Source organism: Rosa chinensis, chromosome 5 (assembly GCF_002994745.2).
Source record: "Rosa chinensis cultivar Old Blush chromosome 5, RchiOBHm-V2, whole genome shotgun sequence".
NCBI lineage: Eukaryota > Viridiplantae > Streptophyta > Magnoliopsida > Rosales > Rosaceae > Rosa > Rosa chinensis.
In genome coordinates this window covers 79466962-79537427 of record NC_037092.1, presented here as the reverse complement: position 1 = coordinate 79537427, position 70466 = coordinate 79466962, and the positions used below count along the sequence as shown (strand labels likewise).

Below are 70466 nucleotides of genomic sequence, written 5' to 3'. Positions count from 1 at the left end.
TAAAATACATGCACCATGTATATTGGATATGGTGTGTCGATCACATAGGTGAGACCATGTGTGCTTTGCATAAAGGGGACTCATCATGAATTGCAATTCCTGCAAAAGGTTAGAGTAATACCAATAAAACTATGATAATAAATCTTACCTCAAGTAAAACCAATTTCATATGCTCAAATTATAGATAAAGATATTAGCAAAGAATAACAATATAAAGGAACAACAATTGAAACATTTACCTTTATCCGAGCATTGAAATTTAAGTATGACATACTTAGCCATAAATATCAATTTGTGTAATTGATAATTTCATATAGGCTCAATATGAGCTCTAGATAAATTCATAACTTTGTGAAAGTTAGAATATGTTGCAACATTATGAGTATGATTCGAATTTGATTTTCTTAGTCTTGTCATAGTACTCATTGAGGCAATAAGTCACTTTGACCATAATTAAATGAGTATGTATGAGGTTTAGACTTTTGATTCCGTGAGTGAGTTTTAAGCTCATTCATTCATGGACTTGCTTTTGACAATATGAATCGGTCAAGGACTTGATTAAGCAATATGCTTATAATGACACATAGAATTAGGAGATTTGCTTTTAGCAATTTGCCTATAAGATCTTCATATTAACCAAGACAACATGCCATAAGCCTCTCATCAATATAACACATATATGTAACACTGTACTTATAGAAAAGTTGTTGTTTGGAGAAGAATGATAGTCTCATGTCTCTATAAAGAGACTTGTGTCATAGTGATTTTAATTCACTAGAATGAACACCCTCTTGTATTTTAGGGGTTATAATGTCCATATATTTTATCACGTTTCCAATAATCAAATTCATTGGAATTGCCTCTTTCCAATTTGACCAATATTATAATTTGTCGAGGTACACATCGAAACGTGGTATAGTATACAGCCCCTGATGATTTTCAGTAGCGCTACTATAGATGAGATATCATCAAATTTCGATCTCACACATTCATATATGCATGCATTAGCTATAATAAGCTTTGTTGATATCAAGTACTCATTCCTCTTTTAGGAATGTATTGTCTCTTTAGGACAAATTAATTAGAGAATGTGGATCTTTGTATAACCTCATGAAAAGTGTTATAGGACTTGTATAATATTCCCTTAAAGGGAGATTAAAACATTGGACTAGGTGGATATATCTCACATAATTCACGCCGTTACATTAGTCTTTCCTCCCCCTAACGGCGGGAAGACTATCAGATTTGACCATACAAAATATGTGTTCATAAATATTGGATTGAAAATCCATTGGTGGGTGGCGGGCCCAAACCAATTTTTAGGTCAAGAAGATAATGAATTGAGATTTTTCTCAAAATTAAAATGAGATATGGTAGATAAAATCTCACACCAATTCATATTTTTTATGAACGATATTTCTCCCCCTAATGGCGGGAGGATTGTCTCATTATAGCGACAACTCACAACTATGCGATAAATTATAATGCCCTTATTAGAAAGGTATGCAACTGTTGTTGTATTATACAACAATGTAAGGTATGTATGTAGATGAGTCTACATGACATAGTAGATAAAATAAAGACATATTGGTCACGCCAAAATAATTTTTATTTGGCTCAATGAAATTTTTAATGCATGATATAGTATACAATAGTATACTCATAGTTGATTAATACAACATAAAGTCGATGGAAATTTCATCACCAATATATGCAGTGGTATTCCATATATGTAACATAATATGAGCTCAGTTAGAGTCGGCATCAATCAAGATCTGCAGCTCTTGAGATAATTGTTACCTTAGCTTTTGGAAGTATCAATTGTGAAAGATTATCCACAATTGCAATGGATCATGTCCATAGTTGCATTATATGCATGCAAGACAACTATGTTTGTCATTATATTTATCATGAACATTCATGGTTCAAATTGAATTTATTATTGAACATTTGGTTCATATTATTGTTTGACACTAAAAACAACTGTCAAAATTATATACTCAAATTTTGAGTCTAGGACAGTAGTCCATATGGGTATAAGCATATACTCTAATAATAATAAATTTAGGGACCATAGCCCTCATACTCAAAACATTTGGTTTGAGTCTTCACAATTAGAAGCATGTTCTAAAAGTGGAGTGAACAGAGGTTCATATGTACTCATAAAGAGAATGTACAAATGTCCTGACATGATTGGAGATCAAGAAACAAGAGGTTTCGATCTATTTGATTGTATAACAATCAATGGAGGAATTTTAAGTCCACATGTAATTGGATCAAGAAACATGTAGTTTCGATCTCATTATAAAGTGACAATTTTATATTAAATTATCAGATAAGATAATAAGAAGAAATTAAATTGAAGTTGTCAAACTCATGAAAATACATACCTCAATTTTGTTGAAAATATAATTGATATTGTTGATATCAATTGGTGAGTAACAGAATATTCCAAAATAGAGATAGATTCATTTAGAGTCAATAATTGAAACATGCATTAATATAATATTATAACAAAATAATCAATAAAACTGTTGTAGGATAATTGGTTAGGATATTTAAAGTTCTGAAGGCGCAAAATGTGTCCATTCATATCGTGCTCTAGATAGAACAATGGTTTTCTGGTGAGCAAATCGATCAGCTAATGCTTGCCAAATCTCAAGTGGATCTTTTAGCGTAAGGTAATCATCTTTTAGGATCTTATCAAGATGATAACGCAAGAAAATCATAGGCTTGGCGGGATCTTGCACAGATGACTTATTGTCAACTTTGATGACATTTTTAGCATCAAATAGTTCTTGCCAGAAATTTTAAGAGGATCATAGTCCAATTTTGTTAGATGCGTCATCTTTCTACAAACAGAAAAGATGAGATATATTAGGATCCATAATTATTAGAACAATATGTTCTATGAAAAATTCATATACGAAACAAAGGTTTTGAAGAGTTCATAAATATGAACAATGGATCCCATAGGGAACACACGAGAAAAACATTCGTGTGATGTCTATAGAACCATAGGTTCTAAGACTACTCGGTCAGAGGACTCGAGTTTTGAGCAATGGAACATGTAGTTCTCATTGTCGTATATGAAATATAAATTTTCAACAATTATATTATATAAAAGATACATACAAATATATGTAAATGATCGCATAAAGAAAATTGATATTCATCTAGGAGAGAAAGAAGAAAAACTCATAGATCATTAGCCTTGGTCATAAGCAACTATGTTGCACCATAAGGTTTGCGGATCATCATGAAGTTCAAAGAAGAAGAAGAAGAAAAATAAGAGCAAATTCGTGCTGATAACGTGTTATAAACTAGAGAATTAGAGAGAGATAGAATAGAGAAACAAAATGTAGGAAGAGGTAGAAGTGTCTATTTCATTCTCATTAGACCCCTTTATATAAGAGTAATGTTTACATCATAAGGACATAACTAATGAGTATTTACAGTGGACAACCACATTTATATAATATTTATAACAGAATTTTATTTCTTTCTAAAATTTTAAAACTTTAAAATTCAGACTATCTATTTTGAGTTACTTCGACTCGTCAGTTTATGAGACCATCATGCATGACCTGGTTTCATAGAAATTTCTTCTTTGAAAACGTTAATTATAGGGAATTGATAACCTCAGACAATACTTTGTGATAGTTGGTATGTTGTTTCTTGCTTGGAAGAATCAAAAGCTAGTCCAAAAACAGAGGTGGAAGGTTCTGCGAAGTGAAGAAAAGCACATGTCCATATATCCCGACTTTTCCAAGATTTTTAAACTTCAATCAATTTTATTGAATAAAACAAGAGCTCCATTCCCCACTGTGGACTAAACAGAGACGACCAATATCGATCACATTCAAGTCTTTTCAAACAACGATATCTTCAGAGGAAGAAATTTCCGACCTATGAGAGTAGAGCCAAATTGGAAGGTGAAATGCTGTTGGGAAAAGCTTTGACCTCGAATCAATATATTCAGAGAAAGTAAGAAGTTGGATGATCAAGGTTCTTAGAACCTTCCCGTTTTACTTCTCGATTAGGATGAAAATGGACGCATCGAGCTCAATAGTGTTGTGTTTCACTAATTTCAGCTCCCAATGAAGCTTGTTCAACGGGCTTTGAGGATCGTAGCTATCAAGTAAATAGAGGATGTCTTCCCCGTCGAAGAGTAATGGAGGCACAATCACATGTTTGACACCATATATAATACAATATCAACGTAAAAGAGTTACTATTTGAATCAAGGCTTTCTAAGGATAGGTTCCTATTGAGTTGACACAATGATGAGACGAATCTTATAGAGACGTTTAGTGTTATGTTTAGATGAATTATCCAACACGGCACAATTTATTTTATTTTATTGATTTGGAAAGATAACTTAATGGATAATATGAGGTGCCGTAACCAAACAATCTCAATGTTTTGGAGTATTTGAGCAACTCCAGTAGATTTCCTATATTTTAATTTTTCTCCATTTTAGGGAAAAATAAGCATCTTTTGCTTTAATAGATTCCCTATAATTATCCATATTTTAGGAAAAGTGAGGAAAGAGAAAACCAAATTCCCTAAATTTACAGCAATCTCTAAAATTTTAAGGAATAATTATGGAGATTTTAGGAATTGTTATAAAATAGGGAATCTGTTGGAGTTGGAGAAGAAAAAGAGGTTAAAGTTTTGACTTTTGCTTCCCTATAGTACAAAAATTATAGAGAAGCTGTTGGAGTTGCTCTTAGTTCACTATGTTAGGTTTGCAGGTGCCGAAACCAAACAATCTCAATGTTTTGGAGTATTAGTTCACTATGCTAGATTTGCAGGGCAGGTCCTAATATTTTGGAGGATTGAGGCAAATAATTAAAATGTGGTTTTAGATAAAAAAATAACTATCAATCATACAAATTCTTTTCCTCCGTAAAAGTTTTGTGCATCTATAACTACATTCATTCATCAAATTCGCAAAAAGCAAACAAATAACGCGCCTGCAAAAAAGTGAGTGGTCTCTTCCCTGTCCGGCGACGAGCCTATTTGCCATCGTCAGACGGGCCTTGTCGACTCCGTGTGAGTCTAGTGTGATCGCGGTGGCTATCTAGGAGGGAAAGACCGAGTTGTGAGTCGAGCTTTAGTGGTGGCCTTATGGGATTGGTCGACGGATTGGATCGGTGTTGCAAGATCAAAGGCGGATTGGATGGGTGCTGCAAGATCAGGGGTTGCCTGGCGGTCTTAAATATGTGGCGGCGCAGGAAGGAGAAGATCAAAATGATCCACTATGGGTTCTATTTCATGGACTCGATCTGGGGAATAGTGTGATTGGAAGTGGCGTCGATTATCTCTGGCGCTGCGGGGATGCTGGAATGGCGTTGGAGTGGTTTGGCAAAAGTAGAGGCGCAACGCGAGGGTTGGTCCATCGGCGGTGGCCTTGAGGAGGGTGGGCAAGACTTGGTTGGCGATTGTTGATCTTCTTGTCTCTTGGGTTATGGGTTGGGCTTGGGCCCCCTTTTTTTGCCCTTCCTGTCCTATCTGGTTTATTTTTGTTTTTAGCTTTCTTTGCTTTAATTGCTTAGTTTTGTCGCGCCTTTAGCGTGTAATAATTCCCTGCATGTATCGTGTAGGACTAGTCGGGTTAGATGCATGCGTGTGCACTCTCTGTGCTTTGTCTGGCCTAAAGAGGCGACGATCCATTTTGGTTAAATTGTCGCAACCTCCTAGTGGCAGAATGAAACTAAGTGTCGTCAGAACTTTTTTCCGGCGGCAATATAGTGGGAAAGCTGTGATGTTGGTAATTATGTTTCACTGTAGTCGAGTTATCTTTCCGTTATGTCAAAGCAAATGGAGTAGCCAGTAGAGCACTCTTTGCTAGTTGGCGCCTGTTAGAAGACATTTATTTAGTAGAGACTCCCGATATCATTTCAGGACGTTCTCTAGATGCTTATTGTAACCAAGGGTTTAGGCTTAATGTCCCCACCTTATATTCGACAGTTTCATTAATCAAGACTTAAGGGCAGTCACACCAGCCCTTTATTTATTAAAAAAAAAAGAGTTTTGTATATGAATTGAACCCAGATACATTAGTAGTCATTAAAAAAAAAAAAAGAACAAAAGGTGTTTAATACCAAAAGAAACTAGAAAAATAAAATGACCTAATGTGCATTGAACTTCGAACTTGGGTGGTTTTTAAAATTCATTTTATCTTTGGACAATCTCTAGTGCCAAAAATTGCGAAGAAAAATATATACACACTTTTAATGTGTGTGTGTGTGGAGAAAAGAGTTGTCAGAGGATCAGTGGCCTGAGACGACGACCTCACCTCAAGCTGTAGCAATTTTGTTCATTTTGTTTGTGTGTAAGGAGAGAAGGCCTTAATATCTCAATCAAATTAATAGAAAAATATTCCATAACAAAAATTTAAGATATAAAATATCAAATTACCGCTCCAATTAGATGAATCTCTTTAATTTGAGATACAATTATTAATCGATGAAGTCCCTAAACTCTTCTAAATCTAGAACGAATTCGCAAAAACTTTAAGCTTCATCCCTTTTTGACAGTAACTTGTATCAAAAGGTACATAGTAGTTAAAACCTTTGTCTAGTACCACGCTATCATTTCCAGACCACTGTTTTTTAGCGCCAGGATATGGGTGTTAGTGCAATGTTTAATTGATTGGCATTTCCTAAGCACAACAACCAAGAGTCATGTTTTCATGTAATAACTTTCTACTCTTAGATCCTTAGAAGAATGGAATGCTTCAAGCTTCATGCACAACTCTCATCAATCACAACTCTCATGTGCATGCTTGTAAAGTGGTTAGGACTGAACTTGCCTTTGAATCCTATTATAGGATGCGATCCTCTTTGCAATCCTATTGTACTGATCTGCGTTGTTTAAGCTGGTTTAATCAAAAGCATACAAACTTTCTTAAATTGGTTTATGGGCTTTTCTATGCTTATGATTCTATTTTAATCCATGCTTTTTAAAGGAAGTCATGAAGCCCATGTACATCAGAAACCCAGCTCGTCTTCTCATATATATATGTTTCTCTTAGGGTTGTTCAAGGTGTGGAACATATCAGAATTTTTGGTTGTTGCTTTCTTGAGAGTTTTCTGCCTTTATCTTCAGAAAACATTTAGCTAAAGTTTCATGTGAGAATCCTTCATAAGCTGTTCCTTGTTTAGCTTTTGAAGGATTATCAAATCCCAAGCTTTTTCTGTCAAAAAAGTTTTCTGGTTTTATGTTTCATGTGTGTTGGTAGTTCATGCATGATTTGTGCCTTGAGGTGATTGACAACCGAGGTGAGAGTTGTGTCATCTCAAGATTGACAAAGGAGAACAAGTTCGCTGATCTGAAAGTAGCAAAGACGAGAATACACCGCTGCCTACTAGATTGGTTCTAGTAGATGAGTTGTGTAAGATCTTTATGTACTTTCCTATTCATATAGTGGATTGTTCACCGGCATAGTGCCCGCAGTTGTTTACCTCTTTGGAGGGTTTTACTGCGTCAACAGATCTTGTGTTATGTGTGATGATTTTACTTTGGATGGTTCGGCAAATTGAATAAATCATAACGTCATCAAAGATCTGTAATTTCAATTAGGATTCAAGTTCTACTACAATCCTATATTTGGATGTAGAGGTGGCAAACGGGTCAGCTCGGCCCGGCCCATTTTAAGCGGGTCTAGTCGTGCTTCGTGCCATGCTTGGGCCGGCCCATTTATTGTCGTGTCGGGCTCGTGCCGGCCCATTTACTTAAACATTAAGCCCGGCCCAGCCCATGGCCCGAGCTCATATCGTGCCGGGCCGTGCTCGTGCCTACCCACTATAAAACACAATTTTAAAATCTTAATTTGAACAAATAAAAATTAATTTTATTTAACTATTTAGAAAATTAAAATAAATTAAGTTCTACAATGTTTTTCTTAATCTTAGCTTTTTAAGATTAGATTTCTAGTAATTTTTTATATTCCACTATAAGAAAGAAAGAAAAAAAAAACTCACAATATATTATTTTTAGTATATTATTGTGAGATTAATCTTTATTAATATAATGAAGATTTAGTATCTATTATTCTTTCCTTCATTCTATAGTTGTATTATTATGAGATTAGTCTTTATTAATAAACATATATTTAATATTTAGAAAAAATATTTATGTCAAAACAAGGATATAATGTTTTGTTTCATTATTTTGACAATATAAAAGAAAACATTGGTGGAATTGTCATGAGATTTTAAATAAAAATGTCTCATATTCAAATCTCATCATTGTAGTTTTTTAATATTTTTAAAAACAAAATGAAATTTTGTGTTTGTAACGGGCCGGCCCACAATATGTTGTGCTCTGGCCGTGTCGGGCCCATTACGGGCTCGGGCCGGGCCGGGCCAATGGGTCAATATTCTTAGGCCCAGCCCGACCCGTTATTCTAACATGCTCGGGTTGTGCCGGGCCATTAACGGGCTTGGGCCGTGCCGGACCGCTTTTAAGCGTGCCGAGCCCTTGCCGTGCTCGTGCTTAGTGGCCCGTTTGCCACCTCTATTTGGATGCGAACAGGTTTGCACTCCTAAGACTGATTTCTAAAGTTGTTGACATATTGATCAATTCCGTTAGTTGGGAAATACATACATCCATTCTGTAATTACAATGGGTACCAGAGCGGGTCACTAGACGGACTTAGTGAGATCCTTAAAGGAAACAGAATGGAAGATATAAGTGATCATGCAGCTGGGTCAACAAGTCACCCTATGTTTCTTGATGACAAAACAAACTATGCAGCATGGAAGGCTAAGATGAAAGATTTTTTGTGGGCAAAGGATGTAGCTGTATGGGCTGTTATCGAAAGTGGTTGGGAATATCCAACTAAGACTGAAAAGGTAGACACAAAAGAGACTGGAGAGGGTAGTTCTACTGTTGAAGCCAAAGTTAAGAAGCCTATGAGTGAATGGACTGAAGATGAAAACATCAAGAGTACAAATAATCAGAAAGCATTAAACTCTATCTTCATAGCAGTATCCTCTGATAAGTTTCAGCTTATTTCTCATTGTAACTCTGCAAAGCAAGCATGGGATATTCTCCAAGTTACTCATGAAGGCACTACAGCTGTCCGAGAATCCAAGCTTCAACAACTTATCCAACAATTTGAAAATATGAAGATGGGTGATGATGACAAGTTTGCTGATTTCTAAGCTAGGCTTAGTGTTGTTGTGAATGGTTGTTTCAACTTAGGAGATCTCATACCTCAGCACAGAATAGTCAAGAAAATACTCAGGTCTCTTCCTATGAAATATCATTCCAAGAAGATAGCCATTCAAGAGTCGAAATACCTATAATCTGCAAGAATTGATTGGAAACTTAACCACATATGAGATGGAACTCCCTGATGAAATGAAGAGCAAAAGCATAGCTCTTAAAGTGAAAAAAGACATTGAAGATGAGTCAACAGATGAAGAGGATGTTGATGAAGATGAAATTGATCTTGTCACACGAAAATTCAGAAAATTTCTCAAGGATAGGAAATCCAAAAGAAGTGAATCAAGGTCTGACTCAAGCTCCAAGAATACAAGAGTAAGAGAAAAGCTAGGTAACAAGGTTTTAAGGTTTGAAAGAGCACCTGAAAAAAGAACCAATAATGCTCCAAAGTGTTTTGCATGTGAAGGGTTTGGTCACATTGCATCTGAGTGTGCAAATACCTTGAAGAAGTCTAAGAATAAACGGAATAAAGCAATGAATGTTACTTGGAGTGACAGTGATGATGACTCTGTGCTTGACAGTGATGCTGAAGTGGTGGCCTTGGTAGGATTAACGACTACTGGTGATGAGTCTGAAGTTGAAGAATTTGATCTTGAGGAAGTAATGCAACAATATATCATGTTGTCTGAGGCTTCAAAGGAATTGAAGAAAATAAATTTAGAGTTGAGTAACAAAGTTGAGAACTTGAAGACTAATATTAGTAGGACAGAAGCTGGATTTCAATCCCAATTGGAGGCAGGTGATGTAGTAAGAAAGTCTCTTGTGGAGGACTTTCAGTCCCTTCAACAAAAGTACCAAGAGAGATGTGACAAAGTTGAGGAGCTTAAAACTGAAAAGGCTTATCTGTTATATGAGCTTGAGCAAATGAAAACCAAGGTTGGATGTGATTCTTCAAGTGGTGAAAAGTTGGAAAGTATTCTAATGATTGGTAAAAAATTTGGAGATAACATGGTCCAGGATATGATGCTGAAAGTTCATCCAAAGGAGAGCATGTCACCAAGTTTGTAAAAGGTTCTGATCATTCCTTGTCATAATCTACTTTTCCTGTGCTTGAAGAACCTAGACCAATGTTGAAGAATTTTGTGCCTGTGTGTCATCATTGTGGAAAGCGAGGACATATAAGACCAATGTGCAATCAACTAAGAAAGAATTCTTGAAATGACAAGAAGCTACTCAAGAACAAAAAGAAAGAATATTTTCAAGAAAAGCTGGAATTTCTTTTGAAAGAGGTAAACAAGATAGCAAGACTTGTTTCGGTTCCATTCTCACCTGTGCCCAAGACGAAGCAAGTCTGGATACGAAAAGAGCCTCATCTTTCTAAGCTTCCACATACAGGTAAGTGAACTCCTCAAATATGTGCTTGTGAAAAATATATTCTTGGATGCCAATAGCATGATTTTTTCATCATAAGCACATATATAGGGGGAGTAGTGTCTTTCTGTTTACATTAGTTTTCTTACTGCTAGTATGTTCTGGTTTGTTAGGATTGAATATGCTTCTCAATCCTAAGATCTTAGTAGCTTGTGTTTATTTCTGCATTTTTCTATAAGGACGTTCTTTTCTCTTTTTGGGTTTTGTTTTTGTAGGGACTTTATTTTTTTTTAAAAAGAAAAAACTGAAGTATTCGCTTTGATTTTATACCATACCATACCATGCCTCACGGGTATTCCTGTTTTGAGAGTGTTGAGTTGCAGGTTTCATGGATGAATGTTTGGATGCTCAATTTCCAAACAAAGCTAAGCTGCTGAATTTTGAAAAAAAAAAAAAAGGTTTGGAACTTTGGCATCAACAACTCAATGCCTTGGAAAATTTCAATGTTCCTAAATGTGTGAATCAAATTCATCTGATCTATCATGTGGTAAGTTGACAGGTAAGGTTAATTATATAAACATATCATATGGTGTTTTAAATGGTGCTGAAAGAAGTTCTCTTGCACTTGAGTTCATGTTAAATGAATATGCCAACTTTCAATTCCCTTGGATTAAGTATGTATTGACAATCTCAAGCGATTCATTAGAATTTGTGATCTAAGTTGGTTCCCAGTTTTTAACTTGTGCTTGTAGCAGCTGTGTGTTTGCATGCAGTATAGATTTGATTACTGTTGTCCTCATTTAGTTTCGAGTTACCTGACTATTTGCATATTTGTTGCAATTTCTGCATTTAGGATTCCAGGTTTATTTCAATCCTAGTTTAAGATGCGTGTTCTGTTGCAATCCTAACATGTGCATTGTAGTACATTATCACCTCAGGAGCAACTCATGAACTGAGATTTAGTTACATCACTTGGCCTTCTCCTGTAGTGATCTGTTCTTGCTTTTTGAGTGTTTAAAGGTCCAGAATTAAACCCTATTCTTTTCCATCCCTTCTTGTGTTTACGGCAACTGAAGCCTTGCTTTGTCTCTTGCACTTGCACACCTATGATGTTGAGTGGGGTATGCAGACTAAGTTATCACTCTTGTAATGGCACCGTTTTCTCTTTAAGGAGACATCCAGTCTACCACCAAATGTAGTTGGGACACCTGCCTTGTAAAGCTAGAGTGTTTCAAGTCGAAACGGTGGTGGTCTAGGCAAGTCAGGCTATCTCCAAATGTCTCCTATATATATGTTTCTCTTATGGTTGTTCAAGGTGTGGAACATATCAGAATATTTGGTCGTTGCTTTCTTGAGAGTTTTCTGCCTTTATCTTCAGAAAGCATTGAGCTAAAGTTTCATGTGAGAATCCTTCATAAGCTATTCCTTGTTTAGCTTTTGAAGGATTATCAAATCCCAAGCTTTTTCTGTCAAAAAAGTTTTCTGGTTTTATGTTTCATATTTGTTGGTAGTTCATGCATGATTTGTGCCTTGAGGTGATGGACAACCGAGGTGAGAGTTGTACCATCTCAAGATTGACAAAGGAGAACAAGTTCACTGATCTGAAAGTAGCAAAGACGAGAAGACATCGCTGCCCCACTAGATTGGTTCTAGTAGATGAGTTGTGTAAGATCTTTATGTACTTTCCTATTCATATTGTGGATTGTTCACCGGCATAGTGCCCGCAGTTGTTTACCTCTTTGGAGACTTCGGCAACAGATCTTGTGTTATGTGTGATGATTTTACTTTGGATGGTTTGACAAATTGAATAAATCATAACGTCATCAAAGATCTGCAATTTCAATTAGGATTCAAGTTTTACTGCAATCCTATATTTGGATGCGAACATGTCTGCACTCCTAAGACTGATTTCTAAAATTGTTGACATATTGATCAATTCCGTTAGCTGGGAAATACATACATCCATTCTGTAATTACAATGGGTCACAGTCATTGTAGTACTCCTCTAGTTGTAGAGCTTCGATATAAAATGATGGATTCGTGTATTTAAAAATTGTTTCCAGAAAATAAAAAAACAATCGGTTAATGAATTATGCCCTTAAATGACTTTTTTGATCGAGAAGTAGAATTAAAATACTCCAGCTTTGAATGTCTTGCCATCAGTCCATTGAGATAGTTCTGGACAGGGGGTTCATCCATTTGCGTCTCCGACTGTAAATTCTATTCCATGAGCTTCCTTGAGCATCAAGCAAACTATAGAGAGAAAACCAATGACCAAAGATTTGCTCAATGTCATAGACATGATTGAAACACGGCTTGTTTCAATTGATGCTGTGTATTGTCTAATGCATTAATTTTTGTTGTGATCAATAAGGTTTATAGCCTTAATTGGTAATTCACGGATTTACTTGAGAGGAAATATAGGGTATGCATGAGTCAAAACTTTTACCTAAAATTACGAGTCACTTTGTCATCTATATTATAGACGATATGTTTATAGCTAACTTGTGAAAGGAGACATGTAATAAATACTATGAAAAAACAAAACCAGAAGTCTCTCTCACCTCGAGAAACCCTAAGACCCTCAATGTCTTGAATCCCGTCTCGTCTGGCGGCGCTCGGGCATCGGTGTTGGCCTCCATCCTCGCCGCTTCCATGGGGTTTGCTGCCGGATGGGCGATCTACATGTCCATAGGAGTCGTTCGGAGAAATATACACGGGCTTCGTCAGATGGTTAGCCTGGGAGGGCGGCGACGACGGTGTTTGTGCTTTACGGTTCGATGAATGATCTCTGCAGCTGGGTGTTTTGGATTGCCGGTGCCATGGTTCGATGGTGGTGGGGTTTCGAGGCATGGATCAGGAATTTTTTTCAGGGCTGATGCATGTCACTGAGGAGTGGCTCGGAACGGCTTCTGATGTAGGACGAGAATGGGCCTGGTTTAGCCAGAAAATCATAAAAGCAAAGAAGCGGCATAGAATCAAGAAGAGTGATTTGAATATTGAAAACTGGTATTCAAATAGACTTCTTAATGATAGAGTTAATCATAAATTACTATTTTGGATATATCGGGATTCTCGAACAAAATCTTGGTTGGGATTCCAATTATATATTTGCGTAATATTCTTTAGTATTTAGGATTTTATTTCTGATTTTTATTTAATGAGGTTTAATTAGGTTTTCTAGTTTTAGTCTATAATAAGTTATTCTTTTTGTTTTCTAGTTGTATTAGGTTTATGCTATGTGCCCTATATATAAGGAACCTCTTAAATTGTAATTTTCATTGAAGTTATCAATAAAAAAACCAAATATTAGAGAAGTTTCTTTCTGTTTCTTACGGCTATGTCTGTAATTGCTAGTGGATTATAGTTCATCTCATATGGCTTTCGACGCTTGACGGAGCCTTTTGCTATCGTGTTCACGCTTTCCGCATCATTTGGTATCAGAGCGGGTATCACCCTCTTCTTAGCAGACGACGATTCAAGGGAGAAGTTCACTACCACCAACCTCAACGACGCTGGTCGTAGAGTATCTATCAAAGAAAGTTTTGTTGAAGAGGAACACGCCAAGTGATTCGCCCTAGGATAACCTCATCAATCCAAAAAAAAGAAAAAAAAAAAAAAAAAAACATGGAACGTTGGATATTCACAACACCAGATTACGACGACTTCCGAACTACATGTATCATCAAAGATAAGGTATGCTCTGTAATAATTGACATTGGTCTACGAGAGAACTTTGTAGCAAACAAAGTTGTGGATTATTTTCAATTACCGACAGTGAAGCTAAGAGATCCATACTGGATTCCATTTGGAGAGGATGAATATGCACAAGTAACAGAGGTTTGTAAAGTTCCTGTCTATATGGGAAAATTTTATAAAGAAGAGATTACTTGTCATGTGATTGACATGGACGGCACTGATGTGCTTTTTGGAAGACCATGGCATGAAAGCGTCCAAGGTGGTTATTGCAAAAACAACACATATTTATTTAGGTGGGAGTCACACAAAATTAAAATCAAGCCTAGAAGGAAGAACGTCAAGAATGACCATCCTGAGGTGTGTGAAAAGGAACATGAAGAAGCAACTTTGAAGATTGAAGAGAAACTCATTAAGGATAAGGAAGCTGATTCATTCATCATATTGATATCCATGTCATGCATGCCTAATTGTGTTCAAGATCAACCCAAGGAGAAGTCATTGCCTATTCCTTTTCAAGTGGAGGAGTTCAAATTTCAAGATGCTTATTCTAAACTTGCCTACGGTATTGAATTTATGGTGATACCTTTTAATTTCAAGAATATTGAAGTTGATGGCTTATCATGTTTTATTCCTAGTAATGATCGAGCTGCATTCAAGAGGAACTCGAGGTTGAGTTCTTTTCAAGTGGAGGAGACTGATGTAGGATGAGGTTTTAGCCAATTTCAACAAAGAATCTCGAAAAGAAAGAAGCGTCTTCACATCAAGAATAATAATTTGAATATTGAAAACTGGTATTTAAATAGATTTCTTAATGATGGAATTAATCATAAATTACTATTTTGGATATATCAGGATTCTCGAACAAAATCTTGGTTGAGATTCCAATTATATATTTGCGTAATATTCTTTAGTATCTAGAATTTTATTTCTGATTTTTATTTAATGAGGTTTAATTAGGTTTTCTAGTTTTAGTCTATAATAAATTATTCTTTTTGTTTTCTAGTTGTATTAGGTTTATGCTATGTGCCCTATATATAAGGCACCTCTTAAATTGTAATTTTCATTGAAGTTATAGAAAAAAAACCAAATATTAGAGAAGTTTCTCTCTGTTTCTTACGGCTATGTCCGTAATTGCTAGTGGATTCTAGCTCATCTCATATGGCTTTCAACGCTTGTCGGAGCCTTTTGCTATCGTGTTCACGCTTCCCGCATCAGCTTCAATGGCAGGGATGATGGTTTGGTGGGGCGGCTCGTGGTAACGCCAGTCGGGTGAGGTGGATCGGCCGGACGGTGAGGCACGATGGGGCTTTGGTGGAGACGTTGGACTGGACCTTACCAGATTGCTGGGCTTGGTGCTATTCCTTGGTGGACTGCCTTATTGGGCCACGAACAGTTGGGCTGAGGTTCTGACCTAGTCCATTATTTTGGGCTAGGGTTTAGGCCCTTGGCCCAACCCTATATTTATTAGCTTTTGTCTAATTTCTATGTATGCCTTTTCTGGGGCAGTCTAGTGGATTTTTTCCTATCTAGTTTAGTATTGGGTCTTGGTCTTGTATACTTAAGTCTCAGTGTCTCTAGTTATATACCAATTGAGATCTATAGGCGACTAGATTCACTGGTTTCAGAGTTAGGTTGGGAGGGCCGGGTTCTTATATTTTCTAGCGCCTCCGGCGTAGTACCAAAGGGGAATCCCGCTATGTCTACGATGTATTCAATGTCAAATGAGTGACCTAGTTTTATGTACCACTATGGGTACTCACACATCTTCTTGTCTGTCTTATGGCAGCAGAAGGGTATGTAAGGGCCATTCTGGCTTTTGCCTTAAAAAAAATCTATATTATAGACGATATATAATATTTATATTTTGTTCAAGTACTATATCTGAATTGTGTGTTTGGCCCAAACTCTAGTTGCTTGTTCGAGTTGTAATAGGGTTAGTCTTACAGATATTCTAAAAGATATCTTCGTAGATATCCAAATCAATGTACGATTATGTTTCCTTGTAAGACTCTGATTCTATATTTGTAATCCTCTATATAAAAATGCCTCTGTTATCAATGAAAGACACAGCTTTCGTCCCCCCCAAATGACGCCATGGTTGGCTTCTCCCATGGTTCTGACGCCATGGGTGATATTTCTCATGGCCATGATGCCATGAATGATGGTGTAGTCACCAATTTTGCTTCAATTAGCACCTTAGATGCTCAAGCCCAACCAAAATCCTCATTGGTTGCTTCTAAGGCCCCTCGCTCATTTTGCAAAGCCTATTCCTTAGAGAAATTAGGACCAAGATCGTCTTACGCAAAAGATCCAAAAATACTCATTCCATTCCTGCAGAGAATCCAAGGGGATATCTGTGCACCGATTCAACCACCTTGTGGACTTTTTAAATATTTTATGGTGTTGGTTGATGCGTTGACACGCTGGTCACATGTCGCGCTGTTGTCCACTAGAAATGCTGCATATGCTAAACTCCTTGCCTAGATTATCCATCTACAGGTTCACTACCCGAACCACCCTATTAAGTCAATTTGACTTGGTAATGCTAGGGAGTTTACATTGAAAACGTTCAATGACTATTGCATGTTGCTGGGGATTGATGTAGAGCATCCTGTTCCTCATGTACACACTCAAAATGGTCTCCTAGAAACTGCCATTAAGCACCTACAAATAATAGTTCGGACATTGGTTATGCGCATCAATCTCCATTTTTCTACTTGGGGATATGCAATACTGCATGCAGCTACGCTAATTAGTCTACGACCCACTGCCACCCAATGTTATTCTGCATTACAGCTAGTGACTTGGTACGAGCCTGATATCTCACGGTTACGCATTTTTGGGTGTACCATCTATGTGCCACAACGTACTAAGATGGGTCCATAGAGACGAATGAGCATATATGTTGGATATGAAGCTCCAACTATCGTTCGCTATCTAGAACCCTTGACAGGCGATCTCTTTACCGCTAGATTTGCGGATTGTCACTTTGATAAGATAGTCTTCCCTTCGTTAGGGGGAGATAAGAACACTAATGTTCAGCAGGAACGACATGAATTGTTGTGGTCTATGCTCACTATGTCTCATCTCGATCACCCTATCGTACAGTCCGAGTTTGAAGTGAGAAGAATTATCGAGCTTCAGAGCATAGCAGATACTTTGCCTGTTACATTTTCTGATATTGCTAAAGTGACGAGATCACATATACCTGCTGCAAATGTGCCTGCAAGCATTGACGTCCCAAATACTGGACGTAACGCCGCTCCTGAGGTACCAGGAGATGGTGCCACTACCCAGATTGGCAGTGATGTAGTGTCTATGGCCGCTGGTCCCGTGAGGAAGCCCGATAGACCAATTGGTTGGATATGCAATACTGCATGCAGCTACGCTAATTCGTCTACGACCCACTGCCACCCAATGTTATTCTGCATTACAGCTAGTGACTTGGTACGAGCCTGATATCTCCCAGTTACGCATTTTTGGGTGTGCCATCTATGTGCCTATTACGCCGCCACAACGTACTAAGATGGGTCCATAGAGACGAATGAGCATATATGTTGGATATGAAGCTCCAACTATCGTCCGCTATCTCGAACCCTTGACAGGCGATCTCTTTACCGCTAGATTTGCGGATTGTCACTTTGATGAGACAGTCTTCCCTTCATTAGGGGGAGATAAGAACACTAATGTTCTGCAGGAACGACATGAATTGTTGTCGTCTATGCTCACTATATCTCATCTCGATCACCATATCGTACAGTCCGAGTTTGAAGTGCGAAGAATTATCGAACTTCAGAGCATAGCAGATACTCTGCCTGATGCATTTTCTGATATTGTTAAAGTGACGAGATCACATATACTTGCTGCAAATGTGCCTGCAAGCATTGACGTCCCAAATACTAGACGTAACGCCGCTCCTGAGGTACCAGGAGATGGTGCCACTGCCCAGATTGGCAGTGATGTAGTGTTTATGGCCGCTGGTCCCGCGAGGAAGCCTGATAGACCAATTGGTTGGAAGGATACTAGAAAGAGAGCGAATGAAGCACAAACAAATTCTTTGATCATCGATACTCAAAATCCATCCCATGAGAATGTTCTGGATTATGGTTATGTCCAAGAGACATCATTGAGGGACGCCTCAATGTTAGAACCTATCCTTAAGAACATAGAGATCTTTGTGAATTACACTAATGTACATGAGACGTGGGAAAAAGGCTCCATTATCATTGATGATGTATTCGCGTATTCAGTAACGCGTGAGATTATTAAGACCGATGACACCGAACCAAACTCCGTTGATGAATATCAACATAGAGCTGATTGGCCAAAATGGAAAGAAGTGATCCAGGCAGAACTTGATTCTCTAGCGAAAAGAAGGGTATTTGGGCCAGTTGTGCCAATACCACCCAAAACCAAGCCAGTTAGCCATAAATGGGTATTCGTTAGAAAGCGTAATGAGAGAAACGACATTGTAAGGTACAAAGCTCGCTTGTGGCGCAAGGCTTCTCACAATGCCCTGGAATCGACTATGAGGAGACATATTCTCCAGCAATGGACGTCATTACGTTCCGCTACTTTATCAGTTTGGTAGTTTCTGAAAAATTGAATATGTAGCTCATGGATGTGGTTACTGCGTATCTATATGGGGATCTAGATACAGAGATATACATGAAGGTCCCAGATGGACTTCAGTTACCCAAGTCAAGTGGCTCTAAACCACGGAGCACGTTTGCAATAAGGTTGAAACGCTCACTATATGCATTGAAGCAATTCGGAAGGATGTGGTATAACCGTCTAAGTGAATACTTGAATGGGAAGGGATATGTTAACAATGAACTATGCTCATGTGTTTTCATAAAGAGAACAAGTTTCGGATTTGCTATAGTAGCGGTTTTTGTTGATGACATGAACATAATTGGCACCCTAAAAAAGTTAATGGAAACCGTTGAGCACTTGAAATCCGAGTTTGAGATGAAGGACCTTAGGAGAACACGATTTTCTCTCGGTTTGGAACTTGAGCACCATGAAGATGGTATCTTGATTCATCAATCAGCCTATACCCAGAAGATGCTTAGGCGTTTCAAAACTAACAAAGTTAAGCCTTCAAGCACCCTTTTGGTCGTTCGTAGTCTTGATGCAAAGAATGATCCATTCCGTCCAAAGGATGACGATGAAGATGTGTTAGAGGCTGAAGTGCCATACTTAAATGCAATAGGCACATTATTGTACTTAGCTCAATGCACAAAACTGAATAACTCATTTGTCGTGAACTTGTTAGCTAGATATAGCTCTGTGCCAACATGACACCACTGGACTGGTGTTGAAGATATATTTCGATACCTAAGTGGTATGATTGATATGGGCTTATTCTATCCCTACAGAGAGACGATGGATTTGAACCCATCATATGTCAGGGACGCCACCAACAGTGGTCTGCTTTCCCTTTCCCCATCCCAAAATAACATTAGTGTTTTGGAAGGTTCTGCTGATGACCTGATGCTGGGTACCTCTCTGACTCACACAAAGGTTGTTCTCAAACTTGTTATGTGTTTAACATAGGTAAGATCACAATATCTTGGAGGTCTACAAAACAGACATTTGTCGGTACTTCTTCAAACCATGCAGAGATTGTTGCTCTGCATGAAGAAGTTCGTGAATGTATATAGCTTAGATCCATCATTATGTATGTTCGAAGCAATTGTGGTTTGAAGTCTACCACATATGAGCCTACAAGCATTTATGAGGATAATGCTGCTTATATCGAACAAATGAAGTAATGATACATCAAAGGCAACAATACCAAGCACATATCGCCCAAATTCTTCTACAATCAGCAACAACAAAAGTTCCGCAAGATCAGATTGAACCAGGTTCGATCTGAGGACAATGTGGCAGATTTATTTATTAAGTTATTGCCTAAATCCACGTTCGAGAAACATGTTGCAAGCATTGGTTTAAGGAAGTTATCCGAACTCCCATGATTGTAGTCATCAGGGGAAGGCACATACATTAGGGGAAGATGTCTACATGTTTGGTCTCGAAACATGAAGGGTGTGTTGTACTCGTTTTCTCCTTCAACCGAGATTATTTTTGTCCTACAGGGTTTTTGTCACTTGGTAAGGTTTTTGACGAGGCAACAAGAGGAGCACCACGTTTGGGCAACACATGGGGGAGTGTTCAAGTATATCTGAATTGTGTGTCTGGCCCAAACTCTAGTTACTTTTCTGAGTTGTAATAGGGTTAGTCTTACAAATATTCTCAGAGATATCTTCATGGATATCCAAATCATTGTACGATTATGTTTCCTTGTAAGACTCTGATTCTATGCTTGTAATCTTCTATATAAAGATGCCTCTATTACCAATGAAAGAAACAACTATTTCTCTCCCAATTTCGATTTCCTAAAACAATTTCGTAAATATGGAAGAGGAATACTCGGGATTGCAAGAATTCTTTCCCCTTGATTTAGTATTATAATTATAAGGGAAGTAACTATTTTTAGAGAGATTTTTCTCATTAAATCCTAAAAGAATTTTTAGAGTAATGCCAAGCCCATTATTCCTGTGTGATGGATAAGAAAAGAACTACAGAAGTCCAATGGGCTCCTATAAAATACCGAGGAACTAACCCAAACAATAACAAAACTAGTACAAAAAAGAAGGGAGTATAAAACTATAAATACCAAAACCGTTACAATTTAGTATTTACAGAGCTCCAAATAGAAAGAGCGAAAGGATCACTGTCGCAGTAACAGAGGAAGAGGGAAATCCTTCTTTCAACAAGGTAAGTCACTCTCTTAATTCATGGTCTCTGATCGTTATCGGGCTCCCCCCACATTCTTCATTTGTTCTTCCACATCGCATCTAAATATTGCTAGGGTTTGGCTTGTACATTTCTCCTACTTTTCTGCATGGCCATTGCTCCCACATTCTTCTTTTATAGTTTTGATATTTGGTTCCAATGGCAATGCTCGCTTATTTCTTGTATAATCATTCCATGCATTGAAATTGCACCGGTGTTGGTTACATTATGTTGAGGTTTTTCTGTTCATTTTTTTAAACAAGTTGGGAAATGTGGCATTGTTTGGTTTAAAAAAATACGTGTTTTGGTTTCGGATATATTGATTTAATTTTCTCATACGGTTGGCAGCAACCATGGCTGAAGAGAACAAGAATGCTGTGAAGGAGGAGGTTCCAGATGTATGCCATACTTCTCTTTGCTTATTTTCTATCTTATTGAGGAATCTACATGGTTCACAGTTTGCACAGACACATGCGGTTACGCGAGATTTATCTAAAACTTAAGGAGATAATTTTTGTTCTGGTTTTCTTTGGAGTTGATCTCCGAATGTTCAGCTTGAGCCTTCTGATCATTATTTTGGCTCTGAGACCAACTTCATGGTTTTAATATCAAATGTTTGATATCTGAAACTAGGTACAATTAGCCATCTGAGCCTTCTTATATTACATGTTTAAGAAGTTAAGAACCCTCTGTAAAAAATGAGGCTTTGGCTGAGGAAACTAGGTACAATTAGGTGGTTGGAATATCAGTTAGCCATGTTTTGAGTCCCTCGACTACTGCAAATTTTCTGGCTTTATCCTTTTGTCGCAGATTGTCCCCTTTGATCGTACTAAAAAGAAGAAAAAGAAGAAGGTGGTAATTCGGGATTCTTCAAGAGATTCTGTGGACAAGTTGGCTGACAAAACAGAAAACCTAGCAGGTAGTTTAAGCGATTCTCTTCCAACTGTACTATACATCCATCACTTTTGTGAAGGACTTGTGTTTTTCCTCTTTGCAGTTTCTGATGGACAGGAAAGTGCATTTTCTGGTTTGAAAAAGAAGAAGAAGAAGCCAGTAAGTTGCCAAGCTTTTCCAAACCCTACAAGAAGAGTTCTTGTCCTAAAAATTGGCTTTGATGGTTAATGTGATTTTAGGTTGAATCCAGTGTCTTGAATGAAGAGGGTGGTGATACAAGGGAAGATTTGGATGGTAAGAGATTGTTCTCTAAGGTTTGTTTAATGAGTTTATCTGGCTTCATAAGGTGCGTGTGATTTGGCTTTCTTCAAAATTAAGTGTTGAGGTTTATGTTGTTGGCAATTTAGACGGGACTGGGGATGATGAAGAGGGAGAAGGAATTGTTTTAGGGGCCTCGCATCCATGGGAAGGGAGTGATCGTGACTACCACTATGAGGAGGTTTGCATTACAGTATAGCTCTCTTCACAGTGATTGCTCTATGATTTCATTGTAAATGATTTTTTTCATTTTTTTTTTTCGTACTGCAGCTTCTTGGTAGGGTTTTCAATATCCTTCGGGAGAATAATCCTGAGCTGGCTGGCGACAGGCGTAGGACAACTATGAGGCCTCCACAAGTACTTCGTGAGGGCACAAAGAAAACTGTCTTTGTTAATTTCATGGACTTATGTAAGACGTAGGTTTCTGTTCTCTTGTCTCATGAACCAAAACAAATGTTTTTATCTCACATACTCAGATTCTGATGCGTTTCTTTCCATACTGAATTACATTGTCCAATTTCTACTCTTGACGCCTTCTCACTTTAACTTGTTTATGCAAGCTTGTCATAGTAATGTAGTATTACTGTTGATAGGTGGTCATACTGAAAAAGATCACTATGTGGTGTTAACATGGTTTTCCTTTCTTGTAAAAGTGGTTTTTTTTTGCTGTTTATTTGAGTATCCAACTATATGGACTACTGTAAATCTACACTTCACAAGAGGATTATGGAAGTCAAGTTGATTTAAGGCTTTTCTTCTGTGTTTCATATCTTCTGTTTTTCTTTGTTATTATCCTTTGCATCATCAAACAAGGGAATTCATTTTGTATACCGATATTTATACAAATGGTATTGATATGTGTAAATTGTTTTGATAAGTTGAGCATATATGGGTTGACTTTCGAAGTTATCACATTTTCCCTATAATGATTTTTTGGATGCCTTCTGTTTTCATTATCAAGGCTGCACAGTTTTGATATATGTGAAGGAGCATTTATGGTCTGTAGGAATTGGTAAGGTATACGGTGATGCGTAATATGAGAAAAATAAAAGATTCTGTTGTTTGATTTCATTTATCCTGTCGAATGGAATGAAATGCTTGTCTGGTCTGAATCCCTTTAATGTGAAAATTACAGGATGCATAGGCAGCCGGATCATGTTATGGCCTTTTTACTGGCTGAACTGGGGACAAGTGGATCCCTTGACGGTCAGCAGAGGTTAGTTGTAAAGGGAAGATTTGCACCCAAGAATTTTGAAGGAATACTACGGCGCTATGTCAGTGAGTACCTCATCTTATGATTGTTTATCTTTTATTGCAATTCTTAATCTGGAATGATCCTCTTTGGTTTATTCATGCTTGGCAGTTTTATTTGTTCTTTTGGATATGCTTTCTTGTGTTTCAGGGTTGTTCCTGTTCTCTCATTTTTGCTTATGCCTCTACAATTGAATTTTTTCAGACGAATATGTCATTTGCATTGGGTGCAAGAGTCCTGACACTATACTGTCCAAGGAGAATCGCCTCTTTTTTCTCAGATGTGAGAAGGTAACTGTCATAAACCAGGCTATTAGTTTGTTGATTTTACTAGTTGGTCAATTTAGCTGAAATGATCCAAGAAACAGGCAGCGCCCATTATTCATAATAGACACATAGAGAAGGCTTGAGTGGTATATAATGTTTATCAAAAGTTGTTCTTTTCCAACATCAAATAGGCACCTCCAGGTGATGGACGGTCTGTTATTATGCTACTGAATGGTCCATAGCCTGCCTTCCTGTTTGCATCTGTTAGACATATTAACTATTTGACTATTTGTATTATTGCAGTGTGGTTCGGGACGATCTGTTGCTCCAATTAAAGCTGGTTTTGTTGCTCGTGTTGGGCGAAGAAATGCTGGGGCATGATCATAAGCGTCCTGTTTTTGATCTCTATTCAGAGGACTGGTTTGCTACAATGGTTCACTACTGTTATTGGTTAATTTTGTTCTGGTCCATTCGGACATTGAGGAGGAGAACAGCAGTTTGTCTTTTGTTGCACTACTGTCTACTTACACACCTTTAATAAGATTTCGCTTCTGATCAATTATCTGCTGTTTAGGAATATTTTAGCTTTCTTCTGCACTATTCTGTCTGCTCGTTTCTCTGTCTCAGTTTGGATTGTCATTCCTTGAGTGCTGAAAGGGTGTTGGCAACATGAGTTCATCTTGGGTTGAACTAGTGTTTCCTTTTTCCTACGATGAACAAGTATCTTGGTCAAACACATGATAACTGGTTTAGGCCGCCCCAACACTAACCTCGGCTTAATTAGGAGGAGTTTTACACCACTTCACTGAGGTGAATTGACTCCTTGCATGCATGACTGCTCCACCTGGTTAGGCGTTACTCGTACTGTCCTACTTGGCTAAAAGCTTTCAAGAACGCTTCCAAGTAAACTTAATTATTGTAAGGATCGAGTTTTAATTACTTACATTCTTCCATAAGGACTTGAGGAGTTGCAATCAGCCTATCGTACGTAGATTGTTTCATTTGCCTCTTTCAGTAGGAATTGTTACACTCTAGCATATGCTTCGACCAAACCATGCCAAAATCCATTTCATATACAATGAGAATGAGGCGCCTAAAATATACTTATCTCTGTTCAGTGATCGATCAAGTTCCTTTTCACTCTTAAGAATTCTCTTTTTGCCGATAATGATTCCTACCATCATTAGAAATATGCATTACTACCTTTTGTCCTCGGCACTCTGGGTTTGATCTTTAGAATAATGAGCTAGCTAGGTTTCTAAAGTCCACTTAGAATATTGGATTTTTTTTTTACTTTGTCAAGGGGAACCCAAAGGCTTTCTAGGCCCAAGATAAACCCCTTCGGCGCATGTGAAATGCTTCAACTGTGCATTGCAGCACAGTGCCTGGTCACTTTGACAGCTTCTGGGTTCGAACCTAGGTTGGGGAGCACACCCAACTAGGCAAGAACCACTAGGTCACTTGCCGTGGTTCACTTAGAATATTGGATAAATGAACTGAAAGCTAAAAGATCCTTAACATGCTGCGATAAAATCGGCAAAGGTATAAGTAGTTGCATGTGTTTCACCACATGATAGATCTGTAGATAATTCTGCTTTTTGTTACATATATATATATATATATATATATATATATATATAATCACGATTATTACAAAATATTACAAATAAGATAGGTGCAAACAAAGATAAGTGTGTGATCGACTCGCATGCTTGCAGTGTAATGAAACTGTTGATCTTATTGATAGTTTCAATTATAGCACTCTAGATGATTAAGCCTAAGCCCATAAATATACTTGCATGTTGTCCCGGTTATCACACATTCACACAGCAAGTGCAAAACGTTTCACATGTTGAAGATGGCTATGAATGCCAAGGTTGATAGTGATGCAACAAATGGTGTATAAATCTTCTGCTGCACCTTCATCCCACTGCTCTTTTTATAATTCCGATTCAGTGTCGATATACCTGCATTTACAAGACCTCAAATCAATCATATGTATCTTTCATATCACATTCATACATCCGGACTACTCATAAAGTAATGATCTCATATCAGATATCACAGTTGGTGAATCAAATTTATGTATGTATAGAGATTAACAATATAACGTACTCACGAAACTGTCTGATGATATATTCGGAAATGGATAAAGAAAGAGTACATACTTTTTTTGTTGGAGCATCCATCATGAATGGTTTGATTGAGCACTGAAACGGTGGCGTTATTGGCAAACCAGAAGTCTCGTTTGCAAAGGTAGATGCATTTAAGCACATCCAAGACGTGTTGTGCACACCCTGTGTCTGCACTGCAGTATTCTCCTATCCCACTTGGGATCACATCTATTAGTCCTCTGTCTGTCAGCGAAACCGTCTCAAATGCTGTGCAATTAGCAGGGGCCTAATAATAAGGAGAAATTGAGACACTATGAGCAACGGAGTGGCAATATGAGAAACCATCCATCTACTACTAGTAAGATATTAATATTGTTCTAACATGTGATCAATGTCAATCTGATAATATAACATGTTAAATAATGCAACTATCAAAAGATTTTTATCTTGTAAAATGTATGTGTATTTTGTGCTCTTACTTTTCTCTGCAAGCAGTAATAAGCACTTCTCCAAGCCCGGAATGGGGTCAGATTTACATTATCCGTTGGGTCCGTTTTATCTGAAAGACCAAACATGATCATGAACAGAAATAATCAATTTTCAGCCTGCGTTGTACACAATATGAGTAAGGAACAACTAGGTGAAAAATAATAAGCATACTTTCTTTGGCATGAGCATGTTGAACTTGAAGTAGAAGGCAAATCCCCAAAGACAAACAAACCAAGTACCCATTCCTCATTCCTGTAATACAAAGTATGCCTTTCTTCCAAAAACTTATGCGATCTGGGTAAGTTTAAAGGGAAGGTTGCTGCAATATTGAAGCATTTATAATCTTTACAAGGGATTACTTTATGCACTAGGATTAATGATCAAAGGGCTTACAGCCAAAAGTTTCATATTATCATCTATGTCGCTTTTAGTATATGCTGAGGATATATGAAGGAGCTGTGGTAAAACCAAGGATCGATAATAAAACATTATATATTGTGAATTGCAAGGGATAATGAGACATCTAGCTAGTTTTGGACTTTATGTCCGAGATGCTACAAAGTTACAAACAAAGAGTCCCATTGAAATTTCTCTTTCTAATGTTGACTTTCTTATAATACTAATTCTTCTTGTGTTTTCTTGCTGTCAAGGGGCTGTGTTTTAACGTGGTGCTACATAGAAAACAATGATGTTCTTAAAAAAAAAAAATAATAATAAAAAAATTAAAAATTTAAAAAAAATCAGAAAACAATGACGTATTCCTTAATTTTGTTATGACAGAGGACAGACCAAGATTAATAGAAATCTCTTTATTTATTTTTTTAATTTCCTCATAGTCAAATTGTTCTGAAAGAAAAATTTCATTGAATTAGCGATTGAGATCGCTTAAGGGGGCATTTAGATGGGAAGCATATAAAGGGCCAAAAACAACCTGATTCTAGAGCTAAGATAGAACCGTTCAGAAAATGTACTACACCGACCAATTGTTCTTGTACAATAAAGCACTCTTTGAAACTTTTCTAGAGAAACTAGCAAACTCTGAAAGTAAATCATTAGCCTCCTCAAGATAATTACCAGCAAACACATTGTCATAAGTCATGACCTTGAGGCAATTTGGGCATGCAAAGGATAGGCAGACCAATCAAAACTAGACTCGTCCCAGCATAAGAAACACTGCTCAGTTTTGATTACTTCAAACTTAAAAAGTTTACAAAACAATATCATAATTCATAAATGTCTTGTTCCAATGATACGGTCTTTCGGAGAAGATGTATTATATTTTGTTAGTAGTTAATTAAAGCTTTGTTAAGAGAGAGACCATAGACGAGGACATTAATATTTGATGGAAGCCAATGCTTTAACTAACAAATCAAAGAGCAGAGAGGGGGTGGAGAAAAATGGGCTATGGTCGCTTTCAAGAACAAAGACTTGGGATGGTCGCCACCTCTTTATCATGGCATCTTGTTTCTCTGGCTTTAGAAGACGATCGTTCATGGTCTTGATGTACACTCTTGGCACACAATCTGCATCATCACCAATATTTCCTTCGAATCGAGCGCCTTGCAACGCCATAACTGGTCCAGGACGCAGCAGCATCGAAGCTAAACTTGAGTCCTGTGGATCATTTAATCAATCCGAAAGAGTTCATAACATATACCTTATGTAAATGCTAGAGGAAAGCCACTCTTATTATTTAAGGCTCGAAGAATATATATGTATATGAGATATATACATGTACTGAAGTGCTTCATTACCTGGACAGGGCTCATATGATACATGATTTGGTGCCTAAAGTTCTCCTTAATTATGATGCTAGTTGGAGGCTGGTCTGGTCCCAATCCAAATGTAAACTCATTTACGTTTCCAAATGCTGATAAGTCAGGTTCTCCCTACAATATAGAAGACAATCCAGAACTGATTTACTCTGTAGTACGTAGTGCATTCTATGTATAACTAAATATGAAAATGATTTAAGATCATAAATTAGTATGAACAAAAGGAAATTACAGTGAAGAAACCTTACATCCTTGATATCTTGATCTGTAGAAAATCCATGCTTTAACATGTTTGCAGCCACATATATGGCCATATTTATTTTATTACCAAACCTGTGTATTGCATCTGTCAAGCTCAAACCTCCTGCACTGTGTCCAACAAGTATTACCTACAAACCATTGATCCCAAATTAACATCATAGATAAAAAGTTAATGAAACACGTATTGACAATCTGACAACAAAAAATACTTGTTGTAATAGTCCAACCGTAACAAGAGTACACCCTTCTATCTATGAGATCGAGAGGCATAGTACTACCATACCTTTTCATTCTGAGGCAAGGAGGACAGGAAGTGGATGAGAGGCGTGTTATAGTCTTCGAAAGTGAGGACTGTGTTGGGATCAGACTGATCAATACCAGCACCTTTGAGATCTATGCATGTAACTTTGTAGCCTGCTGCTTCCAGGAGACACCGAATTTTGTACCAGCACCAAGCTCCATGCCCTACGCCATGGATTAGAACCAAGTGATGATGATGAGGATTTGCTACTTCAGTTTCTGGGTTCATTGCTACTCTTAAGTTTTGATCTTAGGCAGCTCTTATCGTATGATCGTATCCCACTCAGGGAAGGATTCAGGGATCGATTTTTTGAGTTGCTTAAGAAGCTTAATGCTAAGAAGACCTTCGGATCTGTAAAAATGGCAGAATGGGGTAAAAATGAAGAGCAGCGTTGAAGAAGAAGATGAACATGCTTTGAAAAGATAAGTGTGGAAAAATAAATTCAAAGGCACAGTGTGTCTCTCTCTTATACTATTGTTTTTATTTTTCTTCCTTCCAACTGGGCCACGGGCGGCGCCGCGGGGCTTCATCAATTCACTCAATCAATTTTCTTTTATCCTGATTAATGGATCAATTGAAGCTGATGCACGTGCATCATCGATAGAAATTTACCGATTCATTTTTATTTCTTAGATAATTCTTTGGATTTTAATAAATTGTTTAAATTTATATGTAAATTTTATTGATTTATATATTGTGATCAAATGAATTTTTATTGACCTTCAACTACAAGAGTAATATTTTTTTGGGACCGTTCAATTTTAGTCTTACTGATCCTGAAAAAAGTTTTTGAATCGGCCACTGAACCCACTTTTTTTATTTTGTTTGGTTCTAAGAGCTTTGTTTGTTTTGTTATATGTCATTAATCTCGGATGTAAGGATTACACAATTATTTCTCTAATTGAGACATGACTTTTAGATATTGCTCATGATGTTTTTTCTTTTTTCCACACGTATCTGATATCTCCATGAAAAAAAAAAGGTGGAGTTTGGTAACATTCATATGTTTGTATTTTTATTTTTCAGAAATGAAAATATAAGGTGAGAATGTGTTCAGTGACCTATTTCTCAAAATATAAAAAATAAAGATATAAAATGTTTTCAATTTTTATTCGGAGAAACTGAAAACAACAATTCGACGTTTTAAGGATGTTACTCCCTTATGCTATTATTCAGCTAATATGGTAGCACATTCATTGGGTTAGTTGGCTAGCGATTTGCAGTCTCAATCCTTATTTTTTGTATAAGCTCCTCCGTCTATGAAAGATGTTTTACAGTTTGATTGTAGCAATTCTTAAATTATGAATCTAATTCATTCCCCTAAAAAAAAAACAATTCGATGTTTTCACTTTTTCTTCTCCCAGCTTTGGAAAATATGAAGAAATATTTTTTCACAGTAAACTACCGACCGCATTTGCAAATGTGGAAAATACAATCTAGTTTTCTCATTTTGTTTTTTTGTTTTGTTTTTAAATCGTTTTTATAAAATAACTTTCAAAAGCATTACCAAACAGACCCTTAAGGCATTTGTTAGTCTCAATCTCAGTCATGTGGAATTTAGGGTACAATGAGAACAAAAAAATGGACGAAAATTGTATTAATCGGACAATCCACTCAATAAGGAATGTTTGATGATGTGACTGGGTGTAGAACTAAATAATTTTCTCAATAAACAATGACATAACCAAAACCAAATTCTTCATAATAAACAAACTAATTAGTTTAGGTAGGTAACTACCAACCTAGCTGATCTAACTATGTTAGCGAGAGTGAGTGAGAGACGCACATTACGAAGGAGGCATATATGTGAGCCCTGGAAAATTGTTTTGAGCTTAATTGAGATCATTCGATAATTATTTATTTATGAGCTCAAAAATTATTAATGGTGCTCGAGAATATTTTCAGAATTTTTTTTACAAGGTGAAATTCTTGATTTAAGGGTTTGATAATAAAGTAAACGACACGATGAGTTCATGAGAATTTTCGAGAAAATTTTCAGATATCAGAGCTAATTTTTACGAATTTCAAATTTTTTGAGAAGAATTATGGAAAAAGGAAAAATCGAAGTGATTCGATCTGAACCGTTCAATTCCTCACCACTTAATCTAAGCCCTCATATTCAATTAGGATTGTGGCTATAAATAGCCTTAGATCAGATCGAATGATTGAGAAGTATCCAAAAGAACCGGGCACTCTTGACCCGTGAAAAAGACCAACGACCCGAACTTGCGACCGGACCAGAAATCTCGTTTCCGGCAACGAAACGACGGAGGACCACCGGCATCCTGTCAGTCTCCTCCTCGCCGACACGCCTATGGTGGCGGATCGTCCATGCACGAATCGTGGAGGGAGATTCCAAGCTCGAAATGTTTGAACTTTCCGGCGATGCTTCTGCAATTTCCAGCAATCTTTGGGATTGTGTGAGGTAGGAAAACTAATCCTCTCGGTGAGCTCTACGTACTAGTGTATTTAGCAGGGCCGGTCTTGAGGTTTTTGATGCCCCGGGCAAAAAAAAATTTGGTGCCTAACTACCCATATATATATATATATATATATATATATATATATATATTCATATGTAAAACAGTACAACTTTAAACGATAAACATTCGAGCACAGAACAATAAAACTAGGATTGCGATGTAGCAATTGTAAAGACGTATGCATCAACATATCAACCTGCAACTTCTGACTTCCAATTAATGCATCTAAAGATGCTATGTTTGTAGAGAAAGAGAGCAAAAAAAAAAAAAAATTCCATTGTAGGGGAAAAAAAAGTCGATCTTCTAGTGTTTAGTATAGATTGAACATGTAATTAACTTATTAAGGATGTTGAAAGCTGCAAATTGAACATCAGCGATGACTGTATAGTCGAGATTTTGATATTACAGGCATAAAAATTTATAATAGTTGTTAGAATAATCAACAAATACCACAAAATGCCAGTAATAGAACTTATAATGTCCAAAATTTCAACGAATTTAAAAATTGAAGAACACCCACCATAAAAAATAAAAAAATTTAAAGAACACCCAATTTAACTATACCTATTTTGATCGATCTCTATTGCAGCCTGAATCGATGGAATGCCAAAAATTGTGTCTGATCACCGTAGAAGAAGAGAAAAATATAGGAGAGAAAGATTGAGAGGAAGTGACAGATGATGAAAATAAATTGCTTGATTGAATAACCATTGAAACCCCAATATTTCAAGAGAAATTTGTTTGTTTTTAAAGTTTTAGAGAGAGTTAAGAGACTCTTGAAATTCGTCTGCTATAATTGTGTGTACAATTCTCAAAATGAGGAGAAGAGAAAACCATTTCGAAGTGAGGAGAGAAGAGAAGACACTGCGTTTGGGAACAAAGCAATTTTTTTTTTTTGTTTACCGTCGACATATACTATATATAATTTTTTTTTATATATATATAACCTTATTTAAAAAAAAAATTTGTGCCCCCCTCTCACTTGGGCCCTGGGCCGTTGCCAAGCCCGCCCTTGCGCAAGGCCGGCCCTGGTATTTAGTTTTCGATTTGGTTGGGTTTTGATGGATTGATGTTTTGGGTGCCGTTGGCCTCCTCCAAGAGCACCATTCAAGATAAAATGCCTTGTAGGTTTTTGGAATATTTGAGTGCTTTGCGACACTGTGACGTGCTCAAACTGGTGAAGTGCAGAGTGCAGACTGTGCAGTTGAGGAGTTACAATATTCAAGATAGATACAGACCAAAATCGACGAGAGTAAAACATGCAATGACATCAACCACAAAGTTCTTTTGGAAATATACGCATTCCTAAAGCCTATGTCCCAAACACATTAAAGGTAAAATTCCAAAATAAATAAGCCCAAAAGCACTTTTGCTCTTCAGTACAGCCCATACAATGTGAAGCCCAAAACTTGAAAGGCTAGATCCGGAAACAAATCGATGTCTTGAGCTACAACACCCATTCTCTGCGAATTCTAAAACCCTTGGCCCTTGGTGAGCTCGGAAATTCCGGCGGCGAAGATCATGAGGTTAAGTTCTCAATCGTTTTGTATCCTTGGTTGTTTCATTTCTGCACACACAGAGAGATAGGAGTAGCAAAAAATGTCATTTTCTGAACGACGATTTAGTTGGCCAGATTGTTAACAGGGTTAGTGATAAAGATGATAGAAAGTCGTTCTCCGTGGTCTGCAAGCAATGGTGTAAAGTAGAAGGTCTACGCCGATCATCACTTTCTTTTTACATTAACCGATCCCATTATTCCTTTGGTGGTTTGGGGTCCTAGCACCACCGATACCCATCTTGAATTAATAGCCCAAACTTTTCCTAAACTTGAGAGCATTATGGTCTACTGCGATGATGATCAAGACAGTGATGATGGTATTTTGGGCCCAAAAGGTCTACTTCCTTTGGGGAATGGGTGCCCAAACTTGTCCTAAGTCATGCTTGACGGGAGTGAAGCAATAGGGGATTCTGGAGTTGTGGCACTTTTAAATTCAGCTCATAACTTGAAGGCTTTGGCTGTGTTACGAAATGATTTGATCTCTGACGTCGAAGCCCTCAGAGCAATTGGGTCGTCATCTTCCATTAGCTTTTTGAAGTTGGTAATGTGTGAAGGTGTAACCGGAGCTGGCATTCGTGCATTTTCAGGTCACAGAGTGTTTGAGACGCCTTGTATTGCTCAACTTACCCTATAACAATTTTAATCAAGCTGATGTGGAAACCATAGCCCTTGGATGCCCGTCATTTGAGTCGGACTCTGTTCTGGTGGACTCAGAGTGGAGTCTGGATCCCACTTGGAGCACTGAATTAATGCACGACAACACTAGAAGGGTTATCAAGTTTGTTGATTTGTATTCATGATTTACTTTGTAGGACTAGTTTAGCTATGAACAAATATTAGTAACTGGTAGTAAAACAAGGAGTCCTAGGGAGTTGGATCAGTGATTGTTCCAAGACAGATACAATCTGTAATGAATATTGAGCAGGTGTAAATGATATTTGTCAACAAGTTTTTAAAATCCATAATTTTCATTGTCAGCAACATGCCTGGAGATTATATTCATCCACGGAGATTCTCTTCTCCTGTACATTGTGAGCAAATTGTCACCCAGGAGCTGATGTTCTTTTTCTTTTCTAAAATATATTGATCCACTTACTTGGGTCTAAGAGTGGTCAAGATAAACAATGGTGGGTACAATTTAATCATGAGTACATTTGCACTTCAAAAAAATATATATAAACTTTTATCCGTATAATCCTCCATAAAACTCCTTGTAAATCTTTAGAGAGTGGAAGTAATATTATTTCCATACATTTTCGTTATTTTTCTCATTTCGTTGTTTTGTGATTGGCACCATCAATTTTCATCCTAATATTTTTGTTTCAATTGACCCACATTCCTAATACATCAAGTCATCAACAGAGCATTTGACTGCACACAAAAATTAGTAATGTCATCTATGGTGAAATTGTACACTCTGTTCCCTCACTTCCCTGTGTCTAGGCTCCATCTTCTTGATTATTTTTCTCTGATTCTTTCCACAATTGGGACTATCAATGGGATCAGTAGGAACACTCCGGTACCTATGATCACACTGGCGATAAGCCGATAGACATTGATACTAAACTGCTGATGACGGCATAGATTCTGGTGGCAATTGTCATCACAAACATTAATTTGAACTCCGCTGCCATGTTTCTTGTGTTGGAATAAAGTGAACTTAACATTATCTAAAAGCATTAAGTAAATGGAATAATTGATTTAACTAAATGAATAACAAGAAATATGCAAATGTAATTCTAATACCAGTTACCTATCAAGATGTATATCTCTTGATAGGAGTAGGACTCTCATTGTTAAAAACCTGATTAATAGAAAGGATAGTGATAAAGCTTAAGTCTCCTATCTGATAAACATGAAGTAAAACGAGGACTCCTTATGGGATGAGTCCGAGGATAAGGTTTTGGCCAATATATAAGGAGAAGAAAGTCCCTATGTTCAACACTGCCTTTTGCATATATTCTCAGTCCCATTCTGAAGCATAAAGTGTTGAAGCATAGAAGAACTTCCTCCATAGTGTAGCTGCTCATTTCAAATCCTTGAAGATGTCTGCCTCGATGAATGCTCTTGGACAAGCTGTGGCTGCTGGGATTGAAAGTGTGAATCCAGGTGGTTATTCCTAAACCGACTAGGAATGCTTCTGGTGTGCTGCATAATTGTTTTTGCTTCTTGTGCAGGTTGTGTGTTATGTGATTTGTGATATGATCTTGTGTGTTTCTTGTTTGCTAACATCTTGGCTCCCCTGTTCCCACATCAGTGTCTCTCACCAATGGTGCCACTACAACAAGTAAAGGCAGGAGAGAGTTTAGAAGAAGATAGGCCTTGGCTCTCCTATGAGGTGAAGAAACAACCGTATCTGTGTAGATTTTTGCAGTCAATATATCCTTGGTAACTTGTTGCAAGTCCCACAGCAACCTTTTGGTGAAGCAGAAAGTTTTGAATACTAACAACATAGCAAACGGTGTTGTTCCAACAGATACTATTTCCGGCCACCACGGTGAGCAAGAATATTTGCCAACATGTGGGAGATGGGATTTGGTTCGTTACGATTAGAAATTGGACGCCGTAGCCGATTATGAGGACCAGCCAAAGGGGAAGGTAAATAGCAGCAATGCCGGAAAACCAACGCAAGAATTTCCCTGCGCCGGAGGCAAACACAAGATTGTTGATTTGTAGTTGGGACATGGAGAGAGTGTTCTTGAGTTGGGATGAGTAAGCAAGGAAGGTGTGTTTGTTATGTACATGGATTGAAGCCATATGATGCCCACAAGGCTTAACCATTGGAAAGCTTTTGACGAGGAAGACATGGCAAAGTAGGAGCCATGCAAGCAGGTTGGTTTGTTTGTATTGTAGTATATGCAGTGGTAAGTTTGGTATATTTATAAGGTAATACCTGTAACACCCCTCTCCATGCTTTTAAGTTTTAACTAGTATAAGTAATTTATCCTTTGGAATCACCAATCGATCAGTGCCCAATTGAGAGTATGAAAGCTGAATTCTAATGTTTTGCTTGTTTCATCTCATGAATCTATATTTCTAATTGTGAATCCTAAGTCCTAACAGTGGTCTCAAGTTCAATTTTCGCGCAGGACATATAAGTTATAGGAAATGGCAGTCAGCATCAGCGTGAGGGAACCAAAGATGGTGAAGCCAACGGTGGAGACGCCTTGTCTGTAGCTGTTGATCTCAAACTTGGACATGGTGAGTTCGAATTATTGTTTATATTTACAGGCCAGAAAACGCGGTGCAGACAATGACAACTTCTTTGACTCCATCGTGCGAAAGGACGCTCTCAGCAAGGCCGTAGTGCCTTTCAACCCGTTTGGCTGGTTGCCTGAAGCAAAACAACATGTCCGTATCGAAATCGATTGCAATGCAGACTACATGTTGTTTGTTTTGGCCGATAGCAGCCATTGCATGGATCGTAAGATTTTTAATGAACTTATCAATACTCAATAAGGAATGCTGCAACTTAGGCCATCTTCAACCCTGGGCTAAGAGGTTGGTATAGCCCAAAAAACACCATTTTTCATCTCCAACCCAAGGCTATGCTATAACAAAAACTGATTCGAGGGGCTAAAAGGGTTAAGGGCTGGGCTAAACATAGCCATTTGTTTAGCCCTTGGGCTTCTTCTTTGTGGGGACCACGCTGGTGATCTAAAATTCTGATCAACAAAATCAATGGTTGAGATTAAAGGACAAACAATAAAATAACATGTTATTTAAACTTATAGCCCTAAGGGTTGAAGATGGTAGAAATTATAGCTCTTGCTATTTGCATGAATAGTGATTATCGGGGGCTAAAATTTAGCCCCCCACAGCTGGAGATGGCCTTAGCTATATCTTGCAGATAAATAATTGGGCAATGTTATGATTATTTAACTCCAACAATTTTCCAACAACTTTCCAAAATTTTTTGTATTATAGGGAAGCAAAAGTCAAAACTTTAGCCTCTTTTTCTTCTTCAACTCCAACAAATTCCCTATTTTACAGTAATATAAAATCTTCATAATTCTTCCTTAAAAGAGATTGCTGTAAATTTATGGAATTTGATTTTCTTTTTCCTCACTATCCCTAAAATAGAGATAGTTATAGAGAATCTGTTGGAGCAAAAGACACTCATTTTTTTTTTCTAAAATAGAGAAAAATCAAAATTATAGGTGTTCAAGGAAAACCTAATTTGTGTTTAGCCCAAACTCTAGGTTACTTGACCTAGTGGTAATAGGATTTAATTAAAAGGATCTAGAATCCTAATCAATGTAGAATTACTTTCCTTGTATGATTGAGATTCTATGCATTGTAATCCTCTCTATATAAAGAGGCCCCTATTATCAATGAGAATACACAGAAAATTCCTCTCAAATTCAGTTTCTCTACAACACGTTATCAGCACGAGCCCTAACCCTGAAATCTTAAATTCGTAGCCTTCAAATCCCAGAAACCACCGCCGCTCACCTTGAAGATCTCAACTCCAGGAGTCCAGAACCAGCGGCCCCACCCCCTGAACCGGCCGGCAAACCACCAAACCGGCCACCAGAAGTAGCAAAAGTCCCTCTGCCCGGTTCAAAGCCTTCCTCACCACCTCCTGCAGCCATACTCGACCCCCTGCAGCATCTCCACCCCAGAAACCCGGAACCGGAAGTTTCACCACCGGAACCGGCCTAAATTCAACTGAACCGGCCACCGGAATCTTCCTAACCTGAACCGGCAGAAAGAAAGAAAAAAAAAGGGGTGGACCTCCTGTGCAGCCCACTTGCTGCAGCCCAAGCCCAATTGCTGCAGCCCAATAGTTGAGACCACGTGCAGCAGGCCCCAGCCAAGCCGCCTAGCCGCCGAGCCGCAAACAGCTCTGCCACGTCAGCACCACGCAGGCATCCAGTCAGCCAGCCACGTCAGCCACCAGTGCCACGTCAGCAAGCCGGTCAACGACCGCCGGCGACTTTTTCGGCCACTTCAGGCGACTTTTCCGGTCGGCTACAGTAATTCCGGCGACGACTTTTCTAGCCATCTTTTAAGGTAAACTTTTCTAAAAATTCCCGTTTTTGAAGTTTTTTTTTAATTTCTTCTTCTTTTCTCGGGGACTTCCGACATCCCTTCTTCTACCCCCCTTTCTCTACATAGGGGAGACCAAAGGCCGAACTGTGGGGGTTCGTGCTCACTCCAAGCTTGGAGCTTGTAGAGTCCTCCAAACTTATAGTTTGTTGAGAAGAAAACGATCGACCACATACATCGTTGTTTCGATCTAATCCAAAACCCCTCTTGGAATCGGATTTTCTTGGAAGCGACTACGCTCAGAAAATTCCTAATTTCTTGGAAGTGACTACACTAAAAAATTTAATAGTTTTTCGTGGTAGCCTTTTTGCTCCGAAACTAACCCTAATCTTGTGTTGTTTTTCAGGATGAGTTACCTGAACAAGTTGAACTTTGTTCCACTAGAGACAACTGGCGCAGGATACCATAGGTGGGTCCGAGATGTGTGCCAACATCTTAAGGCTGATGGACTTCTGGAAGCCATCCAAGAGCCTAGTCAGAACGTGCTCTCCATTGAGCAAGCTACTGCTTTTGAAGCAAAGCAAGATAAAGCCATAATTCTCATGACAAGGCACATGAATGACGCGCTCCAAAATGAATACCTTAATGAGGAAGACCCAAGAAAGCTATGGGTAGAACTTGAGCAGCGATTTGGCAACATTCGTGACTCCTTGCTTCCTGATTTAGAAGTGCGATGGCATAGCCTCCGCTTTTGTGATTTCAAGTCTGTGCTTGATTATAACTCGGAAGCTTTTCGTATCAAGTCCCTGATGGAGTTTTGTGGCCAAGCCATAACTGATACGATGTTGATCGAGAAGACTCTATCTACCTTCCCCGTCTCTGCACTGATGATTTCAAAGAATTATCGGATTGATGTAAATGCAGGACGTATCACAAAGTTTCATGAGCTCATTGGCGCCATGAACGTAGCTGAAAAGCACGATAATATCTTTGTGAAGAACTATAATGCTAGACCTGTGGGAACTAAGCCTATTTCGGAGTCTAACTATAGTCGCGACCCCAATGGAGGACTCAAGGAGCGAAACCCTAAGGATAGGGACTATTCTGGACATTCTGGTCCATATGTTCACCCTAAAGAGGAAGGAAATCGCCAAGAGAGGCGTGCACGGAACCTTGGAGGTCAACGTGTGAAGAGAGAGAGAGGCGGAGCCTCCGACCATGGTGGTAACGCCACCAAGAGGATAGGTCGTCCAAATCGCGCCCCAATGGCGCCTCGATCAAGGGAGCCTGACCATAATGATGTTTGTTTTCGATGTGGATCAATTGAACATTGGGCCAAAACATGTACTGCACCCCAGAATGTTGCAAACGCATACAAGACGTATCGTGAAGCAAGGGAAGCAAATTACATGGCACAAGAAGATCAAGATGGCGATCTAGATCTAAGATGGCGATCTAGATCTAAGGGTGGAAGACTACAAGGATCAAGACCCAGAAACTGGCGATTTTGATTAAGTCTTTTTATTTTCCAAGAGATGTAGGCGATTGCCATATTACTTTTTATTGGATTAGATTTTCTTTGATCATAGAAACAATGATGTACTCCGTTGGCTTATGAATAAAATTTCGAGTTCTTTTCATTATGACTCCATTTTGATTCTGAGCATATGATTTTGTGACTACCATGGCTAGGCCATCAATATTAATTCAAGGACATGGAATAGCCCAAGTTCCACTTGCCAAATGGCACCTTGATTACAGTTGTCACAGAAACTCTCTACGCTCTTAGGGCAAATCGTACCCTATTAATAGCCAACGAATTCCATGCGAAAATGCATGTGGAGAACGGAAATGAGTTCCTTTGCAATACCTTTAATGATTGCGAACAAAGACGCATCTTAGAGAAGTTTATGTGTCTCTCTAGTGGACTCTATGTCACTATTCGAGCTATTAATCCAATAAAAGTTATGAGAGAAGATCTCTCGGATTTAGACACATATTGGCTTTGTCACGACAGGATCGATCATCCTAGTCATGATATGATGATCTGTCTACAAAGACTTCACACGGACATCTTTACAAAGCCCGTTCCTTAGGGAAATTAGGACTGAGACCGTCCTCTGCAAAGGATATGACAATACTCATTCTGTTCTTACAAATAATCCGTAGGGATTTTGTGGATTGATTCAACCAACTTGCGGACGCTTAAATATCTCATGATATTGGTTGACACGCAAACAAGCTAGTCACGTGTTTTGCCATTGTCCACCTATAAATGCTGCTTACGCTACACTCCTAGCTCATATCATATGACAATGGGCTCACTCCCCAGATCATCCTATTCAGTCATCACATTCCCATGTACACACTCAATTGGTCTCGCGGAAATGACTACGATGGTAGTCCGAACATTGGTAATGCGCACCAATCTTCTTACATCCGCTTGGGGTGATGCAATATCGCATGCAGCTATGCTAATTCGTCTACTACCTACCGCCACTCAATGTCCCTATGCGTTACAGCTAGTGACTGGGTACACGTATTTTGTACTTACGCACATTTGAGTGAGCTATTTATGTGCCCATTGCGCCGCCACAACGCGCTATGATAGGTCCTTACAGACGAATGGGCAACTACGTTAGATTTGAGACTCCAACCATCGTCCGCCACTTAATGCCCTTGCTAGGCGATCTCCTTACCGCTAGATTTGCGGATGTCACTTTGATGAGACAATCTTCCCGTCGTTCAGGGGAGACAAGAACACGAATGTTCAACAGGAACGATAGAAATTGTCGTGGCCTGTCCCCACTATGTCTCATCTCGATCCCTATTAAAGTGATGAGATCACACAAATATGCTGCAAACATGCCTGCAAGGAAGGACGTCCCTACGAGAGGACGTAGCGCCACCCTACACGGAGGTAGGCATGGCGCCAACGCCAAAGAGAGTGGCACTCTGGCGTTACAGGCCATGGCCCCAGCTAGGATGCTTGGGAGGTCCATGAGTTCGAAGGATACTTTGGCACATTCTAATCCTTTGATCATCGACACTCAAAATCCGTCTCATAAGTATCTTCCAGGTTATGGTTATCGTTGGGGGACGCCTCAACGTCAGAACCTATTCCTGAGAATATAGAGCTCTATGAAACTTACACTAGTGTACATGAGACGTGGGATAGAAACTCCATCATAATTGGTGATGTAGTTGCGTATTTTGTTGCGCATGAGTTTGTTAAGTTAGATGATATCGAACCACGCTCCGTTGATGAATGAATGCCAACGTAGAGAGATTTGGCCTAAATGGAAAGATGTGATCCAAGTTAAGATGGATTCTCTAACGAAGAGGAAGGTTTTCGAGCTAGAGATGCCAACACCTCCTAACATAAAACCTGTTGACTAATGGGTCTTCGTTAGAAAGCGTAGTGAGAAAAAGAGATGGTAATCTCGCCTTATGGTGCAAGGCTTCTCACAAAACGCCCTGGAATCGACTACGATGAGACATATTCTCTCGTAATGGATGTCATTGCACTCCACTACCCTGTCAGTTTGGTAGTTTCCGAATAACTGAACATGCAGCTTACAAATGTGGTCACTACGTATCTCTATGGGGATCTAGATACGGAATATACATGAAGGTTCATGGTGAACTTCATTTACCCAAGTCAAGAGGCTCTAGACCACGGAGCGCGTTTACAATAAGATTGAAACGCTCACTAAAGTGACTACTTGATTGGGAAGGGATATGCCCACGCGTTTCTATAACAAGTTTCGGATTCTATCGCGGTTCATGTTGGACATGATCTTCATTAGAAGCCCTTAAAGAGTTAAGGGAAACCGTTGAACACTTGAAATCCGAGTTTGAGATGAAGGATTTTGGGAGAACACAATTATGTCTTGGTTTGGAACTTGAGCATCGTGTTGGTAGATGCTTAGGCATTTTGACAAGGTCAAGCCTTCAAGCACCCCCATGATCGTCCATAGTCTTGATCCTGAAAAGGATCCTCTTCGTCGAAAGGATGATGACGAAGATGTGCTAGAGGCAGAAGTGCCTTACTTAGTATAATAGGCGCATTATTGTACTTATCTCAATGCACAAGCCCGGACATCTCATATGTTGTGAACTTGTTAGTTAGATATAGCTCTGTGCCAACGCAACGCCATTGGATTGGTGTAAAAGATATCTTTCGATACTTGAGATGTATGAATGATATGGGCTTGTTCTATCCCCATAGAGAGATGATGGATTCGGACCCATCACACACCAGAAACGCCGCCAACGCTGGCCTGCGTTCTCTATCCCCATCCCAAAACGACATGTGTTTTGGAAGGTTTTGCTGATGTTGGGTATCTCTCTGACCCACACAATGGTCATTCCCAATCCGGTTAAGTGTTCACCATGGAAAAAGACCGTGACATCTTGGAGGTCTACATAATAGACCCTAGTCGCTATATCTTTGAACAATGCAGAGATCATTGCTCTTCACGAAGTGGTTCGTGAATATATATGGATTGGATCCATCATTACGCATGTTCGAAGCAATTGTGGTTTGAAGTCTACCACAGATGAGCCTACGAGCATTTAGGATAATGCTGCTTGTTTTGAACAAATGAGGCAAGGCTACATCAAAAGCGACAAAACCAAGCTTAATCAACAACAACAGACACTCCTCGAGATCAAAGTGAACTAGGTTCGATCTGAGGACAGTGAGGCAGACTTGTTTACTAAGTCATTGCCCAATTCCACGTTCAAGAAACATGTGGCAAGAATTGGCTTGCAGAAATTATCTGAACTCCCATGATAGTAGTCATCAGGGGGAGGTGCAGACATCAGGGGGAGATGTCTACATGTTCGTCTCGAATTGTGAAGGGTGTGTTGTGCTCTTTTTCCCCTTCGACCGAGGTTATTTTTGTCCCACTGGATTTTTGTTATTCGGCAAGGTTTTTAACGAGGCAACGAGAGAAGCACCGCGTTTGGGCAACACAAGGGGGAGTGTTCAAGGAAAACCTAATTTGTGTTTAGCCCAAACTCTAGGTTACTTGACCTAGTGGTAATAGGATTTAATTAAAAGGATCTAGAATCCTAATCAATGTAGAATTACTTTCCTTGTATGATTGAGATTCTATGCATTGTAATCTTCTCTATATAAAGAGGCCCCTATTATCAATGAGAATACATAGAAAATTTCTCTCAAATTCAGTTTCTCTACAACAATAGGAAAGTTGTTGGAGTTACTCTTAATATGGTCATAAGAAGTATTACTCAAGTTTGCAGGCCAGAGGCCATGAATGGAAAAATACGTTTGAGTTGACAGTGTAGACATGGACTGAGGGTTTTGGAAAGACAGTGAAGATACTCGTAGTAAGACTCTCCAGCATTAATGACCATAGGAATAGAAAAAAAAAGAAAAAAAAAAACAGAAAGGTAGCTGCAGCTGCCATTTTCAACTAAAAGAGCTAAAGCAGGTGGATGTGAACAAAGTTAAAATGCTGCAAGTATATATACTGGCGATGATCTGTAATCTTAAACTTGAGGATTACTTAACTAGAAACAATCACACATATATAAACACATTATCTAAAGACATACTAGAACAATTAGAAGAACATAATACATACCTGAAGCTATGAATGAGTTGAATGCCATGACGAATAGGTTCGGTCTTCTGCAACTGCTCTAGTTTCAAGTTCTCTGTATATGGGGCTGAGATCTAAAGACTTGCGTGTAGAGAGTGCAGGGACCTGAACCTATATATAGAGGGACTGATATCAGGAACTTCCCATAACAGTAATCCTAAATCAAATAGGTCCTCCATATATAAATTATGTATCAATATATTACTTGATTTACAAGCACATTAAGTTTCCCAATACAATATGGATTACAGATACAAAATCCTTATTGTTGCAGGGATAGAATCATCTATGCAATCCCGGTTATTTCATTCAACAGTAATCATATACAATTGTTAAAGTCATAATGTGATTAATGTAAGTCCAACTCTTACATTCTCCCACTTGGACTACATTACTCACTTGTACATAATTTGAACAATGTAATAACCACTGAAGTGTGCACATGAAACTTGGTCAAGTTATGGAATCTGGCAGAGCTAAGGAAAAATAATGCTTTCAAAAGCACACCACTCAAAAACTACAAAACCATAACCATAACCCACATAAGTTCAATTGATACAACCAAAGATAAAACATACATATGCAGTATGTATCTGTCATCATCTGCAGTGCATATGTAAATGGTCCAAACTGAAGGATTTTGACTATCAAAATCAGAGACACAACCAAAACTGGAATGGATTATTACTGAATGTGTCTGCACTTTACAAAACTGAAATGTTGATCGTAGTCAACTCAATCTATCCAACATAAATCAAATAGCTATTTGCCAAAACAAAATACAGAAATATTCTTAATCACCAAATGCTGCAGCAAAAATAAAAACTTCTGAATAATACCATGGATTTATTACTGAATAATGAAGACAAAGTCATTACAAAACTTCAAATTTCAGAAAAGCAAGAACTGAAATTAAACAACACTGAAGATAAAACTTTTAACAAAAATAATGCTCCCACTGATCCTAAGCATCTAAGGTAGGTAGAACTCCCATATCAGCTACATGTTTCTGAAAAGCTGCTATAGATAATGCCTTAGTAAATGGATCAGCTAACTGCAATTGTGTATTGATCTGAGCTATCTCGATTTCCTTATGCTTCACCCTTTCTCTCACACTATAATATTTCAGGTCTATGTGTTTAGAGTTATAAGACCTCTTATGATTCTTAGTGAAGCAAACAACTGCAGAATTATCACTAAAAACCCTCAGTGGATTGGTATTGATGGAATCCAACAACCTAGTCTGAATTAAAAAATTTCTAAGCCATAACCCTTGACAAACACCATCATATATCGCCATAAATTTTGCCTGCATGGTTGAAGTGGCTGTCAATGTTTGCTTAATGCTCCTCCAAGCTATGGCACCCCCAGCCATCATAAAAACATACCCAGAAGTGGATTTGGTTGAATCAGGATACTTGCCTGCAAAGTCTGCATCGGTGTACCCAATAACATCCAAATTTTCAACCTTCTTGTACACCAGCAAATAACTCTTAGTCTTCTGTAAATATCTAAGCACCTTCTTTGCTGCAACCCAATGCTCATGCCCAGGGTTTGACTGAAATCTCGATAATATACCCACTGCATATGCTAAATCAGGCCTAGTGCACACTTGTGCATACATCAAGCTACCAATTAGTCTAGCATAAGGTCTGCCCTTCATATCTTCCCTTTCCAAGTCATTCCTAGGACATTGACATTTGTTCAGTTTATCTCCTTTAGAGATAGGAGCCTCTCCTGGTGCACACTTCTGCATATCAAACCTAATCAAGACTCTGGAAATATAACTTTGCTGAGATAGACCCAATAACCCCTTCTTCCTGTCTCTTTTAATCTCAATCCCCAGCACGAAAGACGCTTCACCAAGATCTTTCATATCAAAGTTTTTAGACAGAAAAGACTTGGTAGATTTCAATAAATTTATATCACTACTAGCAAGTAATATGTCATCCACGTATAATATCAGAAAAATAAAGTGCTTGCCCATTGTTTTCAGATAAACACATTCATCAACAATATTCTCAGTGAATCCAAAAGAAGTAACCACAGCATCAAACTTTTTATATCATTGCCTAGACGCCTGTTTTAGTCCATAGATAGACTTCTTTAGCTTGCAGACCAAGTGTTCACTACCAGGTTTAATAAATCCCTCAGGTTGCTTCATGTATATGGTTTCTTCTAATTCTCCATTTAAGAAGGCTGTTTTAACATCCATTTGGTGCAATTCCATATCGAAATGAGCTACCAAGGCCATGACCATTCTAAAAGAGTCTTTTGTCGAAACTGGAGAGAAGGTTTCAGTATAGTCAATGCCTTCTTGCTGCGTAAAACCCTTAGCTACTAACCTCGCTTTATGCCTCTCTATACTGCCATCAGCATGTCTTTTGGTTTTGTAAATCCACTTACAACCTATAGGTTTTTGATTTGCTATAGGTTCGACTAACTCCCAAACTCCATTGTCTTGCATACTTTTTAATTCAGCCTTCATCGCGTCACTTCATTGCTTAGAAAACTCACTCTCAGTGGCCTGTTTATAACTAACAGGATCATTATCTTCTTCAAAAACAAAGTCTGGTTCCTAAAGGTATACTTCATACTCAGTTGGATCAATGGTGGGTTTTCTAACTCTGTTTGATCTTCTTACTGGTTGAGGTACATCAACGTTTTCGTTTTGAGGCATCACAACATTATCCTGAGGTTGTAGATTTTCTGGTGCTTCTTGGACAGCCTCTGCGGGTTCTAAAATTAGCTGCTGAGGTACAAAGATGGGTGGTGCAGGAGCAAGAGGTAAAACCTGAGCTAGTGTTTCGGTTTCAGGGATTTCTTCAAACTCAAACTGTAAGTCTTTGGGTTCTCTATTATAAAACACTTCATCTAGAAACTTTGCTTTATTTGTTTCAATGATTCTGGTATTATGGTGAGGGGAATAGAACTTGTAGCCCTTGGATTTTTCTGGATACCCTATGAAGAATGCACTAACAGTTTTGGGGTCTAATTCCCAAATGTGAGGGTTATAAACTTTAGCCTCAGCCTTACAACCCCAAACATGAACATGGTGTAAGCTTGGCTTTCTGCCATTCCAAAGCTCAAAAGGTGTCGTAGACACAGCTTTGCTAGGTGCCCTATTGCAGAGATAGTTGGCTGTTTGGAGAGCCTCGCCCCACAGATACCTAGGTAGTCCAGAAGTACACATCATACTTCTGACCATGTTCAATAAAGTCCTATTCTTCCTTTCTGCGACACCATTTTGCTCCGGTGTCCGTGGCGTGGTGTATTGAGCCTTAATACCATGCTTTTCAAGATACAAAGCAAAAGGGCCTTTGCTTTGTCCAGCCTCCGTATATTTCCCGTAAAACTCTCCCCCTTTATCAGACCTGACCACCTTAATTTGTTTCCCCAATTGTTTTTCTACTTCTGCATGAAAGATCTTAAAGGTTTCGACAGCTTGGGATTTTTCTGAAATTAGAAAAATATGACAGAACCTAGAAAAGTCATCAATGAAAGTTATAAAATAGGAGTTTCCACAAATGGTTTGATGTTTAAAAGGTCCACAAATGTCAGTATGGATGAGTTCTAAGAGTCTTAGGCTTCTGGTGGCATTTTTCTTTCTAGAATTAGTCATTTTTCCTTTAATGCATTCTACACAGTCCCCTAAATCGTCAAAGTTTAGCTCAGGCAGAATGTTTTGCTTAACTAGGATCTGTAGTCTTTCTTTTGATATGTGTCCTAATCTCCTATGCCAAAGGGCTGCTGAGTTTTCCTTAGAGTTGTGTCTTTTAACACCAATAATGGAACTACCATCTACACTGTTTTCAATAGATAATATCTCCTTAGGAACTGAACAATGTAACTGTAAATAATCATTTACAATGGCACCAGAAGCAATAGGAAGAAAATTCTTCGAAATTTTTATTCCATTACTGTCAATAAGAAAATTACAACCGTTTTTAACCAAAGGGAGACACTAATCAAATTCCTTCTCATAGAAGGTACAAAATAGACATTGTCTAAGATAAGAAAATTTCCAGATCCTACTTCTAGCCTAACAAACCCAATTGCCTTCACAGCTACCCTTGATCCATTACCAACACACACGTTTTGTTCCTCACTTCTGTGATTTCTCTTCCTTATGTATCCCCGCAGTGAATTAGTTATGTGAATAGGAGACCCTGAATCAATCCACCAGTTGCTAGAACTACTTTGAACTAAATTTATTTCAATAGAAAAACTAGGAATTAAGTCAAGATTACCTTTTTTAGTTAACCAAGCTTTGAAACCAGTACAATCTCTCTTAAGGTGGCCAGATTTTCTGCAGAAGTAACACTTTGTCTGATAAGGTTTCTGAATTTTAGAATCAGGGGCTGGAGGTAGGGCTGAACTTCTTTCCCTTCTGATTATTCCCCTTCTGGTTTTTCCATTTTGGTTTGCCTACCAGATTCACACTTTTCTCATTTTTCTCCTTCTTAATTCTTTCATCGACTTGCACACATATCGAAATCAGCTCGTTTATGTCCCATTTATCCTTTTGAGCTAGGTAAGTGGTGTTGAGATGTTCAAAGCTCGTTGGCAGTGAGTTTAGGGTGTGATGAATAAGCATCTCATCAGAAATAGGGTTCTTCAAGGTTTTCAGCTTAGCGGCATAATCAACAAGTTTCAAGATGTGTTCTCTAATGGTTCCTGATCCTGTGTATTTGGTGTTCAACAATTTGTTCAGTAGGTTTGCAATCTGAGCCTTATCACTCTCCTTGAATCTTTCACCAATTGATTCCAGAAATTCTGTAGCTAACTCCTTTTCTTCAATACTCCCACTAACAGAATCAGACATGGTTCTTTTCATTACATTCTTGCATACTCGATTCAGCCTATGCCACTCATCAAAATATTTCTGTTGTTCACTAGTGCTAGCTATAGTCAGGGCTTCTGGAGGTGTCTTATACATAGGCAAATCTAAGTGGTTGACATTTAGGTAGATTTCTATGTCTGCTTTCCATCTCTTAAAGTTTGAACCAGTAAGAGGTTCAATGTTCATGAAGTTCAAAGGTACAGAACCTATAGGAAGCATTAAATTTTGTAAGGTTTATGCATAAGAATTTTATTAAAGACTTAAAGAAACAAGAAAAAAAATATTTATTTTCTGCTCAATAGCTATATTCTGTGTTAAGTTTTATGCATACAAAACTTAGTAATCAAACAATCACAGAAGATATCAAGAATTTAGAACATAAGGCTGAGCAAAAATAAAACAATATAATGCAACAGAAAACCAGAAATTTGCATTAAGCCCCGAAACAACATATTCTGAATTCATGCCAAACATCACTTGTGAGCAGAAGTTATAGCATAACTGAATCACAAGGCCAAAATAAATGGCACATTGCTATGCAAAAATCAGTCATCACCTATATGGCTGAAGAAAAGATCTTTGTATCTGAATATGTGTCATTCAAATTGCAATGTGCTATTCCTGTGTTTTAGAACTATGTAAAGAAAGTGACCTTCTGTGGAAGCTACAGTCATGGTTCTAGAATACAGAATACAATGTTTGTCTGTTAAAAACTGAATGGCTATCAAGAACACTGAGGAAAAAGTGCTATGGCTCCCTCTCCCTCAATGCTCCGAATAAGTCACAGACAATATTCCTAGTTAATATGGATATGATTCAACTAGTTTTAATTCTTTTAAACAACAAGATTCATAGGGAGAAGGTCTGTAGGTCTGTAGCTTGTTGTTTGATGGTTAAAGCAACAATTTTGCAACGAGATATTTATTCACACATGTAGACAACATCCATCATAATTATAAAACAAGTTTCATAATATACTAAAGGATGAAAGCTATCTCATTGTGCAACTTAGTTACAGAATTATCAACAATCTATTCATTAAGAAGTTTTGAAAATTTACCGGAGCAAAACTTCAATACTGACTGCATAGAAACACAAGGCGGAAGCAATTCTTCTATGCAGCCCTTTTAGCGAGCCTTTCTGACCCCAAAACAAGAAGCAAAATTGCTTCTTACACCCAGAATCGAAGAACCCCAAATTGGGATTACGGTAAACTGAAGACACATACTCTGCGAGGAACAGAAAATATCCATTATGAAACAACGGTCAATTAACGTCCTGATATTCTGAATATATCTAATAGGCCGAGTATGGGCCTTAGGTTGTGTTGGATCAGAAACTGGACACCTTCGGCCTACTTGCTCGATATAATCTGTAGCTCCTTTAATTTTTTTACTAAGATTAAGAAAACGTTTTAATTTTACTAAACTTCTAGCATGCATGATTTATGAAGTGGTTTATACAATTTGTGATCGTGGCTCTGATACCACATGTAATCTTAAACTTGAGGATTACTTAACTAGAAACAATCACACATATATAAACACATTATCTAAAGACATACTAGAACAATTAGAAGAACATAATACATACCTGAAGCTATGAATGAGTTGAATGCCATGACGAACAGGTTCGGTCTTCTGCAACTGCTCTAGTTTCAAGTTCTCTGTATATGGGGCTGAGATCTAAAGACTTGCGTGTAGAGAGTGCAGGGACCTGAGCCTATATATAGAGGGACTGATATCAGGAACTTCCCATAACAGTAATCCTAAATCAAATAGGTCCTCCATATATAAATTATGTATCAATATATTACTTGATTTACAAGCACATTAAGTTTCCCAATACAATATGGATTACAGATACAAAATCCTTATTGTTGCAGGGATAGAATCATCTATGCAATCCCGGTTATTTCATTCAACAGTAATCATATACAATTGTTAAAGTCATAATGTGATTAATGTAAGTCCAACTCTTACATGATCAGTATGCTGGAAGCACATGAAAGAAAGCAAAACGTTGTGATCATAGCATCGCATCCACTCATGCACACTACCTACGCAAATGTATAGCTAGTGAGTAGATGGGAAACAAAAAGATTGTGATAGCATCACAACATTTGGCTTGGGATAGTGGCCAACGATATGGTCGTCGGCAGAAGTCTCATGCAGTTTTTTAGTAGTTAATTGATTCTTTGTTCAGAGAGAGACCATATATAGACGACTACGAAAACTTTAAGAACAGCAGTAATTGATGGAAGCCAATGCTTCAAGTAAGAAATCAAAGAGAAGAAAGGGGTTGGAGAAAAAAGGGCTGTGGTCGCGCTATCAAGTACAAAGACTTGGGATGGTGCATGGTCGCCTCTTATTTTTAGCATCTTGTTGCTCTGGCTTTAGAATACGATCGTTCATGGTCTTTATGTACACTCTTGGCACACAATCTACTTCGTCGCCATTTCCTTCGGACCGATGAGCACCTTGCAACGCCATAACTGGTCCAGGACTCAGCAGCATCAAAGCTACACTCAAGTCCTGCATGCGGATCATTTAATCAATCCAAAAGAGTTTAATCATGAGTTTATAATAACAAATAGTACCTTATGTAAATGCTAAAGGAAAATCCAGTTATTTAAGGCTCGAAGAAAACACACACACACACGTACGTATATGGATACACACTTGTATAGAAGTATAGTGATGCTTCATTACCTGGATAGGGCTCATATGATACATGATTTGGTGCCTAAAGTTCTCCTTCATTATGAAACTAGCTAGTTGGGGGCTGGTCGATCAGGTCTCCCAATCCCGCCTTTCTTCGGTTTTGAGAGCTCCGTTTGTTTGGTTATGCACTTACATGTTATAAATTACTTGCATTGGAACTCTCTGATATAAGGATATATAAAACAAATATTCCTCTAATTAAAACAGGACTATATGGATGATGTTCTTGATGTCTAGCTTTTCTTTTTCCACACGTATCTCCATGGGAAAAGATAAGGCATTCGTCAGTCTCAGTCATGTGGATCTTGATGTTTTTTCATGTGATCGGTTCCATGTTTTCCTCAAATGCTTGAGCGTCTATGTAGTTTATAATAGAAATATATAAAAAGATCAGTAGTGAGAAGTCACTAGCCATCAACAACAAATTGAAAGACAAATGACATTACTCTTGTTTACAAGCGTAGAGCCTCTGCTAGTTTTGAGAACGGTGTGGTCTTCTAGCAAACTTACACACAAAGGTTACCAATTTTGAACAAGCACTTCGGCAAAAGACAAGGCAGCAGCTAAACTGGAAGCTAAACTTGGTAGTGAGACGAGCAAGATAGAAGGCCTTTATGGGCAGGTCTTTCAAGCCACTAACATTTTTGCTCATTTGTTCTAAATCTGTTAGAGCATGGCACCCATGGCTTATGAGTTATTTATAAGCTATATGTATTGGCAATATGACTATTAGTTAGAATTATGACCTTTACTGGAAGTATGTATCAGCTTCATGACTTAAATGTCCCGACCGGCCACCAATTGGCCTGGGGAAAAAAAGAGAAAAAGGCACTTCACTAAACTCTTGTCATGGATCAAGAGTTGTATTGATTTTTGGTTGTAATCGGATCATGATCTTGGTATTACTTGCATTTGATTGTAACCAATGCTGGCAATCGACGAGTTTGCAAATCTATTTGAAAGACTCAAATCTCTTGCTTTTTTCCACAGCAAATATATAACCAAATTGATTAAACATCTCCTACTCACAAGCCACCACATCTAGCTTCTTGCTATTGCTTGTTTCTATCAATTAGATAGCTAGAATCACATGTAAAATATTGACTTGACAAAGCATGGTCAGACAAATGACATTACTCAATAGTGAGAAGTCATTAGCCATCAACAACCAATGTCATCATCCTTGCACTTGCAGCCAACGAGGAGGATTCAAATCTTTACCCAAGTCATTTGGGACTCGTATGTGTCCTTATAACCAATATTAATTACTTCGCTTCTGGTAATGCTGAAGTTTCCAGCCAACTCCTTTTTAACCAATGTAACCATGGCTGTGAGCAAGTCAGGAAATTAACTATGCTTTTCCAGTAATATAGAATATGGTAATTTTTAATTCCTTCAAGGTTTATATGAATATAATCTAGATTGTATGCAGGGATCTGCAGCAAGCAGGAGATCACCAAAGTGCATAAGGTGACAATGAGTACATATACACCATGGTTTGACAAAGTAAATTGTCCTCAAACTGCTAATTTTTTACTTCTGCTGCATATGTGGATGAGCCTTTTCTCATATGGAATTTTCTTTAGTTCATATGGGATTTTCTTTTTCATTCTCCCATTTCTAGGTTTAGGTCTGTAGACATGCCATGCATCTCGGTCAATGTGGATGAAAAGACATACTTTTTAACACATTCATGAATTGAAATACATATACAAAAAAAAAAAAAAAATTATACTTTTATTCTAGATCAACTAACATGATGTTTTTTTTGTATCCTACCATGCATCATGATTGGGCACTTGTAGAATCATCAACAGGATAGTAGTATCTGTTGAAAAACCACATAGAGTCAGCTTGCACTGCATATCCATCTTGGTTACGGTGCCAACTGTAGTAAGCATGAGTTCTGTTCTTGATGTCAAAAGTGGCATGACCAAAACTGGCCTCTCTATAAGCCGAGTACGCTGGCTGTGGTTCTGTCATACTGCACCACAAAACAAAACAAAACAAAATAGATTCATTGCTTAATAAACTGAATCAGAAAAAAAAAAAAAAAAAAAAAAAAAAAAAACCAAATGTATCATGCATACTACTCTTGCGTACTTGGTAGCTAAGCCTTCAAGATTTCCTCCATCACCAATGGTGATGTACACAGGTGCAGATTGATCTTTCACGGGAACACAAATACCATTTACAATGTTATATGCAATGTTGGAAATACGCTCCTGTGGTATATCCAAATCAACTTATCAGACAAGATATCGTGATTCTCGAGCATTAATGGAGAATGGTAAACGGAAAAGCATATGCAGTTTTGTTTATAAACTATAAAGCATTTCAGAAAAGTACTTTTCCTCGAAAGGGTTTCCTGTAATTTATCAAAAACTAAAATTAATGCTTGACAAATAGGAAGAGTTGGATTTCAAATCTTGCAGAATACCAACTAACTTTTGGAGATACAGGTCCAGTTCTATGCAGATAGCATGCACCATGCAAAACAACTGTGAAACTAGAATATTAAAATAAATCAGGAGTACTTACAGATCGTTCATAGGCATGGACATGACCAGCAAATACCACGTCAACTTTGTACTTCACAAACCATGGCTCATACATCACTCTCATGGTCTCTCCCTCCATGTAGTGGTAATCGTTGCTATTGTACCATGGGGAATGCATTAAAACAATCAGCCATGGGGTCTCAGTCCTGTTAACTTTTGGTAGCTCCTCCTCCAGCCATTGGTACTGAGGAGTGTATTTACCTAAGGATACAGGGAAATGATGTTTCAAATGTAATTTTTGAAGCAATCAATTTAATAGGCATACTGTATAGTGGATCTTGCTGCCAAGTTACAAGTCGATTGGAAATTTTTATGGACACAATAAAGTTCTACGCTGTTAACTGTAGCAATCAGTACAAATGTTTAGGGAAAAAAAAACTTCTAACATGTCATCAAAAGAGATGAATGAACAGGATGCCCATTAACCAAATAAATAAATCACGAAACAGTGAGGTCCAGAACACTGTCAAATGCCATGACAACAGCGGTCTAACAATTTTAGCTTGATGAGGAATCCAAGAGAAAGAGTGTAACAGGGAGTGAAACAGGAGCTGAATTTGAAAGTTGTATCCAGTTATGTGTTTGCTAGTTTATTTGCCTTGATAATTCAGATAAGGATTTCCAAATTTCATATTCACAATTAGACATTCAGAAGAGCATTTGATGCATATGTGGACAAGCCTTTGTGTCAGTCAAGTTAAAACAGCAAGCTTAGAATCTGCTGCTACATTTCCTTACCATATGCAGAATATGAAGATAAGACTATAATGTATGACGAAGCTCTCTTGATCGAGTACCAAAAAGGGGCAGTACTCTCTGATGCCTTATATGGGACATGATACCGGTGAGTGTAAGGCTTAAATGGTTTGGTTTCACCCTGCAAAAATATTATCAATAATCTCTTAGAAGAAATGAGTTTTCAGGGATTAGAAAGTAATTAAATAAATTCACATAATGAGCACTTTCTGGGTTAAACATTAGAACATTGGAGACTGGAGCTGTGAATAAAGCTACAAAACTGGAACACGATTCAGGATGATGCTTATTATCTATAATAGGTTATCATTAGCCAAAAAAAAAAGCTATATTAGGTTATCAGAAACCTTATGTCTTATCAGATGCTTACAATTTTTGGGGCAAAATCAAGTTCATGATTCCCTGCAGTCCATATCCAAGGTTGATAAGCAACACTTCGCTCCACGAATCTTCCCCATGAATCCCATAAGACATTATCATGATTGGGATACATATCCGCATAAGAGAGGTCACCAAGATACAATACTGTTTGTCCTTTCTGTGGGTTTAATTCATAATGAGTGAGTGTCTTATTCGAATCAAAGGTCTGGCCCAGATCGCCTGCAATTGATACCCAGAGATATTTAGAGTTGTAAAAGTCTTCATTGCACATGCACACACAATTGACACTTATCCAGTATGTAGTTCTCAAATTGTCCTTACTTGTACTTGATGAAATGGAATAGTCTCATTGCAATAACCTTTTGACTACAGAGCTACTTAGCTACGTCAATTTACCATCTATCCTGTTTCATACAAAATAGTTACCTATAAGACCAAATGTGTAAGGCACATCTGGCCCAACTGCTGGAGGAGTTACAAACCAGAACTGCCGCTTTGTATGTCCAATTCCAACCTCATAGTAATATTTGGTATTATACTGCAAAAGAACACAGATAATTATTCGATCATGATGTAATTTGCACACTTAGCCTGCATTTTACCATTTGATCAGCAAATCCCAAAACCTGGTTTCGTTCATCTCATACAGATTCTAGTATTCTGTACTCTACAACCCATGCATTTGAAACAAAAGAGCAAGTCAAAACTGTTGAGAATATATACATCCCACATGGGAAAACTGGGACCTTGCCTATGTGTTTATAAGGGTTTGGGCCACTCCATCCATTGCCAATTGGTTTTGGATGTGAACCCCAGATTACTTTATCATGGTATCAGAGCCAGGTTACCCACGTGTGTGCATGCCTAACGGCCACACGGGCTCCACGTCACCCAAAAATTGTCCACGTGTATGGCTTGAAAATTCGCCACACGTGCAGGGGCGTGTTGAGAATATATACATCCCACATGGGAAAAATGGGACCCTTTATAAGGGTTTGGGCCACTCCATCCATTGCCAATTGGTTTTGGATGTGAACTCTAGATTACTTTATCAAAAACACGAAAGCATATCAAATTTACCTTTAAATTTCTGATTGATGCATGGTGAATGTAAGGAGAGCTGTAATTGTAGAACTTATAGGTGTAAAATTTTCCCACAGCTGTCTTTTTCGTGGTATTTGCGCTCCAATAAAGCACTTTGCTGGAACCTGGTTCATCCACAGTCACCCATGACACAATCACAGCCCTTCCCACATGGTCTCCTTGTGTAATATGAACCTATTAAATACGTGCATATCATACATCAGAGCAAAATTAACCACTAAAAAGGTCATAGTTTTGAAAAAGAAAAAAAAATTATATAACAGTAATATAAGGAAAGTAATTCACACTTATTATTTTACAATTCACACTCTATATATATATATATATTTTTTTTTTTGGGTACATGGTGTGGAGTTGTAGAGGCTACGAAGAATAGGAGGTATAGATAGAAAAATAATAGGCAAAATGGGAAGTTTGGTGATAAAAAATAATGTAAGAGGTTCAAATATCTTTACAGGATAAGATAATGGGTTACAATGGTTAAAATTTAAAAAGAAAAAAGAAAAAAGAAAAAGAAAATACATATATATATATATATAAATTTATGAAACAAAATTGATACCATAACAAGAAAAATCTACCATTGATCGACTAAAAGCAAGCATCATAATTTTTAGGCATTGTAAGAGAGAGATTGTACTTGTTGTGGAGCATTATAGCCATGAGGGGCTTTGAAGACATCGCTCTCTAGAGGCATATCCACAGTTTTCTCCACTTTCCTCACAAAAGTGCTGGTCTTTCCTCCATTACAAACCACCCCCAAATTTAAAACAAAACCCAACACCAAAAAAGCAGCTAGTGAAGAGACTGAACTCACTGAAGCAGAAGTAAAACCCATTACACCCATTTTTAGTGAGATTGTGGAGAGCACTCAGGACTCAATTGGGGATCAGAGAGGACTTGCCTTATATACTATTCGAAAAAATAATGTAATGGAAGCAGTAAATTATTTTATCTAGAAATGCGGGGAATATTCATGGTTTCTATAGGCATATAAAGATTAACATGTCGAAATAATAATGCAACGGAAGTAGTAAATTAGTTTACCTGAAAATGCGGGGAATATTCATACCTCCTATTGGCATATACATATTAACTTGTCAATGATTTGACTGATATAGTTATGAAAAACTTCGAAAATTAATATGCGATAAATTAAAAATTACGCTTAAATATATGTCAACGATTTGCATATATTTTCATTTCCTACTTGTGTACGTAGTTGTGTAAAATTTCTATCAAGCAGCCCAAGATTTTTCTTTTTCTTTGTTCTTTGAGGTTGGCGGTGTCTATTTCACTATATACCAATTACCAAGTTTGATTGCAGATAAAAAAAAAAACAAAAACAAAAAAACCATAAAAGCTAGAGTAGGTTACCATTCACAAAAACAAGTTCCTAAACGATAATTAGAGGCGGATTATTCCCGATTGGCCAACCCAAAACTCCCTCTTTGATCTCCTTGATTCAGATCACCTGACCATGTAGCCTGCAACCACCTGCATTGTTGGGGGCCCTTGGTTCAGCCACCCCTTTGGTCCATGCCTCGATGCCTCGTTAGGAGCCACCAAACTCCTCTAGAAACTCCTCGCCCAGTTCATTCACCGTACTCCGATGAGGCTAGAGACCTAGGTCGGCCCGGGAGCTGCCGGATCGAGAACCATAAAGAAGGCAACGAAACCCTAGGTTGCCTTCATGTCTTTTGGGCACACACATTTATATTTATATTTACAATTATTATTTTAAGATCCTTATTATAGCCTCATCATTGGTAATACATTTAATAAATTTCTACGTTTAGGATCATGGCAATGTGCCAATGTGAACATCATTACTGAATCCCAATGTGCTATTATTCAGGACGTTTTCTACGAGGATATGTGTCATTGTTCTTATGTAGCTCGGGGTTCAGGTTTTATGTCCCCCCGATGCAAAATTTTACTACTATTAATATAATAAATGGAATCGGGCATGAGGCTGAGCCTCCCAACTAGACTGGGTTCCAAACCCCTATTCAAAAAAAAAAGAAAAAAAAGAAACAGAGCATTTGACTGTCACTCAAAAATTTGGAAAAGTTTTTCGACAACATGTTTCCAAGGCAAAATTCCAAAAACAGAGATATAAACCCAAAATCACATTTACAGACCAAATACAACTTCAGTTGGATATATGTAAACCCAAAAGTATCTCTACATTTGGAGAAACAACAAAAGACATGAAACGATGATCAGTTCATCAGACAACTCATTCCAATCTTTCAAAAGCTAAATCTCAAAACCCTACGCCTTGGTGAGCTCGGAGCTTCCGGCGTCTAATATCCTCAGGTGAGTTCCTTCCTTGTTTCATATCATTTTCAGTACCAATCTACATTAGAATCAGGGAACATGTCATTTCTGGACGACGATGTAGTTGGCCTAATTGCTAACAAGGTTTGTGAGAAAGATGATAGAAAGTCCTTCTCCGAGGTCTGCAAGCAATGGTGTAGAGTAGAAGGTCTAAGCCGATCATCACTTGAGGTTTTCCATAACTGGCCCGGTTTGCCCCTTGGTGCACTAACGAGATTCCCAAATGTAGTCGTTTTGGAAGTAAAGTACGTTAGGACTGAGGCCGACCTTGAATTCATAGCCCAAACTTGTCCTAGACTCGAGAGCATTACGGTCCACTCCGATATCCGTATAGAGAGTGATGATATTGTTTTGGGGCCAAAAAGTCTAGTTGCTTTGGGGAATGGGTGTCCACAATTGTCCAGAGTTAAGCTTGTGGGGAGGGAAGCAGTAGGGGATTCGGGAGTTGTGGCGCTTGTTCATTCAGCACGAAACTTGAAGGCTCTGGTTTTGGCATGTGATTTGTGGATCTCAGATCAAGCCTTGAGAGCCATTGGGTCCGCATCTTCCATTAGCACGTTGAAGTTGCCAGGGTCTCGCATTAAGGATGTGGAATTGGGTGTTTTAGCAAATGGGACATCTTCCATCAGCACTTTGGAACTGGTAAGGTGTCGCAAGATTACGGATGTGGGATTGGGTTTTTTGGCAAATGGGTCTATCTCAAAAACCCTCAAGAAATTGGTCCTTGATGGCTGCAACAAAATCACTGATTCTGGAGTCCAGCTTTTGCGGAAAATGTGTAGCTTGGAGCGCCTAGATTTGTCTAACTGCGGGAGTAGAATCACTAATGCTGGAGGTGTGGCAATCTCTGCAATTCAAACCCTCAGGGAATTGCTATTGGTTAATCTTCAGACCGTGTCAAACAGTACCATAGTTGCTCTTGCATGGAACTGCCCCAACTTGGAAATACTTGATTTACGGGGCTGTCAAGCTGTAACAGGAGCTGGCATTCGTGCATTTTCAGGTCATAAGTGTTTGAAACGCCTTGTATTGCTTAACTTACCCTTTCACAATTTTAATGAAGCTGATTTGGAAAGCATAGCCCTTGGATGCCCGTCGTTGGAGTCAGAATCTGTTCTGGTGGACAATGTGATTAAAGTGGTGCATGACAACACTCGAAGAGTCGTCAAGTTCATTAGTATATTCACGCCGTCCTTCAGATTGAATATTGAGCAGATGTAGATGATATTTTATCAAAATTGTTGGAAAGTTCATATTTGTAGATTTTCAGTAACTTGCCCAGCGATTATATGCATCCATGGACATTCTCTTCTCCTCAAGGTTTTGGTGGAGCTGATGTATCCTGCTTTTATTATTGTTCCCCTTTTGCTTCGATACTTATTTCTTTTGTTTCTTGGCTTGAACTTGTTATGGACACTCAATTATTATTCTTGGTTAGTTTTATGGTGCAAGTCTCATTTGTCTGCTTAACTAACCATGTTCATCCCACATTTGCAGCTGAGTATTTGCTGCTGCTGTTGTCTGCTTTTGATGGATATTGCAGCTTGGATTTTAATTCTCTTGCTGCTACTGTTTGTTAGGACATGTACATTTTCAATAATTTGTCAACAGAGAGCTCATGTTTCCAGAACCATAGGTAATCAATAAATTTCAAAGGTCGAAGAGAGGTCAAGCTATACATTAGTAGTATTTTAGAAGTAAATCGGTCATTATTAGGTTTATTGTTTGGATTTTGTATATTGGTAGTGGTAGGACTATGTTCCCACAGTTTGGTTAGAAACTGGTGATCGTTCTATAGCCCTAAATCTACTTGTGCTATATATGGATATGCCACAGCCTGGAGCACCTGGATTTGTCTAACTGTGGGAGTAGAATCACTAATCTTGGAGGTGTGGCAATCTCTGCAATTCAAACCCTCACGGAATTGCAATTGGTTGATCTTCAGACCATGTCAAATAGTACCATGGTTGCTCTTGCAGAGAACTGCCTTAACTTGGAAATACTTGATTTTTGGGACTGTAAAGCTGTAACAGGAGCTGGCATTTGTGCATTTTCAGGTCATAAGTGTTTGAAACGCCTTGTATTGCTTAACTTACCCTATCACAATTTCGATGAAACTGATTTGGACAGCATAGCCCTTGGACTCCCGTCATTGGAGTCGGAATCAGTTCTGGTGAACGATAGGATTGAATTGGTGCACTACAGAACTAGAAGAGTCGTCAAGTTCATTGATATCTTCATGCAGTCCTTCAGATTGAATGAGCAGATGTAGATGATCTTTTATCAACATTGTTGGAAAATTCATATTTATAGATTGTCAGTAACTTGCCTAAAGATTTTATGCATCCATGGACGTTCTCTTCTCCTCTGGGTTTTGGTGGAGCTGATGTATTCTGCTTCTATTATTGACTTATAGTTCCCTTTTTGCTTCGATACTTATTTCTTTTGTTGCTTGGCTTGAACTTGTTATGGACACTCAATTATTATTCTCGGTTAGTTTGTATGGTGCAAGTCTCACTTGTCTGCTTAAATAACCATGTTCATCCCAGATTTGCAGCTTCTGTTGTCTGCTTTTGATGGATATTGCAGCTTGGATTTTGCTTCTCTTGCTGCTACTGTTTGTTAGGGACATGTACATTTTCAATAATTTGTCAACAGATAGCTCATGTTTCCAAAACCTTTAGGTAATCGATACACTTCGAAGGTCGAAGAGAGTTCAAGATAAACAGTGGTAGTATTTTAGAAGTAAATCTGTCATTTTTAGGTTTACTGTTTGGATTTTGCATGTTGGTAGTGGTAAGACTGTTCCCACAGTTTGGTTAGAAAAATGGTGGTCGTGATATAGCCCTACATGTGCTATATACGGATATGCCATCGGTAACGCCGCTGTAATTTACATTATCTCAAAGATAGAGCAAAAATTTTTAGCGGCAAAACAAAATGAATGAATAATAACTCAAAAAATAAAGTTAGGATTTACTTGAGCGATGAGAATGAGAAGAATTTACCACATTACCAAGAAGGCAAGAATAGAATATCAAAGTACTATGATGAATTTCTTCAACCACAGACTTATCACGATATAAACATAATTCTAAAAGTAGATTCGAAGAAAACGGGTGTAAGTTTTTAACCTGTACAGTCCTCCTCCACAACTCCTTTATCTCTAGACAGTGAAATAATATGATTTCTATACCTTTAATTTTCTCATTTCATAGGTTGTTTTGTGATTTGCTACTATTTAATTCCAAAATTATCTTAATTTTTTCTTTCAATTAACACTAACAGAGCATTTGAGTGAACACAAAATTTTTTGACCACAACCCAGATGATGTCATCGATCCGCACCGCAACAGCAGCCAATCCGTCCAAACATCTAATCTCGACCGTCAACTCAAAAACTTTCCTAACCCCAACCCAACGGCCCTCCCACACCCACTTCACCGATCCGCGTCAAATCCCAGTAGCCAATAGAACGCGACCTCCCCAAGTATATATAAAACCTCGTCCTCCTGAGTATTCAGTACTCAAAAGAAAGACCCAAAATCCCCGAAACCCTAGAATTTCAATCTCTCCCTCTCTCTCTCTCTCTCATCTCAATTCCAATGGCGCCCAAAGCCGAGAAGAAGCCCGCGGAGAAGAAGCCGGCCGAGAAGACCACGGTGGCCGAGAAAGCCCCGGCGGAGAAGAAGCCCAAGGCCGGAAAGAAGCTCCCGAAGGAAGCCGGAGCGGCCGCTGGAGACAAGAAGAAGAAGAGGGCCAAGAAGAGCGTCGAGACCTACAAGATCTACATCTTCAAGGTCCTGAAGCAGGTCCACCCTGACATCGGAATCTCCAGCAAGGCCATGGGCATCATGAACAGCTTCATCAACGACATCTTCGAGAAGCTCGCTCAGGAGTCGTCGAGGCTTGCCAGGTACAACAAGAAGCCGACGATTACTTCCCGGGAGATCCAGACGGCGGTGAGGCTTGTGCTTCCCGGTGAATTGGCTAAGCACGCTGTTTCTGAGGGGACTAAGGCGGTGACCAAGTTCACAAGCTCTTGAAGGATCTGGAGGCGGTTCGATTTGGCTGGCTGGCTCTGTGTGCTTTTTAGGGTTAGGGTTTCTGATTAGTAATTATGTATTTTCGTTTTATCTCTATGTAAGTTTGTAGGAAATGAAATGAATGAAATGTGGTGGTTCGTAAATTGACTCTCGTGTCCTATTTCTATGGTTTCTGATTTGTGCTTATATTTTGTTTAAAACAATGCCTTAGTTTCTGAAATTGATATGGTTGATGATTCATATATGAATCCTTTATATTTGGGCCTTTCATTTGATTTTGAATTTAATTGACCTTTGTGAGTTGGATTTTACTCTGGATAAATTCTGTTTTTTTTTTCTTCTTCAAATTATTTGAAATCTAAGTGACAGTATGGTTCTTATGTGATGTTTTAGCTAGAAATGTTGTTATGCTAAACATTTGAACTCATGTTCATGTGGGAAGAAATGACCTTGCTCGTTACATCTGATGAACAACACCTAAAGTATTTTGTGCCAAATTCTGATGGTAGTATTGGGCTGGATTTGTTTCACTTCTGGTATGACCGATTGAGTGTTCGGGTGCCAACCACACTAGCTTTTGTGATACAAGGTAGTGTGGCTTATCATCACTGGTCTCAGATTCAAATTAATTCCATTTGTTAGGTTCTACTCTTTATTTGCTCTATGAGTCTGCAGTTCTTGGTTTTTGGACTGTTTTTTATGTTGATGTTTAGTAGATTATTGATCCCCCTTTTCTCTACAGAGATGCATATTTGGTAAATTGCGTTTGATTGTTTGCTTGAAGATTGTACGTGCTTAGTTAGAGGAGAATATTAAGATTGACTCTGTTAGATGGTTTGGTTGGAATTTGGGGTAACCTTTATTGGCTTTGTATGGTTTCAGTTTCAGCCATTGAAATGAGTTGTGTGCTTTGAGTTTTTCATACGGCTATTAGGGTTGGTGTTGATTCCTTTATGATATCTTGGCAATGCTTTGAGCTTCCTGTGCTGACTAGGCACCTAATAGTTACCACAGCTAGATTTGATCTATAGCATTATAATGTTATCTTCTGTCAATTTGGGTTCATACATCTTTTCTGGCGGTCGTTCTCTAGTTGGAGTACTAACAAATATTTTCATTTTTTGTCCGTGGGAAGTTAATCTTTTGAGTTGGTATGGATTTGTAAGCTGTTACTGGGAGGATTATGTTTTCCTCCTATGACAGAAATTTGGTGTTTGCAGTCTATACAAGTAAACTTGATGTCCATGGCAATTTTACTTGTTGCAGTTAGCAAGCAGGATTCAATCATGCATATTGGAAGTGGGTTCTGTGCAATTTAAATCAGTGAAAATCTCATTGATTTCATTCCTTGCTCTAATATATTGTCCGTAATCTGTTTCTAACATTTTGGTTCGGACAGCACAACTTTACATGAAAGGGTTGTATTCTGGCTACACATATGAATCTGCATATATGTCTCTTTCTCCAGTTAGAACTAAAGTGTTTGCAGTTCTGTCCTTCTGAATGCATCTCATGTATAAGTATGACCAATCAATTTCAGTGAATAATTTTTGGTGCACAAACTAGTAGACCCTAGAAAGTTTGGCTGTGTGGTTTATGTGATCGACTATTGGTATGTTGTTGTGGTGATCCATGAGCCAACAAGGCCAACACCACAGTCGCAGTTTGAGCATTCTTCTATTCCCGCAACTGTAAAAGAACCTTCTCCATTTTCCATCAAACTTCCTGACAGAGAGATGCATGACCTGGTACTCTGAGAATTGCTTTTAACTCGTCGCAATGACCGGCTACCTAATATGTACACAATCAGGCCCACGAGATTGTGCATACTTGATTGTCCTGATACACTAGCAATTAATAGTTGGTGTACATGTTAGTCTTGAAGAAATTTCTTAATGCAAATTGTGTTAAATGTGTTCGCCCACCGTCACTAATTTATTGTTGGCAGATGCAGCAAATCTCAGATGGGAAGAAACATTGTCAAAATGCCAGAACACAAGGCTCTTGTAAACTGCTTCGACAATTTGATATTTCATTAGGCCCTACAGTATATACAAATAACTAAGGCCATTAATCAAGCATAGTGGGAATGGCCGGGTTGGCAAGTCTATCCATGCATGAATAAAGCGACCTACCCTTCAAACTCCAGAGCTCTCATTGACACACTCACCGGCCGCCACCTAGCTACCATCTCTTTCTCATTGGACTCATGGTGGCGACATGGGAAGAAAGCGTGAAAAGCTCCATCAACACCATCTATCTCCTCTTCACTGCCTATCTTGTCTTCCTCATGCAGCTTGGCTTTGCCATGCTCTGCGCTGGCTTTGTTCGATCCAAGAATGCCACAAACATAATGCTCTCCAATGTAGTGGATGCCATTGTAGGTAGCCTCTCTTTCTATATCTTTGGATTCGCTTTTGCATTTGGAGAAGGCTCCAATTCCAACGCTTTCATTGGTACCAATTTCTTTGCTCTCAAAGACATTCCCAGTAGCTCATCTTATGACTACAGCTTCTTCCTTTTCAAATGGGCATTTGCTATAGCCTATAGCTGTTGCTGGCATAACAAGTGGTTCCATAGCTGAGAGAACCCAATTCAGTGCATACCTCATTTTCTCTTGTTTTCTGTCTGGGTTTGTGTACCCTGTGGTGGTTCACTGGGTTTGGTCATCGAGTGGTTGGCTCAATCCTAGTTCGGCTAGTTTCTTTCTGTTTGGTTCTGGTCCTATTGACCCTGCCGGGAGTGGTGCGGTTCATTTGGTCGCTGGGATTGCGGGGCTTTCGGGCTCTTTCATTGAAGGCCCAAGAGTGAGCCGGTTTAATGCGTTTTGGAAGCCCATACCAATCCGAGGCCATAACACTACCCTCGTGGTGCTCGGGACATTCCTTTTGTGGTTCGGATGGTTTGGGTTTAATCCGGGCTCGTTTAATAAGATTCTCGTGGCCTATCCAGACACCACTGATGAAGGGAATTGCACTGTAGTGGGCCGATCGGCAGTTGTGACTACGTTAGCCAGGTCAACTTCTAGAATCATAACCCTCTTCGACTGGCGGTTACTAGTGGGCCATTGGAATGCACTAGATGTTTGAAATGGAGTGCTTGGTGGGTTTGTTGCCACAATCCCCGGATGTGCTGTGGTTGGGCCGTGGGCTGCAGTTGTTTGTGGATTCTTCACTGCTTGGGTCTTAATTAGGCTGAATATCTTGGCCCTCAAGCTTCAATTCGACGAACCGTTGGAGGCAACCCAATTACACAGTGGGTGTGGTGCTTGGGGTTTAGTATTTACAGGCTTGTTTGCAAAGGAGGAGTTTGTGGTGCAAGCCTATGCTTCGGGTGTGGTTGGTACACAACTCGACCTTATGGTCTATTAATGGGTGGGGGTTGGGGTCTGCTCAGTGCCTAAGTGGTTGAGGCTTTGGTGATTGTATCATTTGTATGCTCGGTTAGCTTCACAATGGGTCTTATATTCTACACCCTTCACATGCTTAACGTTCTGAGGATCTCAGTTGGTGACCCAGCACCATCGCTTATCACTCTGGTTCTTCTAACACAAAAGTCCCAAGATATGTCAATTTGATTCATATTAATATCCAATGCAAATATAGCTTCTAAGTTATTTAAACAGTAACATTCTTACATTGTCCTAGAAAAGAATGAAGATTCTTATGACTTGTGACATATTCAAGGTATAAGCTCAGCTTAGGCATCTAGCACCAAAGAAATTTAATTAGAAGCAGGAGCATACATAAGGAAGGACCATTCTCCAATACCTTGCTATCACTTCCCCAACAAGTCTTAGCAAGAGCACAAATTTCACTCCTTCACTTTCACCACTTCTTCATACACATCTTATCACTGCTCGATCTCCTCTATTATGTCACATCTCATTAAAGAGTGTTTCTATTTGAACCCAGCAAATTTCTAAGAATACCTAGCCCTAGACTTTTTATATGATACTTTCCAATTTTACCCTAACTTAATATATTAAAATATATTTATATCGATGTAAACTCTTTCCTCATGGCCACAACTCGCTGGTGACCATCACCAGCAGCTGTTACCTTCTTTATCTGAATACTACCCAGATTGAATATTCAAGTACTAATTTCTTTTCAGCCTTTAATTAAGTGAGACAACATGAGAGATTGAGCAACGAATGATTTTCATATGATAATTTCTGGGTATATTATACAGAGGATTGTGGTTATATACTTGCAAATAATTGCTAAAAGGAGATTCTCTATATCGTCGTCTCCAAACTGAATATTAGGCTTGATGTCTTGTGAAATGTTTTTACATTCTAGTATTGATTAACAAAATTTAATATTCCGAAACCCAACAATTAAATCCATAGATGCAAGACGATATCAGAAAGCAGGGGCCAAATACAAATCAGCAAAATTGTAGTTCGAGAACGAAGGGTGAGTTGCCATCAGCGACTGTCTATAGCGAAGAGTGGGAATATTTAGACAAATATTTTTAATTAATAAACTGAGGGTAAAATTGGAAAATTCTAATCTGCTGGGTGCACTTAGAAATTTGCTGGGTACATTTAGTTTGACCCCTCATCAAATGTCTCGAATTGATAACATACAATAGTCATAAAATCGATCTGTACTCATAGAACAAAACAATAGTTGTAAAATCGATATGTACTCATATTACGACATAGATCCGATCTAATAGTTTCAACATGAACTGCTTGAATGCATAAGACACATATCTTGCATGGATTAGGAAAATCTAGAGGAGTTTGAATGAGATAAGCCATGGAGATTGAGGCACCAAGGGTTTGTAAAACTGGGAAGGGAAAAAAGATTTTGCAGTGGCTTACGAAGATGGAGAGACAAGACAGAGACGGTAGTTGAGCACAAATGAGTAGGCTCTCTCCAACATAGCCTGCAAATTAAGTGGCCTTTTGGGATATTTGATGTCTTTGTGTTAGCAATTCAAGGCAATCAAAATCCCATGATCTATATACTGAAGTGATCAAAAGAAGATGAAAAGGATTCAAAGGACTTGGGAAAAACAGAAAGCTTAATATGATGCTTGAAAGGAGAGGACTCGAGTTGCTCGTTATGTTGATCATGTCTTATATATAGATGAAAATAATGGTATGTGGAAAATCATCTGCTTCTGAAATGATTGGTGAAGAAGAACTGAGATGGGTTCCCGTTATGAACACTAGCTTGTGAGAAATCACATGGCTTTGTGAGAAACATGATACACTACCTCCTTTGACATTTCATCAGAACAGGAATTGCTAATAATTTTGGAAGGGGTAGGACAAAAAGGGATGCAATAAAGATTGAATGAAGTAGTGAAGTTTTGAATAATCTCACACTACTGTATGGTAAAATAACCGAATTGCTCCTTGACTTTTCGCGAATGAAGCTTTTAAATTGCTGCCAACTTGCCCACCTTGCTAGTACTCTCCCAACACTAATATCGTTGAAATGACGCGCTAACCCTAACTTGACCCGATCAAGTCCACTAGGGAGAGCCCCTAGGATGGGCTTGCATTTTGTGGTCTAGGCCCAGCCCAAACTGACCCATTTATTTATCTCCAAGTCAAATTATATGTTAACATGGAAGAACTGAAACAAAAGTATAGTGGGAAAAAAAAAGAAATAAAAAAGGTCCTCAGCATATCAAAAAACCCTACTCAGACTATAACTCTTCTCTCTTCTGTTGTGCGTATCATATTAACTCAAGCTCTCTACAATGGCTGCAGTCAGATGCCAAATGATGGCCAGGGTCAATATTAGAATTGACCTTCAAACCATGGCTGCAGAACAATGACGTCGCGATTGGAAATCCTCAGTGGCTTGCTTATGTGTATAAGGTGTTCGATTTGTGAGCGAGCGGTGGTTGGTTTCTCTTGCGCTTAATAGACTTCTAATAACTTCCAAAACTTTCCCATTTCTGAGTATACTTCTACATTAGAGCTTCATCTTTCATCTTCAAAGATCTTTCCCCATTCACTCTTTGATTCTCTCCCCCATTTGAATCTTGTGTCAGTTGTGTGTTAACAACGGCAGAAGAGAAAGGAAGTGCGAATGAACAAGAGTTGAAGAAGAGCAGGCTTCTCCTCCTGAGGTTACTTTCTCCACAATTTTCTTCTAATTTCATGTGATAAAATTTCCCAAAACCCCCCATTCCAATAATTAAAAACAGCAACCCCTTTCATCCAGCTGCCATACTTTGAACACAAATCCTAACTTAAGTGTTACTTGCCAGTCTAGGCTAGGAGAAAGCTGGGGATGGTGAGGTTTCCTAATAAATTTGTAGGCTGGGAGAGACTGAGATCAAAGTTCATGTGAGCGAGGAAGAAGAGGTATATAACTATATATTAAACAAGAAGAGAGGCACTTGGCATTGGTTTTGCCTTAGAAGTGATAACTAGAAAAACCAATGCCGAAAACAATATAGTCAAAACTTTGAGTGTAGCACTCCCAAAGATCCATCGCTAAGCACTAGTATCCAAACACCCATCCGGCAGCCGACCCACATCGTTGGCCTGCCTAAACGTCCCGGCCGCTGCCGGACGAGTAGGAATTCGCAGAAGTTGACCCTCTTTTCCTAAGGTTTTTTAGAGCAGCGATATGAATCACAAGAATACTGTGTCATTTATTCATTTTCTCCCAATACTTACGAATAAAGGTGGCAGATGGGCCGCTAGGCCAGAGCACGGCACAAGCCCACCACACTTAAAAGCAACCCGGCGCGACATGAGCCCGTTAGCAACCTGGTATGACCCAAGCACGTTATTCTAACTGGTCGGGCTAGGCCGAGAAACATTGGCCTAATGACCCGGCTTGGCCAAAGCCCGCTATGGACCCGACACGGCCCGAGCACGACGTATTGCAAGTCTTCGCCTAGCCCGTTTCTATAAAGATAATATATAATTTGTAAACAATAAACTTATAACATTAAATTTTAAAGACTAGTTTTCAGGGTACATGTTGCAACTATTTAATGAATATTTTCCGTTTCTATAGTATAATATTAATTATATTTTTTATAATATAAAAGATAATATATAATATATAATTTATAGACAATAAACTTATTACATTAAATTTTAATGAATAGTTTCTGGTATTACATGAGTTACAACTTATATTTATAATACTGCGCTTGACTAATTTTAATTTTCAGCACGATACAAAAGGCACAACCCTTTTATTGGCCCGACACGAGCACGTCTTGGCACATTGTGGGCTTAGGCTGTAGGCCGGATTGGGCTTAATGTTTTAGTATATAGGCCGGCCCGAAGCCCCATTAAGTGAGTTGGGCTGGCATGTTTGCCACCTCTACTTACGAAACATAAGAGATATTGATCAATCGAGAATTAAATGTACTTCAATAAATGGATAGTTATCACAACATTTTGTCTTAAGTGATCCATCAACTATTTAATACTCATGAAAAACTGAAAGAATATCTCAAATGTACAATCTCTTTACATTATGTTTTAAACATGAACTATTCAAATAATGAAACTGTAAAATAAGAATACGTTAATGGCCCCCCAATTCAATGCGTTTTTATTCTGCAAGCTCCATAGAATTTAGATTCTATTTCGTTCCTGGTGGTCGGTACCTAAAGCCTAATATGGTTGGGCTTAAAGCTAGGAAAGTAGCAAACACAGATCGACAACTTGGAGCTAGCTAGCAACAATAATGCATGTTTGTGAAAAGCTTCTTGAGGATCGATGACACATATACTGTACCGAACTACCTAGCTAGAAGATTCTACCAATTGAAATTCTATGATATACTGATATACAACAAGATGAGATTAGAAAGGAGCAGGAACAGCAAGGAATCGACCAGTTTTAACAACTGAGAAACACTTTTGCCAAATCTGCACACTCTTAGCCAATGCCATGGAAGCTTTTGCTTTATTTCTCGGGTTCACAAATTTCGCTAACCTACTGTGACAGCCATATCAAGGGCTGTCACTCGGTCGGTTCGAATCGGTTATAGGCATTACCAACTTCAAAACCAAAGCTTTCGGTTTCAAAACTGAGCTACCAATTACCAACCAAAATTTTCGGTTTTTAATTATATCTACCAAATCAGGTATTTCGGTTTTCGGTATTACCAAATTTAGAATAACTAATTCTTTATAATATAAATTAGAATGAACAAAACTAGGTTTTTGAATTTTATAGTCATAAACGTTGTATTCATCTACTAATTATAGCTTTCTTTTGTATATATGACATCAAGTTCTAGCAATTTTCAATAAAACTAGGTTATTTAACCATCTTTGACTAGGTTACTTAAAATACATGTACTATTAATGTAGTATATG

The 70466-nt window shown here is 38.4% G+C and overlaps 8 protein-coding genes and 1 pseudogene across 9 annotated transcripts; 5 read left to right on the top strand and 4 right to left on the bottom strand.

Annotated features, from left to right (window-relative positions):
* The first annotated feature begins 20953 nt into the window (after positions 1-20953).
* On the top strand, positions 20954-24432 carry LOC112202079 (eukaryotic translation initiation factor 2 subunit beta). Its single transcript, XM_024342990.2, has 10 exons — positions 20954-21033; positions 21400-21449; positions 21862-21970; positions 22049-22104; positions 22185-22239; positions 22353-22444; positions 22534-22679; positions 23399-23541; positions 23720-23805; positions 24085-24432. The coding sequence occupies exons 2-10, from the start codon at positions 21405-21407 to the stop codon at positions 24160-24162; spliced, it is 810 nt and encodes a 269-aa protein (XP_024198758.1). The 5' UTR covers positions 20954-21033; positions 21400-21404; the 3' UTR covers positions 24163-24432.
* Positions 24433-25388: 956 nt separating this feature from the next.
* Positions 25389-27124, bottom strand: LOC112201488. Its single transcript, XM_040519630.1, has 4 exons — positions 26556-27124; positions 26375-26454; positions 25950-26181; positions 25389-25748 (listed from the first exon to the last, which is right to left on the bottom strand). The coding sequence occupies exons 1-4, from the start codon at positions 26632-26634 to the stop codon at positions 25627-25629; spliced, it is 513 nt and encodes a 170-aa protein (XP_040375564.1). The 5' UTR covers positions 26635-27124; the 3' UTR covers positions 25389-25626.
* Positions 27125-27565: 441 nt separating this feature from the next.
* On the bottom strand, positions 27566-29172 carry LOC112201487 (methylesterase 17). Its single transcript, XM_024342368.2, has 4 exons — positions 28704-29172; positions 28408-28548; positions 28139-28273; positions 27566-27998 (listed from the first exon to the last, which is right to left on the bottom strand). The coding sequence occupies exons 1-4, from the start codon at positions 28947-28949 to the stop codon at positions 27717-27719; spliced, it is 804 nt and encodes a 267-aa protein (XP_024198136.1). The 5' UTR covers positions 28950-29172; the 3' UTR covers positions 27566-27716.
* An 18569-nt stretch (positions 29173-47741) lies between these two features.
* On the bottom strand, positions 47742-49851 carry LOC121049289. Its single transcript, XM_040506002.1, has 2 exons — positions 49824-49851; positions 47742-48436 (listed from the first exon to the last, which is right to left on the bottom strand). Exons 1-2 carry the CDS (start codon positions 49849-49851, stop codon positions 47742-47744), a joined length of 723 nt encoding a protein of 240 aa, XP_040361936.1.
* A 2843-nt stretch (positions 49852-52694) lies between these two features.
* LOC112166828 (purple acid phosphatase) lies at positions 52695-56602 on the bottom strand. The gene is made up of 8 exons (XM_024303752.2): positions 56396-56602; positions 55732-55929; positions 55078-55189; positions 54641-54870; positions 54253-54391; positions 53495-53715; positions 53057-53178; positions 52695-52937 (listed from the first exon to the last, which is right to left on the bottom strand). Exons 1-8 carry the CDS (start codon positions 56600-56602, stop codon positions 52739-52741), a joined length of 1428 nt encoding a protein of 475 aa, XP_024159520.1. The 3' UTR covers positions 52695-52738.
* A 1328-nt stretch (positions 56603-57930) lies between these two features.
* LOC112167407 lies at positions 57931-60700 on the top strand. 2 transcript variants are annotated; one of them, XM_040506863.1, is made up of 3 exons: positions 57931-58077; positions 59679-59734; positions 59935-60700. In XM_040506863.1, the coding sequence occupies exons 2-3, from the start codon at positions 59682-59684 to the stop codon at positions 60368-60370; spliced, it is 489 nt and encodes a 162-aa protein (XP_040362797.1). In that variant the 5' UTR covers positions 57931-58077; positions 59679-59681; the 3' UTR covers positions 60371-60700. The 2 variants fall into 2 exon arrangements, with proteins under 2 accessions (XP_040362797.1, XP_040362796.1); XM_040506862.1 differs by having other exon boundaries at positions 59596-59734.
* On the top strand, positions 58138-59319 carry LOC121049288 (EIN3-binding F-box protein 1-like). The gene has a single exon (XM_040506001.1). It carries the CDS (start codon positions 58138-58140, stop codon positions 59317-59319), a length of 1182 nt encoding a protein of 393 aa, XP_040361935.1.
* A 909-nt stretch (positions 60701-61609) lies between the features above and the next one.
* Positions 61610-62295, top strand: LOC112166341 (histone H2B). The gene has a single exon (XM_024303165.2). It carries the CDS (start codon positions 61704-61706, stop codon positions 62142-62144), a length of 441 nt encoding a protein of 146 aa, XP_024158933.1. The 5' UTR covers positions 61610-61703; the 3' UTR covers positions 62145-62295.
* A 2124-nt stretch (positions 62296-64419) lies between these two features.
* LOC112164178 lies at positions 64420-65730 on the top strand (annotated as a pseudogene).
* The last annotated feature ends 4736 nt before the right edge of the window (positions 65731-70466 follow it).

What these genes read in the sequence shown, in the direction of transcription:
- LOC112202079 (XM_024342990.2), top strand. Translation starts at nt 21,405, where the DNA reads ATGGCTGAAGAGAACAAGAATGCTGTGAAGGAGGAGGTTCCAGAT. An exon ending in CAAAACAGAAAACCTAGCAG is followed by an intron (nt 21,971 to 22,048) that starts GTAGTTTAAGCG and finishes TCCTCTTTGCAG; the next exon opens with TTTCTGATGGACAGGAAAGT. An exon ending in TTTTTCTCAGATGTGAGAAG is followed by an intron (nt 23,806 to 24,084) that starts GTAACTGTCATA and finishes GTATTATTGCAG; the next exon opens with TGTGGTTCGGGACGATCTGT.
- LOC112201488 (XM_040519630.1), bottom strand. Translation starts at nt 26,634, where the DNA reads ATGAGGAATGGGTACTTGGTTTGTTTGTCTTTGGGGATTTGCCTTCTA. An exon ending in ATTACTGCTTGCAGAGAAAA is followed by an intron (nt 26,182 to 26,374) that starts GTAAGAGCACAA and finishes CCTTATTATTAG; the next exon opens with GCCCCTGCTAATTGCACAGC. An exon ending in TGGATGCTCCAACAAAAAAA is followed by an intron (nt 25,749 to 25,949) that starts GTATGTACTCTT and finishes TTGTAAATGCAG; the next exon opens with GTATATCGACACTGAATCGG.
- LOC112201487 (XM_024342368.2), bottom strand. Translation starts at nt 28,949, where the DNA reads ATGAACCCAGAAACTGAAGTAGCAAATCCTCATCATCATCACTTGGTT. An exon ending in CCTTGCCTCAGAATGAAAAG is followed by an intron (nt 28,549 to 28,703) that starts GTATGGTAGTAC and finishes AATGGTTTGTAG; the next exon opens with GTAATACTTGTTGGACACAG. An exon ending in CAGATCAAGATATCAAGGAT is followed by an intron (nt 28,274 to 28,407) that starts GTAAGGTTTCTT and finishes TCTATATTGTAG; the next exon opens with GGAGAACCTGACTTATCAGC.
- LOC121049289 (XM_040506002.1), bottom strand. Translation starts at nt 49,851, where the DNA reads ATGGCATTCAACTCATTCATAGCTTCAG. An exon ending in CAACTCATTCATAGCTTCAG is followed by an intron (nt 48,437 to 49,823) that starts GTATGTATTATG and finishes TGCTTCCTATAG; the next exon opens with GTTCTGTACCTTTGAACTTC.
- LOC112166828 (XM_024303752.2), bottom strand. Translation starts at nt 56,602, where the DNA reads ATGGGTGTAATGGGTTTTACTTCTGCTTCAGTGAGTTCAGTCTCTTCA. An exon ending in CATCAATCAGAAATTTAAAG is followed by an intron (nt 55,190 to 55,731) that starts GTAAATTTGATA and finishes GTTCTTTTGCAG; the next exon opens with TATAATACCAAATATTACTA. An exon ending in CTTGAAGGCTTAGCTACCAA is followed by an intron (nt 52,938 to 53,056) that starts GTACGCAAGAGT and finishes TTTGTGGTGCAG; the next exon opens with TATGACAGAACCACAGCCAG.
- LOC121049288 (XM_040506001.1), top strand. Translation starts at nt 58,138, where the DNA reads ATGTCATTTCTGGACGACGATGTAGTTGGCCTAATTGCTAACAAGGTT.
- LOC112167407 (XM_040506863.1), top strand. Translation starts at nt 59,682, where the DNA reads ATGTACATTTTCAATAATTTGTCAACAGAGAGCTCATGTTTCCAGAAC. An exon ending in TCATGTTTCCAGAACCATAG is followed by an intron (nt 59,735 to 59,934) that starts GTAATCAATAAA and finishes GATATGCCACAG; the next exon opens with CCTGGAGCACCTGGATTTGT.
- LOC112166341 (XM_024303165.2), top strand. Translation starts at nt 61,704, where the DNA reads ATGGCGCCCAAAGCCGAGAAGAAGCCCGCGGAGAAGAAGCCGGCCGAG.